This window comes from Helianthus annuus, chromosome 1, assembly GCF_002127325.2.
Source record: "Helianthus annuus cultivar XRQ/B chromosome 1, HanXRQr2.0-SUNRISE, whole genome shotgun sequence".
Classification (NCBI taxonomy): domain Eukaryota; kingdom Viridiplantae; phylum Streptophyta; class Magnoliopsida; order Asterales; family Asteraceae; genus Helianthus; species Helianthus annuus.
The window spans coordinates 90681103-90734129 of record NC_035433.2 but is presented as its reverse complement, the minus strand read 5'-3'; the positions used below and the strand labels follow the sequence as shown (position 1 = coordinate 90734129).

Genomic DNA, 53027 nt, shown 5'->3' with positions numbered 1-53027 from the left:
GTGTGCTACTTTATATAACTTTTAATTATGTTTAAGATTTTTTTTTATTCGTGTGTTACTTTATTACACCAATGGTTTCTTGAATTAGGGTATAATTAAAATTCTAGACATATGTAACACCTATGACATATATCCACCACAATAATAAAAATATTATACGAATAAGAAAACTACCAGAATTGAGTGCCGCAATGCAAATTGTCGCCCCCGCCGCATCGCGCGGGCACCCTACTAGTATATATATATATAGGGAGGGGCTCATGCGAGAACCACCCTTATTGTGAGAACCTTGAGAACCAATGTGAACACAACCTAAAATAGCTAAAAAAACCTAACCCCCCCCCCCAAAAAAAAAAAAAAACCTAACCCCTAAAAACTAAACCCCCAAAAAACCTAAAAAAATCTAAAAAAAATCTAAAATTTTTTTTTTTAATATTTTTTATGCTCAAATCGCTACTTTTAGTGGCAAAAAAAAATTTTAAAAAAAAAACTTTAAAAAATTTTTTTTTTTTTGCTTCGAAAAGTAGCGATTTTTATATAAAAAATATTTAAAAAAAATTTGTGTGATTTTTAGCTATTTTTAGGCATTTTTTGTGTGTTCACATTGGTTTTCGTGGTTCTCACAATAAGAGGTGGTTTTCGCATGATCTTCTCCCTATATATATATATATATATATATATATATATGAGAAAAAAACAATTATTAAAAAATGAAGGACCATGTTACTAAGAAAATAAAACATGATTTTAAAATTAAAAAAAAAACTAAAATAAGTTTACGAAAGTAAGGATTTAAAAAATACAAAATTAAACGATAAAGAAATATGATTTAATAAAGGAAAAAGAATTATTATAAAAAAATGTGATTAAATTAAAAAAAAGAAAAAAATACATTTGAGAAAAAAAAACAATTATTAAAAAATGAATAACCATGTTACTCTTCATGGCTCTTCACCACTAATATATATAATAATAATGTTGAGCTTCATTTGGATTAGATATTTGGTCACCTCTTGCACCGCCGGTTTTAAATGGTGTATAAAAAGTTATAATTTTTTTATTAAGTATAAACAAGCTTATAAAACTTCACTTACCTTATGTTTTCAAAGTTTTAGGATTGTGTTTGTCACAAATGATGGGATCATTTAAATACCGAACCACCAATGGGGTGGTGGTCAATTAGGCTAAAGGGTATGGGGAGCATTAATTGGGCCATTAATGCCACATAGGATCATTAATGGATTGTTACACCATCCCCTTCCTTCATCCACCATGGTTGGCATGGATTAAACCATGGCAACCATGAGCCTACTTTCCTTTTTCAATGATTCATTTTCCTTTTCTACAAAAATAAATTAAAATAGGAAGATAGTGGTTTGGGTCATGACCACACCCTTAGGGTAGTGGTTTTGAATGATGGATTAGAAGTGAATGACATGGCGCCGATGTGGAGGATCATGGTGACTATGAGGGTCATGACCACACCCTATAGCCTTAGCAAAGACAAAGTCTTTAAACACCTTCGGAGAGAAATGTTTTGACTTCAAATCCCACAAACAACAGGAATAAAAAGAAATTTTCCATTAAAAGAAATTTAATACCAAACCAAGGATCAAAATGCCTCACTATAGCGTGCCCCACTTTTAGCATTTTTAGGATATTCAACTAGTTAAGTTATTATTTTACTACTTATAAGTTGTTTTCGAACTATTCTCGTTCTCATTTTTTTTATCATAATTGCTTTAATCAACAAATGTGAGACAATTATATAGTAGATGTCATCTTAGTTCCTTTTTATCATATTGCTTTAATCAACAAATGTCTGAGACAAATATATAATAGATGTCATCTTTAGTTCCTCATGTACATACAAAAAGACTCTTTAGGATACGAATTTGATTCCAATAGGATACTGAACCATTCAAGATTTATTTGAATTTTATTTTACTCTTCGTGTTTTGTCGTTCTTCATTTCCAACTATCCACCAATGACCATATACATGTGGCTAGGCTTTTGCGATGCTTCTATTTATGTTTGCGCCTAAAAGTAAACTTGAAAACTAAACCCTTTTAGTCATTGGTGTAGTCGGTCGATGTGAATAGAAGGGTTTCTATCTTGGGTAGTTGGGTTGTAAGGCGGGTACTTTACCATTCTCATACCTTGGTCTTACTGGTCGTTACTAACATGAACCGAATTAACAACTGGAAGCCAATTTTTGATAACTTTAAACCTTGTCTCTCTCTTTGGAAAGCTACCACTTTATCAATTGGTGGTAGAGTTACCTTAATAAAGTCGGTCCTATAAACTATAAAGCTTGCCAACTTACTATTTCTCACTTTACAAGGGCCCTATCAAAGTCATCGAAGGTTTGGAGAGCTTAAGAAGGAAGTTCCTTTGAGGAGGTAATAATGACCATAGCAAAATGCACTCAGTTGCTTGGGATCGGGTGTCTATTACTAAAGAGGCCGACGATTTAGATATTAATATTGCCCTCTTGTCAAAATGGGCTCAACGTTTTAGAACTGTAGAGCTCACGGTGTTATGGAAAGATGTGATTTCAGCTCTTTACAACTCGAATAGAAATTGGTCTATGTTGCCTTCGAAGAGTGTTTTTCTTGGTGCTTCGAATAATATTGTTAAGATGAAATCCAAGACAAAATTTATAGGTTTGAAGCTTTAGAGCCTTATTAGGGGTATTTTGAGAAATGGAGTGGACATAAAGTTTTGGATTGTATTAGGCTATAAGCTTACGGGCCCAGTTTGGTTTTTAGTGTTACTCGTAACCCCTATATATTGTAATATACTCATTCAATAATGACCATTCAGTCTTTCATAATTCTTACATGGTATCACAGCCAGCCTAGGCTCTATACACAGGGCAGCAGTGGCGACACGCCGCACTGTCTAGGGTTTTTCTCAAGTGGTGACGGCTAGGGTTTTGTTATTTATGTGTAGCGCGGCGGAAACGGTATAGAGCCTATTCGGCACATAAAGTAGGATAAGATTTAATATTAATTTTTATTTATTTAATAAATATAAGATAGAAAAAAATATGACTGAATAGTTGGGAACTTGTATGATGATAAATCGATTAACTTTATTATAATGCCATATGCTTTTAGTTATATATTTTTTGAATTATTTAAAAAAAATTAAGACTTTGTTATTGTTAGTAAAATCAAGGATTTTATATTTGTAATTTTGTTTGATATTATTTTATTAAAAAGTGCATATTATACATATAATTATATTGTGTCTTAAATTATTGATAGTTTGATACCATCCAAAATGTTATTTGATTTTATTTCTTACATTATATATACTATGGTATATTATCGAAAAGAATAAGAGTAAATTTGTATATTACAAATAAAAAACAAGTGTCTGTAAAAAAAGAAGTAATAATTTGGGTAAAAGGAAACTAAAAATTGTAGTTATTATATGACACGTTAGGTAATATAAACAATGAAGATAATATGATGTAGAAAATCAAATAAATAATATTATAAATGAGAAGTATACATTAAATTTAAACTAAATAATAATTATATATAATTAAGTAGAAGATATTCAACTAAATAATATTTAGTAGAACAGTTATCTATAATTAATTTGAAAAATAATAATTATCCATAAGAGATTAAATTAAATAGTATTTAGTAGAAGGGTTATATACAGAGCCGTTCCTACGTTTTCGGAGACTCTAAGTGAACTACAAAATGGAGGCCCTTTTGCAAAATTATCCTTTTCAACATATTTAGTAACAAAACCCTCCTTCTTTACCCGGGTTTGGGACCGGCAATTATAAACTAAAAAGTTTATAATTGGCGTAGTTAAATTTTTTTTTTGAAAGTTATATGTTTTCTATAGATTTAGTATATGTTTAAATAAAATTTATTTTTCCAGCTTTAATTGAGGCAAATTATTTGATGAAATTGTCGTAATCAACTTCTTCTAAGAAATATTTTTCAATAGACATAAGAGCTAAACCGTTTAATCTTTCTTGTGACATTGTGAATCTTAAGTAATTTTTTACTAGTTTCAAATTGGAAAAGCTACGTTCTGCAGTAGCAACGGTTACAGGAATGGTTAACACAATTCTATAGGCAATATATGCCTTTAGAAAAGAATTAGAGTTTTTAATACAAATTAATATTAATATGTCTGTCAGATTCTACGTGTATAATTTCTCTTAGTTCGGATTCGATTGGCCATTGCTAAAATTTGAATCTATTTAAGAGATGAACAAAGATAATCAAACTGAATTGGCAAATACAAATCGAATTCCCTAAAAGCGTAATAACAAACTAAATTGGCAAATACAAACTGAATTCCCTAAGTAAATAAATTAAATCAAATCGGTAAATATACCCTAATTCCCTAAATAACAAATGAGGACCAGAGGATGTCTAACCTGAATCACAAAATCGCAAAGCACCAAACTGATTCGCAAAATCGCAAAATCGCAAACTGAAATGCAAAATCGCAAATCACCAATTCACCAAACTGAATCGCAAATCACCAAACTGAGTGTCTTCCATGGGTTCAATCAAACCGAATCGCAAAATCGACAAATCACCAAACTGAATTTACTTTATGTTTGAGGGTTCACAAAATCGATCAGACTGTTTAGTGATTAGAATGTAAAAAAGTTAAAATAGTCGATTAGCCGTTGCTAAATATTACCTGTTACTTCGAGTCTTTGATTGAGATTGTGATGCCATTATAATCGCTCGCTGATTGCTTGATTCCATATAGGAAACCCAAACGACGCCTCCGATAATCGAACGATTTCATTACTCACGCCGCTAATATCGATGGATAACTCAATAGTTGTTCACACGCTTTGAGGTTTCACGCTTATGGCATGCGGCTGGGTTATCAGTATCAAATATGTATGATCTGGGCCTAGTATACAGAAATCCTAACAGAAACTTGGTGGCCCTTCAACTCTAGTGGCCTAGGCCTGGGCCTAGGGTCATAAGCCTATTGAGCCGGCCCTGGTTATATATAAATAATAATTATCCATTAGAGATTGCTAGGAAAAATTAAAAAATACATAGCCTAATATGTTGACAAGTCCCCTAAATGATTTCTTTTATTATATAGAGTTTTTTTTTCTCTTATGTTTTCTTTGAGATACAACTATTTATAAAATTTGACCTTTCGAAAAAGAAGTAAACAAAAAAACTAAATATAAACAAGAGTAAACTTCCGTTTTGCTCTTTGTGGTTTGGTCATTTTAACGGTTTTGCTCCAATAGTTTAAAAATAGCCATTTTCCTCCCTGATCTTTCGACTTTGTCGCCAGTTTGCTCCCTAATCTATCGAGTTTGTCGCCAGTTTCCTCCCTGATGGAGTTAGAGGCTGGGAGCAAAATGAAGATAAGTTAGAAAAATCAGAGAGGAAAATGGCTATTTTTAAACTATTGGAGCAAAACCGTTAAAATGACTAAACCACAGGGAGCAAAACGGAAGTTTACACTATAAACAAATTAATATTTGAGCTCACTAAGGCCATGTTTGGCTTAGCTTTTCAGGAGTGACTTATGACTTTTTGAAAAGTCAGGATGGAGTGACTTTTTGGAAAAGTCACTTTTCTCCTCACATACACGCTCAATCCAAACAGACTTTTTAAAGCTTATGATTGTTCAAAAAGCCAATAAGTTGTTTCAAAAAGGTTAGCCAAACATGCCCTAGATACGGATAACTTACAAAAGTTCGGTAAAGATATTGAAAAGAATAAGCTTACAGTCGTCACAAGCTGATAAGATATGTCATTCTTCTTATTGGGTACGCCCACATTATCATCTCCCAGTGACACCACACCAGATAATTCCTCTCATAACCGAATCCTTATCCTCTTCAACTTCTTCTTTAACTATACATACACCCTTTATGTATCTATCTATATCTCCATCAAAAAACCCTACACTCACTCTCTCACCTCTCAATTATTGCTGAATGGAATATTATTGTCTCTCATCCTCCATCAACATCAACAACCTTCCGTACTCTTCTCCGAATAATAACATTAACAATCGTCGTTTCAACGGTTTATCGGTGGTCAAACGGTGTCGTTCGAGAGTTGTGGTTGCCGCTGCGTGTGATTATGGCGGTTATTGTGAGTTTAGTAGTTTGAATACTCCGATTGTGCCGGTGACGCCGGCCGGTAGGTTTTTGTCGAGTGTGTGGTTGAATGAACGGAAGTCGTTTCATGAGGCGGTTGCGGAGACGTTGGAGAAATTAGTTGCGGATGTTGATGAGGCTTATGTTCGTAGAGCGTTGACTGCTGATTCGAGTGAAGCTGATCTTCATAGGTGAGTGATTACTGATTCTACTGTGTTTTTCTATCAATTTGATCTGTAGTTTCATCGATTCGTCTGTTTGTGTTTTGATTCGATGTGATTCAGTATGTGATTGTTGATTTGTGTAATTGTGTTAGGTTTACTATCTATATCTTCAATTAGCCGTTACAGAAATCTAGAAAATAAAAGAAGTGATAAAAACGAACAAAATTCTTCAGAATTAGTATACATATTCGTGTATTTGTGTTTTGATTCGATGTGATTTAGTATCCGATTGTTAATTTGTGTTAAGTTCACTATGTATAGTCAATATGACCTATATTAGGCTGCATATTCGTGTGTTTGTGTTTTGATCGGATGTGATTCGGTATTCGGTTGTGAATTTATGTTAAGTTCACTAGGTATCCGATTGTAAATCTGTGTTAAGTTCACTATCTATAATCAATTCGACGATTCGTGTATTTGTGTTTTGATCGGATGTGATTCAGTATCCGATAGTAAATTTGTGTTAAGTTCACTATCTACAATCAATTCGACCTATATTTTCATCGATTCGTGTGTTTGTGTTTTGATCAGAAGTGATTCAGTGTCTAATTGTAAGTTTGTGTTAAGTTCACTATCTATAATCTATTCGACCTATATTTTCATCGATTCATGTATTTGTGCTTTGATAGATGTGATTCAGTATCCGATTGTTAATTTGTGTATCATAGGATGTGATTCTGTATCCGATTCTTAATTTGTGTCAAGTTCATCTGTTAGAATCTGATCCAGGAAATCTAGGTCTAAATCAAAATTTTTAGTTTCAATTTCAGTGTTCATCTGCTTGATCTGTTTATAATCATGACTAAATACCAGTTGATCCAATTATGTAACCAGGAGGATTGCTGACTTAAAAGCAAAGGAATGCAAAACCTCTGTAGAAGATGTCATGTACATGTTAATCTTCTACAAATTCTCAGAACTCAAAGTGCATCTAATTCCACCTCTGTCGAAGTGTATATACAACAACAGACTAGAAATCCTGCCTTCAAAAGACTGGGAACTCGAATCGATTCACAGCCTCGATATCTTGGAGATGATACGAGAATACCTAACATTTGTTATCGGATGGAGATCAGACTTTAATGTAACCGAAACTTGGGCCACAACCAAAATCAAACACGCCAAGCTTTGTCAAATCTACACAGCATCGATTCTATTCGGTTACTTCCTCAAATCCACCACCATAGAAATGAGTCTCGTTGACCCTATTGATGACATGATCATGAACTCATACAAATGCAGAAGAAAGAACTTGGTATTCGGTCACATGCATAACAAGATACCAACATCACCGTTCGATGGTACAAAGGAGCAAGAGAAGTTGATTTCGTATTTGACAGGATTCACCTCTGACTCGTTAGCAAAATGTGCTCAGCCGAAGTCGAAAGAGGCTTTGAATTTAATAACCAAACATAGCTTTGCGCTTTTTGGTGATGTTGAATCTGAAAATGTGTTGTCTACGTCGTTTGCTACCCTGAAAAGATTAGTCTTGGAGGCGATTGCTTTCGGTTCGTTTCTTTGGGACACAGAAGAGTATGTGAAGACTGTATATACCCTTGAGGAGATCAACTAATTTTCAAGAACTCGGAAATATCAGAGCACTTCTGGTCTAGTAAGTTTTTGAGCGTTGTTATATATTAGTGTTTATAGTATCATCTGGTTTAATCTTGTGTAGATATGAGCTTTACTTATGGTACATATATGTGTATATAAAACCGGTGATGTTTTCAAGTAGTATGCACGTTTCTTGATTATGAACTTAAATCATTTTGGCTTGTAATTAGTGCAAAATCAATTTTTCGTCTGCTGTTTTTTGATACCGACTTTGACTTAGCAAGCCTCATAAAACGCGCGGGTCGGGTAACATTGGAAACGAGTTGTGATCAAAACGGTCGTCTCGGGTCAAAACAAATTCCAAACAAACTAATCTCGGTTGATATATTTCATTTCATAAGAAACTAGTATTTTTACCTCACGCGTTGCGGCGAGAAATTGGTTGGAATCTGTTTGCTTCGTTACGCTACCGATACTCGATATAACAATTGAAAGAGAAAAAAGAGTGTCGGTATTAGTACCGATATTAAACCATGATGTAAACCCAAATGATGCAAGGGGGATGTTACCTACCCCGGTCGTTATAACTTCTAATGCAGAAAAGAATGATCTCTTTCGAACGCGACTCCGTTTTCGATAAACACAAACGAACAAAAGTTATTAGAGAAAAAATAAATTAGAAATCAAACGGGTTAATAACGTTATATGGTATAAATATTAGAAATCAAACGGTTTAATAGCTTTATATAAATAAAGAATGAAGTTGAAACTAAAAAAAACCATATTTGTATCTAATGTATTAAAACTTGTATATACAAAAAGGATTATTAAAAATGTGAGAAACTAATTTTAATAATTAATACTGGATAATTGAAGTTGGTTCACCTCTGGTAGTGGCAATTAGAGAGGAAACCTTTCTAGAAGTATTTTATAAAGCATTAGGTCTTCTAAGAATATCCATAAGAGATGCTTGGATAAGAATTAACTTCTTACTTTATTTTTTAAAATTAATTAAAAATATAAAGTTTTCAACTAGGTTATTGCATATTTGACTTGTCCTTCATCATTAACCAACAACTTGCTATATATTTTGTATTTGGTGCTTTTCAAATATTTGGAGTCACATGTTCAACTTGTTCTCTTTATTTATTGCATTTTTTTTATATCTTATTTATTTCTAAGTAAAAAGATTTAATTTGGAAAAGTTAGTAGATAAAAAAATAATACTATGGTCACTGTTGAGAAATCTACTAATTAATTGATTTTTGTTAAAAATTAAATTAAAATGGCAATTGAGAGGAGAGTTGAACTTTACATAATATAAAGAAATTTTAGAAAACACAAAATGATTGATGTTAGGGTAAACACTACGTATATACAATAACTAAAGGAATTTGTAACATGAGTACATTGCATGTCACCTACAACGTAAGATCGCTACATCACATGGTCTTTAAGTTACGATGTCATCACAATCACGTACTTTATTAAAATTTGCAATATACAAAACCCTGTATTCTTTCACAAAAGCATATGGAATAATTTACCTGATAGAGGATCCTGTATATTAATTCAGAAGTGTAACAAGTATAAGAAGTGTATTATAACACTATATATAACATTATATAACACCATATAAACACCGTATAACACTATGTAACACCATATAACACCATATAACACTATGTAACACTTTACACTATGTAACACTATATAACATTATATTTTGTCTGATAGCATGTCTATGATAGATGTATAGTGTTATATTTGTTATATAGTGTAATATTATGTTACATAGTGTTATATGGTGTTACATAGTGTTATATGGTGTTTATATGGTGTTATATAGTAGGGTAAATTAAACTTTTCGTCCTTTATGTTTGTAGCGGGTTGCAATGGATGACCTTTAACTTCAATAATTACAGACACAGTCCTTTATTTATAAAACCAGTTACACTTTACATCCTTTATTCATAACCTGGTTAAAATTTTCAGTTAGATATGGCATGTGCAAGGCACATAAGGGTATTTTAGTAATTTTACGTTACCCTTTTATTTAAAAGAATACAAATTACAGTCATATCTTTTTTTATTGTTCTTCTTCTCCACTTGCCCTCACCACCAACCCACCACCATCAGCACCCTCCACCACTATCATAGCACCACCCTTTCAACTAAAGTGAGTAAAATCTCTTTGTTAATTGTTAGCAAACCAAATTCATAAAAACACAGTAAGCGTAAGCCCTAACAGTAATAATGCAAGAAGCAAAATTGATCAGGACCACTTATGTGTCCTAACTAAAATTAGTAAAATCCAACAACAAAGAAGCAAAACTCATGAATTTAACCAAAACCAAAGTCCCATAGACTTACTTGGGCTAGCCGGAAACCGTTTACAAGTTTATCTCCGTCGCCGACCAATCTAATGCCAAATCTAAACCAAGCCGCCGCCGGAGATGCGGTTGTTTCAGTTTATGAATCACACCAGTCACCGCCTTCAATCGACCGACCTACTACCAGATCTAAATCAAGCAGCCGCCGGAGATGCGGTTGTTTCAGTTTATGAACAACACCAGCCACCTCCGGAGATGCGTTTTTTTCAGCTTATGAACAATACCATCCACCGCCTTCAATCGCCGCTAGAGATGCCATGCGCCGGGTTACTGCTTGAGTTCGCCGGAGTAGGTTGAATATGATGTATTGATGTGGTTGGGGTTTGATTGAAAGAGAAAGAGTGAGGGTTTGTCGCTTTGGTTATACATACAGGCAGCTAATATTCACCCCAGAGCTCATGAGCTGCCAATTCACATGAATGGCGTTTGATTTTGTGTTCATCAGATCAAACGATAATGTTCTCCATAATCGGCTGCTATTAGAGTGAGGGTTTGATTGAAAAAGAAAGAGTGAGAGAGAAGAGTAAGGGGCTGTTTGTTTGCATCTTATTAGCCTCTTATTAGTCTCATGTCTAACTGAGTCAGATATCAGCTTGTTTGTTTCATACCTCTTAAAACTTCCCAGCCTCTTATTATAGTCTGACCGAGTCATACATGTGGAGTAGTCTGACCAAACTCTGAATGATACTTGTGACAATTGTGCCCTAACAAAAAAAACCCATCTTCTTCCACAGCCCATTCCTCTCCTCTCCTCTCCTCTCATCCACAAATCTCCGCCAGTGTCACCTTCTCTGCTCCTCCACATAGCCACCGTCTCCTCCTCCACTGCTCCTCCACAGCGCCACTGTCACCTCCTCCTCTGCTCCTCCACATCGCCACCGTCTCCTCCTCCTTCTCCGGTCTCTCTTTCCCTCCGACTCTTCTCTCTCTCTCTCTTCTCGTTCCCGTTCCCGTCCTCTCCCTCTGCTCGTTTTCAGGTGGTTGCTATGGAGAGTACAAGGAAGGTGTTTTTAGAGAGAGAAGCAGAGAGTGAAGATGGGTTGTAAGAATGTTGATGACTTGATGGTGATGAGGTTCGATGTCTATGTTATTAGAGAGAGAAGCAGAGAGTGAAGATGGGGAAGTGTGAGAGACAGATTGTAATCGATCAATTATTTTCTTCAATTGTTTGTTGCTACTTTTATCAAATAGGTACATGTTCTTATCAATTAGATTGTAAGCAATAATAGAAGAAATGGAACGAATTTGGTGTAATCTGGATCGAATTTAGAGAGAGAACAACTTTTGTTTCAAAGCCTGGGTATTTTGTTTTGTTCAGGGATAAAAATGTCATTTTACACATCATTCAGATGTGCAACCAAACAGCGTTTTATTGGTTCAGCACTTACTGGTTCAGACCCTCTTATCCATTCAGACCTCTTATTCATTCAGCACTTATTGGTTCAGATGTTGCCAAACAACCCCTAAGACAGGTTTGTTATATTTATGTTTATTTACTTTTAAAATTTTGTATTAAATAACAAAAATTACAAAAGTACCCTCATGTGTCTTGCACATGCCATATCTAACTGAAAATTTTAACCAGGTTATGGATAAAGGATGTAAAGTGTAACTGGTTTTACAAATAAAGGACTGTGTCTGTAATTATTGAAGTTAAAGGTCATCCATTGCAACCCGCTACAAACATAAAGGACGAAAAGTGTAATTTATCCTATATAGTATTATATATAGTGTTATAATACACTTCTCACACTTCTGGATTAATGTACAGGATCCCTACCCTAATTTACCTATATATTAAAATTTACCTATATATTAAAAACAGAATTGAATGAATAGTAATAAAAATAGAAATAAAAGTAGAATTGAATGAATTAGGGGTGTGCAAAAAACCGAATTAACTGAACCATAACCAAATTAACCGATAAAACCGAACCGAAAAAACCGAGCCAAATAAAAAACCGGTGGGTCAGTTAATGGTTTTTTTTTAAAACCAAAAGTAGCGGGTCGGTTATGGTTATCATTTTTTCTATACCCACCATAACCGAACCGACATGTAATAAATATTTGTAGGATTTAGGACTTTTCACCATATTTTTAATATGTGATGTTTTTAACTGAATATCTTTAGTACTTATGGGTTTTTCATATCATTTTGTGGTTTTAGTTTAATGTTTATTTGAATTTATGAAATGTATCATATCACTTTATTTGAATATTCGATAATAATTGTTATTAATATTATAGATTATATGTATTTTTTAATACTATGTAGTATACTAATATATACAAATATGCAATCACAATTTATTCCATGTTAAAAAAATAAGCTATTTTTAGCTAAGTTAAATACACGGTTAACCACCCATAACCGACCCGATATAACTATCAAAACCGAATAACCATAACCATCATAACCGATCGGTTATGGTTATGGTTATCCAATAACCGACATCGCGGTTATGGTTATGGTTTTTGATCAAAACCGACCCAAACCGACCCATGCACACCCCTAGAATGAATAGTAACATCACTAAGGAATGAGCAAATGGTATCGGATACCGGTACTGGTGTCAAATTTATTAAACCGGATGTATTTTCGGTACTGGTTCGGCACCGGTATTCATCGGTTTTTACCCTCAAATACCGGTGCCGTACCAGTACCGACCGGTACCGAGCCGTACCTTACCAGGTATATTCGGTAACGGTACCCACTTTTGGGGATTTCGGTAACGGTATTTTCGGTACCGGTTGGTACCGAGCTCATCAAATCCTGTAGCAACGTAGCAATGCAAGTAATTGCACAGTTTAGATTACTTTTCATACACACAGTAAGTAAACTGCATTTCGTTTGTTTCTTTAAAAAAAGAACTAAAGTCTTAGAAACATCATACGGTTAGGATTAGAATGACTTCACTAAAAAAGAAACCGAAGTCTTAGAAACATCAGACGGTTAGGATTAGGATGACTTCACTAAAAAAGGAACCGAAGTCTTAGAAACATCATATGGTTAGGATTAGGATGACTTTGAAGTACTTCACGTCGTCGAAGTAGAACCGTGACGATTCACTTAAGTGGGGGGGAGTGCCTACAAGATGGTTGAGATGACATCGCGACATTGGTGGGAACACCGTTCCCATGTAGTACTGCTCAAATTGAGGTTGAATCGGGGATTAGATGCTATTGTGTGAGCTGACTGATGTAGCTGTCGTGGGCTAATAAAAAACAAGCATTTTAAGAACTTAAATGTTTATATGAGTACTGGTAAGTAAGACTATATTCACAAAAAATATGTGGTTAATGTTTAACTATGTTGTTTAATTAACTATTACTAAGGTGATTTGGGATTTTGATTGATTTGGAAAATAGAGTAAGATGCAATTAAGAAATCGAATTTTATTTGAATTAATTTTGTTTTTATCTTTATTTTGTTTTAACCTTATAACTATTTTGGAGGTTTGTTTTTGGAATACGTGTATTTTTCTTTTGGGAATTCCAGTTCGTGTCGTTTGCTTCTCTTAATAAACGTATTTTTCTTTACAGCAACATAAAACACCTAAAATTACAACAAGGGGAGTGGGGGTGGGCATTTGATGGCCAAATACCACGAGTGATAGCATGCAATATTCCACCGCCACCAACTAATTCTAAGCGTGATAGCATGCAACATTTCAATTTCCGTGATTTTTTTTCACTCCGTGATAAATGGAAGATGTGAGGGGTGTGAGGGTTTATTGTTGGGTGTTGTGAGTAGGGGTGTTCAAAACCGGATATCCGAAAATTCGGATATTCGAATTTCGGATATCCGAAATTTTCGGATACCGGATTTCACTATCCGAATCCGTATCCGAAATTTTGGATATCCGAATTTCGGATATCCGAAATTTCGGATCCGTATCCGAAATTTTGGATATCCGAATTTCGGATACGGATTCGGATAGTGAATCGGATATTCGAAAATCCAACTTCTTATTTAATTTTTATTTTTTTATTATTTTTTTCATATTCGGAAACGGATATTTTGGATAGTTTCGGATATCCAAATATAAGTTTTCGGATATTTTTCGGATATTTCGGATATTTTTAAGATATTTCGGATATTTTTAAGATATTTCGGATATTTTCGGATATTTTTCGGATGTTTTCGGATATTCGGATATTCGGATATCCGAATATCCAAAAAAAATTGAAAATTAAATTTTCGGATATTTCGGATATCCGAAATATTCAAAAATTTTGAAAATCACTATCTGAATCCGAAAAATTCGGATATCCGAAATTTCGGATATCCGATTTTTCGGATATTTTGGATTCGGATATTGGATATTTCGGATCGGATTTTCGGATACGGATAGTTTTGAACACCCCTAGTTGTGAGTGATGACCATTGCCATTAAAAATGGTTGTGAGTGATGGAATAATGATTGATGACATGACGGAACTTGATTGGATGTTGTGAATGATGAAATTTTTGCAAGTGATAACTACCCCCACCGCCATTCCAGCTATAGCTGGGTGGTAGAGGCTCTTGCCTCTTAGAGAAAAGACCAGTTCAAATCCTGGCATGGGGTGTAGTTTAGTATTTATTAGTGTAGTTTAGAACTAGGAGTAATATAACCTTTGCCATTAAAGAAAAAAGATAACCACCCCCACCCCCTAATAAGTTTTGCTTGCCTAAACCAGAAAATGGTAAAATAAATAAAGAGTTAAATGCCATTTTAGTCCCTGTGGTTTGGACCATTTTGCTAGTTTACTTCAAAGGTTTCATTTTTAACCTGTGGGTCCAAAAAGGTTTCACAGTTGCCATTTTAGTCCACTGGGTTAACTTCATCCATTTTTTCTGTTAACGAGAAGGCCAATTTGGTCATTTTGTATGTATTTCTGTTAACTAAAAGGGCAATTCAGCCATATAAAATGACCGAATTGGCCTTCTCGTTAACAGAAAAAACAGATGAAGTTAACCTAGTGGACTAAAATGGCAACTGTGAAACCTTTTTGGATCCACAGGTTAAAAATGAAACGTTTGGACTAAACTGGGAAAATGGCTCAAACCATAAGGACTAAAATGACATTTAACTCATAAATAAAAGTTAAAAACGTAAAATAACAAATTTAATAAACTTCTTTTCATCTTTATATATGTTTTACTCATCACACCCAATGTGAATCAAACAGTGAAAAGTTGTAGAAAATAATAAAATTTTAATGAAAAAAGATGAATTTGTAGAAACATAAATTGTGTTTAAAAAAAAAAATAAAAAAAGAAGTAGTATTTATATGGACATAATCCCATAAATAACCCGCCTTATCCAAACAGAAGCGGTGGCTGAATAAATATGACCGGAAAATTGATGCAGGCGGTTTCCTACGATTCTTACGGCAAAGGGGCTGCCGGTTTAAAGGTAATACAAACTTCAATTATTGTTTTCGTTTTGTTTGATCCACAATCTCACGTCATAACACATGATATGTATAATTTATATAATTATCAGCATGTTGAGATCCCTGTTCCTACTCCTGGCAAAGGTGAGATGCTGATTAAAGTGGAAGCAGTAAGCATAAATCCAGTCGATTGGAAGATGCAAAACGGAGTTGCTCGCCCTGTTTTCCCCCCAAAGTTTCCTTATGTACCACGTAAGTTCCGTTATTGATCAGTATATTACCAATGTTTTCAGAACCGGACTGAACAACGACCACTAGTCGGACCGGATGTAAGAATCAGATGACATCATAATAAATAGATATTAAGAAAACTTATTGTCAGATAAAACTTGCTCATGTGTAAACGGTTAATATTACATAATCGAGTTGTTTTATTTAGTGTGTCACACTTTTGTCTCGCATGCATTGTCAGAGTTGTCCCTGAGAGCTCGAGGGCCCTTGGATTTTCAAAGTAATTACGTGTAAACCTCAGTAATAAACATATACAAACGATTAAACATTTTAATATAAACAATAAAATTAACTTAGATAAACATCTTAATATAAATAAAACTATTAAAAGTAATAAAAACAAATCAAATAAAAAAGAAACTTACAAATGAATATGAATATATATATGTATTGGACTACAAACTTAATATTCTTAGAACCTTTTTCTTCTTCTTTACTATTGGGCTTTATGGCTCCAAGCTTGAACAAATGAAAAAAAGATCGGAGAAAACCAAATGTTGCCTGTCTCAAACCAAAGACCCGTGTATTGACAAGTAAGCACAAAATCATTAGAGCTAGAACAATGTTAATATTCTATTTGGGACTATAAATATTATATATATAATGAAATAAACTTTTTTTTGGCCCTTAAAAGTTTTGGGCCCTGTTCGGTGACACACCTGCACACCCTCTAAGACGGGCATGTGCATTGTATAGTCGCGTACTGTAACATAGTACTACACGCTATATTGTACCATACCCATTTATAATAGAAAATGAGACGATAGATCCGAGCTCTACACGAGTACATGACCATATTTGTTTGTTGGAATAGTTACCGATGTAGCCGGAGAGGTGGTTGAGGTTGGATCTGGAGTAGAGAAATTTAAAGTTGGTGACAAAATTGTTACATACCTTGTGAGTGTTTAGAGTTTTGTTTCCTAATTGGTTCTTGTTACCTTATTTTTTATTTCTAGTAACAAACTACTAAAGTTTCTACATTTTTGGATGACAGGGGCGTCCGGGTGGAGGACTAGCCGAGTATGCGTTGGCTAAAGAGAGCCCAGCGGTTCAAAGACCACCCGAAGTCTCAGCTGCAGACGCGTCATGTCTAGTTGTTGCAGGGTGCACCGCTCTCCATGCCCTCACTGTAAGCGGTGGACTAAAGCTAGACAAAAGCGAACAACTCACAAATGTCCTGGTGACTAACGGTTCAGGTGGGGTTGGTCACTATGCGGTCCAACTTGCAAAACTTGGAAACACCCACGTAACCGCAACATGTGGGGCGCGTAACATAGAATTCGTCAAAAGTTTAGGAGCTGATGAGGTTCTTGACTACAAGACCCCAGAAGGAGCAAGCCTCAAAAGCCCATCGGGCCTGAAGTACGATCTAGTAATCCATTGCACCGTTGGGATCCCGTGGTCAACGTTTAAGGCTAACCTGACACCAACCGGGAAAGTAATCGACTTAACCCCGGGTGGAGGTACAATTTGGAACTATGCTGTGAATAAACTCACGTTCTCGAAGAAGCAACTTTTGCCGTTGATTGTGGTGCCGAAAGGTGAAGAGATCGAATGCCTTGTGAATTTGATGAAAGAAGGGAAAATTAAAACCGTAATCGACTCGAGATACCCTTTAAGTAGAGCTGAAGAGGGTTGGGCCAAGAGCATGGAGGGACATGCTACTGGGAAGGTGGTTATAGAGTGTGAGACATAAAGATGCATCATATGTGTGTTTTGTCTCTTACACAAAAAATGTTGAAAACACAAGTTTCCTAATGTTAACGTTGTCTAGTGTCTTCGTGTGTGTGTGATACATGTACAATATATGTGCCAATGGGTTGTTAGAAGATATAAACATAATTTCTATTATATTCGGATGTTATTATGTATGTTTATTATTTTAGGATTATATGACTTATAATTATGTAATTTAGATCGGTATGTGTGAACGGTTATGTTACAAAGGTTGACACCGTTTAAACGGTTTATGTTCCCTCCAAATATAACCGTCACTAACCGACACTATAAATGTACGTTGACCGGCAGTTATGTCCGGTACTAAGAAACAATTTCATTCGATCTTGTTTTCCAAAAGCTTTGTCTATTCTTTCGATAATCATGGTTTCCCAAACAACGAATAATTCCGCTGCAAATGCAAGTTCATTTCTAACAAGTGGTATCAGAGCCACTTCTGAAAGAGAAGAGATCCAGGGAGAAACGTCAACAACTCTGCCATGTCTGCACTGTTCGTATGAGAATAGAGAGCGACGAAGATTTCAAAGAAGGTGTTATTATTGCAATCTATCAGGGCATCAGATTGCACAGTGTAAGAAGAAGGAAGAAGATGAGGCCTCTCAACTCATTCGTTTAGCGATAAACACGGGATCATAATCTCAGAAGGGGGCTGATGATAATAAACAATTTGATCGGAGTACAGAGTTTATGGTGGTCGGAATAGACGGAAGTTACTGGTCGGATATCTGGTACGTTAGCAAGTCATCTAAACGACACTATTCTGGAAACATTAACATGTTTAAACGAATCAAAAAACTTTATGAAGTCGAAACAAACACTGGAGAGTGTAACTTTTATTTCATTCAAGGAATTGGTGTTGTTGAAATGATATCCGGAGTGGAGAAATTACGAATTCAAAGCGTATTTTATACACCAGATATTGATCGAAACGTCCTGAGTTTTGATCAATTAATAACACAAGGTTATACGGTAAAATTCATGGGTGATAAATGCAAAATATATCCAACATTTAGCATTCCTACAATTGATAAAAGAAGTGATTCTGCATGTTACTCTAAAGAAGATGAAGTGGGAAACAAAGAAAAAGAAGAAATACTCAGATCTGAAACGGAATATGAAAAATTCAAGAATGATTACTTGAATTCATATTTTTAAAGTTTAAACATTACATCCGAAGAACCGGACTGGAATGTAATGATCCTACAAGCGATGACATTCAATGAATTCCAAGATTGCAAAGCCCTTATGGATATGTTGGAAGATGATGAATATGTAGGAAAATAAAGTTCTTCATAGAGAAGAAATTCGAAGACATGATAGACTGGTTTTTAAAAGTGAAACTAGAAATCAATTCAAGACCGTTACCCGCTTATGCCGAGATTAACCGGAAAGTCTGCATGTTAGACTTATACTTAGCAGTAAAAAGAGAGGGTGGTCATCGACGGGTAACAGATAATCATATGTGGGCAGTGATAGCAAAAGATATGGGTCTTGATTATGATGATGCAGAACTGATGAGGCTCATGTACGCTATGTATTTAGACGTGCTGGTTTATTACTACAAGATCAAATGCATTCAAGGTACTGCTGAAGAAAAGGAAATCGGAGAGGATGCTGGTGCAGAAAGAAGAACCAGAAGCATGGAACTATTTGCTGGAACAAGTGAACAAGCTGCTGCCGAACAAGAAGGAGGAACAGATGAACATTTCGCGTTATATGCTGGAAATGATTGGAAAGGATTAAGGAGGTTGAATACGAGAAGAAGGTTCGATTTTAGAGAGCCAAGGCAGCAGTAGATGATGCTAACATCAGCGTTTTGGCACATTCTCGTAAACGAAATCATGTTTAGGGGAGTGTGTTAGAAGATATAAACATAATTTCTATTATATTCGGATGTTATTATGTATGTTTATTATTTTAGGATTATATGACTTATAATTATGTAATTTAGATCGGTATGTGTGAACGGTTATGTTACAAAGGTTGACACCGTTTAAACGGTTTATGTTCCCTCCAAATATAACCGTCACTAACCGACACTATAAATGTACATTGACCGGCAGTTATGTCCGGTACTAAGAAACAATTTCATTCGATCTTGTTTTCCAAAAGCTTTGTCTATTCTTTCGATAATCATGGTTTCCCAAACAACGAATAATTCCGCTGCAAATGCAAGTTCATTTCTAACATGGGTGTGTGGTTTTTTTTTGTTGAAGCTATAATATAATATATTAAAGAGAAAACTTCAAAAATAACAATCTTTTAGTGTGTTATTCACTTACCTCTTCCCACTCTCACTCCACCATCTACACATACATATACACACTTGTTATACTTTCATACATATACCAAATGCTGACTTGGCCATAGGAGGTCTTAAGACTTCGGCCTTAGACCCCTTCTAACGGGTTTCTTCCATGTTGAAATTTTAGGTAACCATCAGAGAGGCTAGATCAAGTTCAAACTGCTCCAAGGCCCGATCCTAACAACCAACGCTTCAACAACTTGATAGTTGCGTATCATACTTCTATTCGTGTATCAGACTTCCATCATGTATGGATTTACATATAGATTCAGGTATGTATTTTTCTTTAAGCACCGAGAATTTCGTAGGCCAAGAAAGCACCACAACCATTTTGTTTGAATTTTGATTGAATTGATAGAGAGCACAAAGTAATTTAGAAAATTCCTCGTTTATATATACTAATCGCTATTCAAGTCCCCATTAGGTTCTTGTAAAGTTCTAATGGCTACACGATTCATGAGGTTTGGATACGAAAGTTAGTCGCCACCTATAGATAAAATCACTAATCTAGAGACAGTCTCTCGACTCTTATTATTTTTCTCTTTAACGCACTATTTGACTCATGCACACTTTCCACACTATTAGATTCATGCATTTGTAAAATGTTTCGTTTTCTCATGATAAATGATACCATAGTTACCCGAACATGGTTTACATGATAACACTTATAAGGGTGCTTGAGGCACCATATGGCTAGAGGCTTGGGTTGCGCGAGTATAGCTGGCGCAATGGTAGTGGTGAGTTTGATGGTGTAAGGGGGAATGATGTGGCATTGTTGTGATCAATTGGTTTTTTGTGATTGGCTGGGAATGATTTAGTGATGGGTGTGATGAGTGGTGGAAGTGATTTACGATGATGTGATAGAATTGGATGGAATAAGGAGTAATTTATGATTGATTAGTTTTGAAGTAATGGTGTAATAGGGTGATGGGTGCCGCAACCACCCTCAACGTGAAATTATTATGTTTATAATATGATAAAAAAGGATGTGTTCATGACCTTATCCATATTAAAAAGTATTAAAATAGACATCATCATATAAAACGTTTATTATGATTTTTACTATTCATTTTTCTTACATATCTGAACCCTCAACTTTCATTTTTATACACATCAACCCCTTTAGTTTTTTTAATCCTCTTTAATTATCATCTTTTACAGATTTGTCATTTCTTGTTTCGGTCTAAGTCTTTCGAGTAAACACACTGCAATGTGCATGTGTAGTTCACCGTTTTTACATCTATTTTTTTGTTGGTTTAACGGTCTCATTTAACTCGAGGGTCCTAAGCCAACTTGGTTATTTTTTTCTATATTTTACATTTTGGTCTAATTTTTATTAGTTTACACGCATCCGTGATTCAACGTTTTTACACGTTTACTTTTTGTTCGATTTAACGGTGACGCCACAAAGCACGAGTCCTAAATACCCGTTATAAAATCCAAAAGAGTCCAAAAATAAAACCGTTGAAGAAAGAGTCAAAATGCGTGAACCCTAGAGTCCTAACAGAATCTTTAAATTTATGAATCTCGCTCACTAGTACCACTAACTTAAGGGCGAACGGCTGAGAAAGTTGGATCGGTGACGGAATATGGCCGGAAAAGTGATGCAGGCGGTTTGGTACACTTGTTATGGCGGTGGTGCCGCCGGTTTGAAGGTGATTCAACATCATTTCATATAGATTGTTGCGTTCATTTTGCTTACTTAACCGTATCATATTCATATCATATTCTTAGACCTAATTTTACTGCTTGAACATTACTCGTGTAGAATCATTCAATTTCTGGATTAATTGATAGAAAAACTTCAGATCGATTGCTTATATAGTTAGGTTTTGCAGTATTTAGGTCAGGTCGATGATTTACCTTTTAACCTTCGATTATTAAAGCTATTATAGATATCTCACGAATGATCAGTTCACACATTTGATGATTCATTTCTCATTATTATATGAATAAATTTGGTTTATTTAAATTGGACACAAACGAGGTTAAATGGCATCCTTGGTTTTATAAACCGCGTAGCGATCCGACGCGTCATGCGCAATGCAGAAGCGAGATCATGTATGTGAGGCATTTGTTATTAAAAAATACTAAAAAAATATTTATGGATAATATTTTAACTTGTTAGCGTTTAAACACCAAAATATAAGATATTTTCATCATCTTTAGTCAGATTTATTCAATCAACGATAGTCAGATACGAAAAGCTGAGACTCATTGCAATCATGGTCCAATTTGTTCAAGAACTGGTCAGCTGCGTAAGACGCCACATCCTGTGATGCGCACGTATTAAAACCAAGATGACATCATGTCTAGCCTATTTGATCTAGAAAGTAGATAACTGCTCCATTTGGAAGCATCAATGGGCTAATTTTTAGAATCAAAATGACAAACAAGAGTCAATACTGTTATTTATTTATATGTTTTAGTGTTTTCCAGCATGTTGAAATCCCTATCCCTGCTCCTGGAAATGATGAGATTCTGATGAAAATAGAAGCAACAAGCATAAATCCAATTGACTGGAAGATACAGAACGGCTTTGTACGCCCTATTTTACCCAGAAAATTTCCGTTTATACCACGTAAGTTTGATAGGTTATACTTTGATGACAATTATAATTTAGCTTAAAGTTTTAAATTAGGGGTTTTATACTTGTTTGGTTGGTTCTTTTTGTTTATATACGTGCTTCAACACTAAGAGTAAATTATACAAATGGCCGTCTCGTATGTAATTTGTCTTTCATGCATGCGGCATTACAAAGATCATTCGTATTTTTAAAACTTGTATGCATGATTCTTAAAATGAATATCTTTTGAGTGAATTGCAAGTTTTGTCCTTTATCTTTAGGCCATTTTGCAAGTTTTGTCCTTTATGTTTAAATTTGATGAGTTTTGTCCTTTATGTTTGAAAATCAGGCACGTTTTACCCTTTGGGGCAAAACGTGCTTGATTTTTAAGGACAAAACGTGCTTGATTTTTTAAACATAAAGGACAAAACGTGCTTGATTTTTAAACATAAAGGACAAAACGTGCTTGATTTTTAAGGCCCAAAGGGTAAAACGTGCTTGATTTTTAAACATAAAGGACAAAACTCGTCAAATTTAAACATAAAGGACAAAACTTGCAAAATGGCCTAAAGATAAAGGACAAAACTTGCAATTCACTCAATAGCTTTTTAAGATAAAGGTTAGATTTATAAGAATTTTTACTACATTTATTTGAAGGACGGAACCGGAAAATGCTTAAGCACGTGTAGGACTCACTAGACGTAATGGGAGAGAAAGATAGTGGATTATGTGGTTACATAGCCGCCTTATGCATCACATTTAAAGCAACGGGTACAAATGTTTAGGCAGTTCTCTACTTAAAATTGGTTTCATATAGAACGACACTATATGTGTGTGTGTGTAGATATATGCATAAGGCTTTTAGAGACTATAGTGTAATTTATCATAAGGGTAATTTACCAAACAAACTCTATGGTGTGTGAACTGTGTTTTATCTTTATGAGCTTCTGAAGGATTAATCATAACTATATATGATTGTTTGTTTGGATCAGTTAGTGATGTGGCAGGAGAAGTTGTGGAAGTTGGACCTGGTGTAACGAACTTTAAAGCTGGTGACAAAATTGTTTCAACTCTTGTGAGTCATCTTTCTGATTTTGTAGATTTTGTTTCTTAGTAGTTCTTATTGAATGTGGCTAGCTGGGCGGGTCAGGCCAGTCGGGTTGGGTCAGCCCATCAACACTTATCAAATATGATTACATAAGATAACATACCCAAACGATCTAGGAAGTTGTATGCATAAAAAACATGCCTTTATTGACTTTCAACCTGTTTGCATGGGTGAAGGGGGGTGCAGGCGGTGGGCTAGCCGAGTATGCGGTGGCTAAAGAAAGCTTAACGGTTCCAAGACCATCAGAGGTATCGGCTGCAGATGGTGCGTGTCTAGGTATTGCAGCGTGCGCCGCTCTACACTCCCTTACTGTAACCGGTGGGCTAAAACTGGAAAAAACAGAACCACGAACCAACATCCTAGTAACTGCTGGTTCTGGTGGTGTGGGTCACTATGCAGTCCAACTAGCAAAACTAGGTAATACCCATGTGACCGCAACATGTGGGGCCCGCAATATTGATTTTGTTAAAAGCTTAGGAGCCGACGAGGTTCTGGACTACAAGACCCCAGAAGGAGCCGCCCTCAAAAGCCCATCGGGCCAGAAATATGACATAGTGGTTGATTGCACTACTGTTATTCCGTGGTCAACCTTCGAGCCCAACCTGAGTCCAACTGGGAAGGTTATTGATATAACCCCGAGTGGTGGTACATTTTGGAATTATGCAATGCAAAAGTTAACTTTTTCGAAAAAGCAAGTTATACCGTTACTCGTGATTCCAAATGCACAAGAGATTGGTTGTCTTGTGAAGTTGGTAAAAGAAGGGAAACTGAAAACTGTTATCGACTCGAGATACCCTTTAAGTAAGGCAGAAGCGGCTTGGGCCAAGAGCATCGAGGGCCATGCCACTGGGAAGGTGGTTGTCGAGCCGTAAAATAAGAGCGAACAACGTTATCCAAATCGATGTTATGATTTGGATTGCACTCCTATTGATGTATTCGTCTTTTATGTTAAAGAATTCCATTTTATAAAAAGCATCAATATTAGACAATATACATAGGATTGTACTCATTTAACAATTTACATATAATAAATTATTATATGGAAAATTACACTCAAATAATCTATATCTATCTACTTAATTATTCATATATATTCTTTTTTAATTAAAGATATTTATTATATCATTAACCAAATTAACCAAATGAATCTAATACGAAATTAATTATTAATTTTTCTAATAGACTTATATTTTTTTACTTAAAATCTTCACCAAGTTCAAAGTTAAGTTCTTAAAATATTACAAAACGCAGAAAAACGATGACAGTTGTTTTTAGAGTAAATTACACAGATGGTCCCTGTGGTTAAACAAAATTTTGGATTTAGTCCTCAACTTTGTTAAAGTACACAGATGGATCCCGTGTTTTGCACTTTGTATTACATTTAGTCCACATTTTTTTACCAAAAGTACATAGATGACCCCTATTGTAGGCACTTTGTAACACATTTAGTCACTAAACGTTGAGGATTAAATGCTTTACAAAGTGCAAACCACATGGACTATCCGTGTACTTTTGGCAAAAGTTGAAGACTAAATACATTATGAAGTGTAAACCACAAGGACCATCTGTGTACTTTTAAAAACCTAGCAACTAAATCCAAATTTTTTATTAATCACAAGAACCATATGTGTACTTTGCTCTATTTTATGAGTGAATTCTAAAAACTTTACAAATATTTAATGTGGTTGGATGTTATGAATCGTAAAAATACAGTATGTTAAATATTAAATAAAATAAATGGTAAATCAAAGTTAATATTCAGTTGAAAAAAAATCATGTTTTAAAAATTAACTTAACAAAATTTATAATTGTCATGTCTATGTTCATTTTTTAAATATGTAACTTGATGACTATATATGTTAATAAATTACATTATATTTTATTCTATTAGTATAATACACAAGTTTTTTAAGCGTGCGATACATATGTTTTTTTAAATAACTTTTTTTTTATTACTAATCATCTAACATTACATATATCAACTCGTGTAATATGCTAATTGTAACCTAGTATTAGATAGGGTTGTGCAGGTTGGTTTTTGGTTTTTGAAAACCGTTCAGTTTTGGTTTTTTCAGTTTTTACACCAGTTCGGTTTGGTTTTTCGATTTTTGGAACAAAATTATGTAAGATTAAAAAAAAGGTATAATTTAAAATTTAAGCATCTTTCTTATATGTTTACATTTAAGCTATTATTTTTAAACTTTTTAATTAATATTGTTCACATAAACATAACATTCTAATCTATTTTTTATGTTTCTCTAAAGTTTATTAATACCTTTTCTTTTATAATATTTTGAAGATTATTTAATTTTTATATTAAATTTTGTTATTTCTAGTAGGCAATAAATAAATCATTTCAATTATAACTAAACATGTTAATGTTTTTATTATAAACACTTAACTTCAAGAGTAAAATCAGTAATTTCTACTAGCATGGGTTGAACACTTAAACAACTTAAACTCAAACATAAAAAAATGGATTAGGCCTACTATTATAACTTACCGGTTCGTGTCTCTCCGTAGATAAGGCCATTGATACGCTTACGCCACATCGCCGATACTATGGAAGCCGTTCCGGAAAACTTTCCGATGATGATTTGCTCCTCCTTAACATTTTTCTCCCTCTAAAAAATATTTTGATTTTAACATTGTGTCTGTATATATGTGGGTATAAAGGTTGTGTTTTTGGAGGCTTGATTCGATCCATTGATTGAATAAGATGAGAGCAATTGAAAACCGTAGGATTATGATCCATGTGATGCCTAACAAAATGTTTTGATTGGTTCACTTTGTTGGCGCTATTAACAACTTCACCCTCAAAAAATCAATTTAATGGTGCTATTAACAACTTCACAATCAAAAAATCAATTTTTGTTGGTGTGTTTATTTATTAGTGTGGTAATCTTGTTATTTGGTGCTTTGTATTCTAAAACACCACCCAAAAAAAATGGTTTTGTACTAGTGGCGTTAGGTGATGGATCCGGAGAGACATCAAGGTTTATGCAATGGATAGAGAAGATATAGTTAATGTCAGGATCCTAAGGAATGTTGCCGGCGGGAAGCACGACGACGACGAAGAGGAGAACAAGAGTCGAATATATATCCAGTAACGATATTGGTTACGTTATTTGATAGTGTGAGGTGTTAGAGCATTCACATCGACTCCATTATCTTTAACCCTATAATTTAACATAAAATCACTACTTTTTAAAATTTACCTCTCATTTTAAAAAACCCTCCACATCCTATCCTTTATATTTATCTCTATATTCTTTTTTATTAATTTTTTCTCTTTCTTTCATTTACAATCTTAACTACCCACTATTTTGACTCATCTGAAATATCCGTCGAAATAGATTTGAGGATTTTCTTCAAAATAATCACGATATAGATGTTCATGTCCTTGAATATGATTGTGTCAATAAACTTACGACGTTTGCAAGTAAATTGTTCTTCGACATCCTCATCAAGATCATCATCGCTATCATCTTTAGAAGATAGGTATGTCAACAACTTGCGAAAGAATGTACGAACCGTGTGATCAAACGTGCAATTAACTCAACCTGTCATCATACATGTTATAAGTCAAAAACTGTTATAAATGCCAAAATAGTGCAGGTTGTTTCAGCCAAATAAACGGCATAAAAGTGCAGCTTGTTCAGCAAAAGAACGACAAAAACTGCATGTTTTTTAGCAAAAAAGGCTAAAATGTGCCGGTTTTTCAGCAATAAAACGCCAAAAAACTGCATGTTTTTTCAACATAAAAACCTTAAAAACTAAAGCTTTATCAGCGAAAAACGTAAAAAAAAAGCAGTGTTTCTCAGCACTGCAGGCTGCAACGTTTCTGCAGGTTTTCGGACCGGTTTTCCAGCAAAACAACGACAAAAAACTGCAGGTTTTTTTCTAGCAAAAAAATCGCTAAAAAAGTGCTGGCTTTCCAGCAAAAAAACCCAAATAACTGCATGTTTTTAGCATAAAAACCTTAAAAAGCTGCAGTGTTTTTCAGCACTGCAGGCTATAAAGAGGTACTAATTTGAATTACTATCAAGATGGCTATAAAATACAATACATAATAACAATCAACTAAGTATAATACGTTAACAAACAGATGATATTCGTTTACAAAACTAACACCCTTATTCTCTTACAAAACAAAAAAATTGTATAAAAATGTTTTGGGTAAACACTCCCATTTCGACCGACCAAAAAAACCAGTTCTAACCAATTCGGTTAAGCTAGTTCTAGAACATTTACGGATTTACCCTTGACACACGCACATTTGGACCCTAGTTTTGTCTAATCAGTAATCATCATCTTGTAGAGAGTCGTCTCTCAGATTCCCATTGTTTTTCTCTTTACATATTAAAAAATAATCACTTCCCCATATTAAAAAATAATCACTTCCCCACTATTATATGTTTATAACATGACGTCATGATTCATGAACATTCATGAACATTCTTAAATAAAAAAATATTAAAGTTGACATCATGTCGTCAAACGTGTAAACGCGTTAGTCCAAATAAATCAATTATAAATCTCGCACATTCGTCCCACTAAATTCAACATCATTTTGACTAAAAATAAATATGGCCGGAAAAGTGATGCATGCGGTTTGGTATACTTGTTACGGCGGAGGAGCTGCCGGTTTGAAGGTGATTCAACATCATTTTAATTAGATTCTTGTCTTAATTTTTGCTTATTTAACTGTATCATTTTCAGACCAATATTTGCTGCTTAAATAATGTATATTTGATTTATATAATCCGATTTCTGGATTAATTGATAGATTAGCTTCAGATTGATTAGTTAGGTTTTACAGTATGTAGTTAGATCGAGGATTTAACATTTTTAGTCCCCGGTTATTACACTCTTTACATAGTACAGTGGCGAAACTTGAGATTTCTGACCAGGGTCGAAAACGTATATACCTAATAAATTATGAAACCGGGTGTCGAAAACGTATATACCTAAAAAATTCTATACGAAAACTAGATACCGAACACTACTGAGCGAAAAGTTTGGGGGTCGGGCGCCCCCTACAAAGCTGCGTGGGCCATGAGAGATTCCTGGTTTACAAGACTCCACAGTTGTGCGGCTTGGAGTAGTGCCAGGATGAGTGACCTTCTTGAAAATCTAGTTTCTGGATGGACAACCCATCAAGGCAAAGCGGAGTATATTATTTCTCAGGAATTAAATAGATCATGCATTTGATGATTTTTCATTAATACCTCTAAATAATACCTTTGAAATTCACATCAATTTGGAAGTAGAAACATGATTAAGTTGAATAAATTTGGTTTTTACAAATTGGGCAGAAAAGTGAACAACTGACATTATATTTAGCCTATTTAATCTAGAAAGTAGAAAATCTCTACTCCTAAAGAAAACACCAATGGACTACATTTTCATAATCATGTATGATATACAAGAGTTAATAAATACTATTACTTATATGTTTTACAGCATGTCGAAATCCCTATCCCTGCTCCTGGCAAAGGTGAGATTCTGATGAAAGTAGAAGCAACAAGCATTAATCCAATCGACTGGAAGATACAGAACGGCGTTCTACGCCCTTTTTTACCCAGAAAGTTTCCTTTTATACCACGTAAGTTTGATAGTTGATACTTTGATGATAATCATAATTTAGCTTCTCATTTCATAAGGATTAATCATAACTAATTAAATATGATTGTTTGTTTGGATCAGTTAGCGATGTGGCAGGAGAAGTTGTGGAAGTTGGACCCGGTGTAAAGAATTATAAAGCTGGTGACAAAATTGTTTCAACTCTTGTGAGTTTCATCTTTCTGATTTTTCGACAAAATTGCATACATAAAAAAACAGGCCTTTATTGACTTTCAACCTGTTTGCATGGGTGAAGGGGGTTGCGGGTGGAGGGCTAGCCGAGTATGCCGTGGCTAAAGAAAGCTTAACAGTTGCAAGACCACCAGAAGTATCAGCTGCAGATGGTGCATGTCTAGGTATTGCAGCGTGCGCCGCTCTACACTCCCTTACTGTAACCGGTGGGCTAAAACTGGAAAAAACAGAACCACGAACCAACGTCCTAGTAACGGCCGCTTCTGGTGGTGTGGGTCACTATGCAGTCCAGCTAGCAAAACTAGGTAATACCCACGTGACCGCAACATGTGGGGCTCGCAACATCGACTTCGTTAAAAGCTTAGGAGCCGACGAGGTTTTGGACTACAAGACCCCAGAAGGAGCCGCCCTCAAAAGCCCGTCGGGCAAGAAATATGACATAGTGGTTGATTGCACCACTGGTATCCCGTGGTCAACCTTCGAGCCCAACCTGAGTCCAACTGGGAAGGTTATTGATATAACCCCGAGTGGTGGTACATTTTGGAATTATGCAATGCAAAAGTTAACTTTTTCGAAAAAGCAAGTTATACCGTTACTCGTGGTTCCAAACGCACAAGAGATTGGTTGTCTTGTGAAGTTGGTAAAAGAAGGGAAACTGAAAACTGTTATTGACTCGAGATACCCTTTAAGTAAGGCTGAAGCGGCTTGGGTCAAGAGCATTGAGGGCCATGCCACTGGGAAGGTGGTTGTCGAGCCGTAAAATAAGAGCAAACAACGTTATCTCGATCTCGATGTTGTAATTCGGATTGCACTCCTATTGATGTATTTGTTTTTTATGTTAAAGAATTCCATTTTATAAAAAAGCGTCATTATTATTAGACAATATGCATAGGATCATACTCATTTCACAATTTACATGTAATAAATTATTGAGTTAATTACTGTTTTCGTCCCTGTGGTTTGTCAAAAATCACTATTTCAGTACATTAGTTTAAAAATTGCGATTTCAGTCCCTATGGTTTCAATTTCGTAACCATTTCAGTCCACCTCGTAACTATTTCAGTCCCTATACTAACAAAATAAATGGATTGAAATGGTTACGAAAGTGAAACCACAGGGACTGAAATAGTTACAAAAGTGAAACCACAGGGACTGAAATCGCAATTTTTAAACTAATAGACTGAAATAGTGATTTTTGACAAACCACAGGAGACGAAAACAAAAACAGTAATTAACTCTAAATTATTATATGGAAAATTACACTCAATGTGTGACTGGCGACACTTGCTCATTGTATGATTATGTTTATGCCGTTTATTCACTTACAATGTCAATGATATTTCTTTAAAAAGATTATATATTCAATTAAATTAAGAATTAATAATGTAGACAATCCACAACTCTTATTGAATAAATTAAGTACAAATCTTGAATTCATGAACTCTACCTAAAAAAGTAAACCCTTTTCATGTTGGATTATTCGGGTTTGTTTACGGGTCATATGGGTTGTTGAAGACCTGGTAGTAGATGACCAAGTTTGCTGGAGGATCATTGGAATATTAGGCGATATGTTTGCTGAATAAAAGGAACTCAATAGGAATATTCTTTGAGCACGTGCATTTTATATGTTTAATTTATTATAAATAGGATAAAGTTATTTAGTTTATTTGTACCCGATTTCATTTTGAATACAGTAGCTCTCATTCTTCGTTTGCATATTTGTTTCTTCTTCACTTACACATACGTGAGTTTGTGTGTGTTGTGAGAGTGTTGAGTGGGGCCTGAAACCAACATTTCACTTGTAACTTACAACACTCAATACGTAGAATACAAAGTTGATATAACAGAAAAGTGTTTGAACTCCACACAGATAATTTATAAAGAAAAAGAGTTTAATATTATTTTTGAAAAGGATTAACCATCACTCGTCTCCACCAATGGTAACTTTTTGATGCATATCTTTCGGTAATATATAGCCTTAGTGTTGGCCATAGCTTGAGTGTTCTGCACCACCTTCATGACCGTGTCCTCCGCCACCGCCGTGACCATATGGAGCTGCTGTCGGGACTAAGATTGGCTTCTTCTTTCTCTTGGCTAAGCAGAAGAGTCCGGCGGCTAAGAATGCTAGGAAAAACACACCACCTAGTGATGCACACACCGCAATAACGACGGTGTGATTCTTGTCGCCGCCACCAGACGGTGGTGGTGTTAGGATGTTACCGGATGGTGGGACAGCATTGTAAGGTTGTGGAGGTGGGACGGTGGGTCCATATGATGGTAGCGGAGGTTGTGCTTTAGGAGGCCAAGTACTTGGCTTTGGTGGATAAGCGGGCCCACCAGGGGTTGGTGGTTTTGGTCCCTTAGGTGGATAAGCGGGCCCATCAGGGGTTGGTGGTTTCGGGCCCTTAGGTGGATAAGCGGGCCCACCAGGTGTTGGCGGCTTAGAGCCCTTTGGTGGATAAGCATGTCCACCAGGGGTAGGTGGTTTTGCTTCTTTAGGTGGACTAGCTGGCGTAGGAGGCTTCGGACCCTTAGGAGGGTAAGCTGGACCATGTGGTGGATGTGATGGTTTTGGTGGGTGTGACCGTTTAGGTGGAGAGGCTTTAGGAGGGTAAGTTGGTGTCTCTGGGGTAGGAGATGGCGGTGGCTTCCAATGTTCCGCTTTTGGTGGAGGAGGAGGACATGCAACCGGGGGTGGTGGAGGCGGAGGACATGGAACTGGTGGTGGTGGTGGTGGTGGTGGAGGGGGTGGTGGTGGTGGAGGGCATGGAGGTGTTGGTGGTGGTGGAGGAGAATGGTAAGGATAATTTGTAGTCAATTTCCTTGAGCCCTCCATGTTCAAAAATGTGTTAGTGATACAATATGATGAATTAAGCAATGACTTATATATATGGACTCATGAATTTTTATTTTTTATTTTTTGTATTGAATATACGTTATGTTCAAAACATGCATGTGTTATGTAAATCTATACTAAATTATTGATTGCACACTTATGTAATAGTTTAACACCAATTAGTTCTTGTATCATGTAAATGGAAGATTACTTTAGCTAACCACTACCCTGTCATGATCAACAAAATACAAGTCAATTCATGCACTTCCCAGGAAAAAAAAAAGGTTTGTTGAATTCCGGGCCATGTGACCCGACCCGCATTATTTTAACGCATTATTATATTTAAAATAGTGGAAAGGCAATGTTAACAAGGTGCTTGACAGTATTGACATGTCTATTTTTTATTTATTTTATTTAAGGATGTGGAGCAAGTAGAGCAGCCATGTACTTTTTAAATAAGAAAAATATATGTTTGATTTTATGTCGTGTTTCAAAATTTTGGAGCCTAATTGGTTAGATGTTATGGATGAAATTTAGGAATTATAACAGAAATAACATGATATATCATTATCATCAAGTAGATTTGTTTTACCTAATTCATATATATTGTATCGAACTATCGATTCGTAAATATTTTTTTTGTCTCTAGTTCTTTATATTATAAGTATCAGATTGCAGTGACGGATCCATAATTTTTTTTTCAAAGGGGTTCACTTTTTCAAATGTTTCAATTCCATATGTTTGAACATAGAAAATTTCGTGTTGGTTCAATAATTCGGGTCCAGTAAGATTCATCACATAATAAAAATCCGATTTACTAGATTATCTTGAATTGGGGCAGAGTTAGTTTCACAAAGAAAAAACATACTTTCTATGCAATTTTGAAAACTATTTATTTATCAATTTTCATCATTACAAAGTATCTAAAATAATGATCTAAAAATAATGATCTAGATATATTTACAAGAGATATATAAAAAACAATTATAGATAATTGAACTAGCCTCCCAAAGATCATAGTGGTACATGCAGTTGTGCCAGAAAGATTCTAGAGCACATGACCGCGCAAATGCAACATCTATCTCCATAAACGACCTCGTGACTACTTTTTCAAGTTCCATTGGGAAATTAGCATCATCAACAATGATTCTTGGCAAATTATCATGAAGGAACTTTGACGCACCCTTTCCTCCATGCCCATCAAACACTTATACTTACCCAAAAGAACACATTTTATACTCTTTGAATATTTTAAAAAACATGGGGGATGGGGTAAACATTTCCCGTTTTAAATTATTATTAAAACCAAAAAAGAAACTTACTTACCACGTAAAATGAGATGGTTTCTTCGCCAAGAAATTTATTGTTGGAGGTTCTAGCGAGGTCTGGAATGCATAAATAAATAAAAGGAAAAGCTTACGAGAATAAATAAAAGGAAAAGCTTACGAGATTCGAACTAGGGACATCTATTATATATAATAAACAAGAAGATTTGGGCTGATGTGGCACGTTCTTAGGGCTTCTCAGGATTCATTTTGGCGGGAAAATGAGCTGGGTTTTATATCATCCGCGGATACCCATTTTGATGTGATTCGACCCGTTTTATGACCCGGGTATATAAGTCACATAAAAAAACTAATTTCCTGTAGCCCTATTCTTTTCCTTCACCGCTTCACAACCAAACCCTAGCCTTCGTCTTCCTTGAAGCTTCTACATCTAATTTTCTCTGAAAAGATAGGTGTCGCTTGTGCTTTGAATCGACTGATAAAGGATTCCAAACTCAAACCGATTCACTTACAAGTATGTGGATTCTTTAGTCGATATTGATTTTATTCGTTTTATTTGTTTCATCGTCTCAGTTTTTTTCTAAAATTTTGACTGTTTCGTATGAGGAAGATGGTGGTGGCCTGAAGAGGAACGATGACAACGACATTGGTTGATTTAGGTTTTCCCCGTGGTGGTCTTATGAAGGTTGTGGTTTAACGCAACAACGAAAGGGCGGCGGCTAGGGTTTCACCAACACATAAATCGGTATCTTTCTATTTCATTTTTAACCCTATTATTCAGATTTGATTTGTTGCATATCCTATTTTCATATAATTTTGTTCATGATTTACTGTGAGTTCGTCAGTTCTAATCGTTTTAGGGTTTTTACTGTTTGTTATTTTTTTTTTGAAGGTCATTGTAATAATGTTTTGGATGTTGTGATCGGATGAAAATGATCTGTTTTAAGAGTATTCAATTACAAATGTTTAATAAATTTGCCAGTAATTTGATTGAAAAGCTTTTGTATAACATTATGTGATTTTTTTATATATTATGTCTATTAATCTGATGGTGATTTGTGATAGTGTAGTTTTTTTTATAACCTAGAGTGGATGAATAACTGAAATCTGTCAAGTGAATGGTCTCAGTTTTTTATTGATTTTATTCGTTTTATTTGTTTCATTGTCTCAGTTTTTTTTCTAAAATTTTGACTATTTCGTATGAGGAAGATGGTGGTGGCCTGAAGAGGAACGATGACAACAACATTGGTTGATTTAGGTTTTCCCCGTGGTGGTCTTATGATGGTTGTGGTTTAACGCAACAACGAAAGGGCGGCGGCTAGGGTTTCACCAACACATAAATCGGTATCTTTCTATTTCATTTTTAACCCTATTATTCAGATTTGATTTGTTGCATATCCTATTTTCATATAATTTTGTTCATGATTTACTGTGAGTTCGTCAGTTCTAATCGTTTTAGGGTTTTTACTGTTTGTTATTTTTTTTGAAGGTCATTGTAATAATGTTTTGGATGTTGTGATCGGATTAAGAGTATTCAATTACAAATGTTTAATAAATTTGCCAGTAATTTGATTGAAAAGCTTTTGTATAACATTATGTGATTGTTTATATATTATGTTTATTAATCTGATGGTGATTTGTGATAGTGTAGTTTTTTTTTTAATAACCTAGAGTGGATGAATAACTGAAATCTGTCAAGTGAATGGACTAATTTGTTCTGATATTCGCGATTCTTTGGGTTTTTTAGATCTGGACCGACCGGTGTTGACGAAAAAGAAATTACTCTTTGTTTTCGGAAGGATGTTTGGGGGTTTAGCTATGACATGTGCTGATAAACTTTCTGATGTACCGACTAATCTTTAGGTCAAATTTAACTTTCTTATTTATTTATTTTCATTCTTGCAGTTATCTAATGGATGAAGATGTACTTGATTATAAATGACATATTTGCCATCATTTTTTGCACATATGATACTGCAATTTGGTGTTTGTAAAGTAAGAGATGTGGACTAAAGTTGTTTCTGTCATGAAAATAACTTATGTGGTAGTTTGTTAGTTTCATTTTTTATGACACATTCTTCATTATTATTTATTATTTTGGGATTTTTTTTGTCAGGTGCCCAAGGCAAAATGGGTTCCTTTTTTCATGACCAAATTTTGGGTTGTAACTTAGTTTCAGTTTGAATCTGTTTGTGTGTTTCTTGAGGCCTTTTTTAAGCAAGCCGCATAGTATAAACTCTAACTTTTGGGTGTTGTAGACTGTTTTAGGTTGATTTTTAGGATTATTTAGGTTGAAGGTAGCCTTCATTAGGGTTTGTATTGTCATCTTTTTGCTGTAAATTAGGACGAAAATCATGTTAAATGACTACATATATTAAAAGATATAAACTTGGCTTTATAAGACTAGCATATTGAGTGCTGCTGTCTCTAATGGATCTTTCGACTTTTGCCCTAGAATAATATATACAACTACCAAGCAATCTTAACATAATCCAAATTCATATAAAAGTTACTCGGGTTTGTTGAAACTGTTTGGCTTCGAGAATTGTTAAAGGAGAAAATTAAATAAAGATTAAACATTGTTAAATCGAAAAGTTTAAAAAGAAGTAAAAATAATACGATCATCCATATAAAGTATTTAAAAAGTAACAATTACATATAAAAAACAAAACTAATCAGACAGTTAAACTCTAATAGCAAGAATCAAGAAACTTTAACTTCAACTCCATGGAGCACTGAACTTCACGATGTATGTCATTGATCTTTCTCATGAACTCTAGGTCTCTATCTCCACACTCTATATTACTCGCAATACATAGGTCACGAACGGAAGTAGTTGGCATCGCCCTCAGGTTTCTCGAAACCTGGTCTCTTGTCAGGAGACCAAGTTGTAGTCCGTTAAAACACCTCTTCAACTCTTGAAGAGTAGACCTATCAGCCAAAACTTGCTCTTCGATTTGTTTAATAAAGCGTTGCTTGAAATCGTCAGAATATGACTCCATGACAATGTATTTATAATAACTAAAGCAAACAATAACAATTGATCTTTGGCTTTCAGTGAATGAATCTGTGTATGATAAAACAACATTTGAATTGTCAATCGTATTATATAGAATCTGTAACAGGCCAAAGGTCATTTTTAAATGCAATCATTAAATAAAAATTTATATTTAAAAACCATGTATATTTAATGATTTAATGGTAAAACGTGTATAAATTTATATTTAAAAAACCTGTACATTTAATGATTTAATGGGAAAGCAAGTAAAATTAAATATCTAGAAAACCAAAGAACAAAATTTAAACCTTCAAAAAAGGTTATCATAACTAGGAAATGTCTGTTCATTTACCACATCAAACATTTTACACACTATAAAGGTTCAGGATTACTTTACTTGAAAACATCAACACTTCATTTTTAAAAAACCCTTCACCCTAAAACAAACTGTCCAAAAAACACTAACACTCTTTCTAAATGGCAAGCAAAAGCTTCTACCACTGGTCTGAAACTGCCGATCTTAAAATTGAATTTTTAGGATGGTCACTTGAAGAACAGAGAAAAGATGAAGAACTCAACAAAAAAGTTGCTATGGTGAGTGATAAATATTATAAGCAAACCTGGAGTAGCATTACACTGCTGGATGAAGTGGTCTGTTCTCCTCCATCAGCGTTTAAAGAAAAAGCAGAAGAGTTTATCACACATCTGCTGAAACAAGATCATAAGACCTGTGATATGCTTGCTGATCTGCAAATTAAAACAAACAATGAAATTGCATGGAAGAAGGCGAGAGAACGAGATATCTTATTAAGTGTTAATTGTAATGTATAATTTTTAATTTTTACTATTTTTCAAAATCAGAATTTTGTAATACTATTTAATATCGAATGAGTTGTATCGTTTTTCTTTGTATTTGTTTTATGAGTCGGTGTTAAATTATTTTTAATACTCAATTGGTATAATATCATTTGCAGGTGAAGTGAAATTATTTCGAAGGTTTAAATGATTTCTTGGGCTTCGTTCCTATTGGTGCTTGGTAAGGGAATTGAAGGAATGCTGGATGGTAACAACTTAATATAGTACCGTTAAATTACTAGCTTTACCCTTTTCAGTTCTTAATTATGTATCTTACGTACGTTTAATAACAGGTACAATCCATTTCTCATGGCTTGCTATGATCCCGACACTGATGAATATCAAAGTGTCTGTCGTGTAATGTCCGGCTTCTCTGATGCGTTCTGTATAGAGGTTCGTTGTTTTTGAACGACATGTTTTAAGAAATAATGTATTAATATAATAAAAAAGACTAGCTTATTTAAGTAATGTTCTTATTTCTTATTTTTGGTATTGAAACACTTGAAGATGAGAAATTGTTAAATCTCTTGATGTTGAAGATGGTTATCTCCCGTCAAAGCGTTCGGATTCTTGGTTAAAGGTTTGTTTGTTTTATGAGTCGGTGTTAAATTATTTTTAATACTCAATTGGTATAATATCATTTGCAGGTGAAGTGAAATTATTTCGAAGGTTTAAATGATTTCTTGGGCTTGATTCCTATTGGTGCTTGGTACGTGAATGGAAGGAATGTTGGATGGTAACAACTTAATATAGTACCATTAAATTAATAGCTTTACCCTTTTCAGTTCTTTATTATGTATGTTATGTACGTTTAATAAAAGGTACAGTCCAATTCTCATGGCTTGCTATGATCCCGACACTAATGAATATCAAAGTGTCTGTCGTGTAATGTCCGGCTTCAGGAAGGTGAAGATGGCTTCTGGTGGTCAAGATTTGATATGGCCTCTTTCTCTGTCTCCACTCTCAAAACCCTAGCTCCGCACCATATTCTTCAAAAATGAGGGTGGGATGCGACATAGATGATGAGAATCCGAGTCTAGATTCGACTTGCTAGGTTTGTATTCATCTTTTAATCGTTATATATGTTTTTAGGGTTCTTACGTGTGCTTTTAATTCAGTGAGTTTATTCATATTAGAAAAAATAATGAAGAAATTGTTCTTGATTGATTTTTGGAAGCCGAAATTCAGTGTCAATTTAGGGTTAGTTATTGTGTAAAATCAACTTTGTTCATCGATCAATCATTTTGTTTTGAAATTAGTTGAAATAAGGGATTGTTTATGTGATAAATCAATGTGTGTGTAGAATATTTTGTGCAGTTGCGTGTTTCAAAAACGAAGATGAAGGAGCGGAGGTGAAAAAGAACACAAACAAGATTTTAGCCGTCTTTTTTGCTGAATTTGGTATCACAAGTGATGCAGCATTGAAGGTCGGTACGTTCGAGTTGGGTCGCGTCGGGTCGGGTCATTTGTTTATTAAATGTATCCCGTGTGGGAATTGAGTTTGGTTAGGATGATAAGTAGTGGAGTTCTGTTTTTCTTTAATTTCTTGATCACTCAAATGAAGCTGGTTAAATTTTTCGCATTTTTATGTTATTGAATGACACTATTTACTTAAGTTGTTATTATTAACATCTATGAAGAGATTTTTTAATTTATTATTGTATTAACAATTAATCAATGTAGTGTAAAAGTTTAATGAAATAATATGTTACATTTTAACGAAAAAAACATGTTTATTAACTAATAAAAATAAACAACCCGGGGAGCATTCCCGGGTGATAACATGTTAGTTATTTTTTATCATTTTATTTAAGTATTTATTGCTTATAAATAACAAGTGACATGTATAACTTTCTCGAGCCCGGGAAGCATTCCCGGGCAATAACCTAGTGAACTATAAATAACACGCGCCTTACCAATAAAGCATTACTCAATTTTGTTTATGGGTTCCTCTAAAAAATATTAAAGGGTTCCTTTATTCTTTTCTATTTAACTTAACACTAACAATTACAAACCGAACGGGTTCCTGGGAACCCCTTTCTTGGCTATAGATCTGCCCCTGCCATATTAGGCTCAGAAACAGTTTAATCGGGTGTACCGGATGATTTAACCGGTTTTACTGGACGGTTCAATCGATACTACCGACCGGTTTAAATTGGTTTTTAAAACATTGGATGAGATTACAATGTAATATATACAAACGAAATGTGTAACTTAAAGGGCAAGCTAATAAATCTTAAAGCTTATAGTATATGCATTCACACGTCATTGTATTTTAATTGATTATTGTGTTTTTTATTATATCTATTATGTTCTTTTTAAATAACACCTTCATTTCTAAGAATAAACCAGGACAATTTATTTTTGTCTTGTAATTAACTTTACAATTTTCTTATTTATTTTAGACATCACAATTTATTATTTATTTTAATAAAATATGTACTTTTTAGTACGATAGTAAATAAATATGAACAATATATATATATTTTTTTAATATAACAGAAATACTGACAATTAACTTGTTAGTTTTAGATACAATAATAGAAATGAATATAGTTAACTATTAATAATTCGATAAGGATCTAATAAATTATAATATAATACTATAAACCTTTTTAACAAAAAAATTATAAATACATTAATAGAGATTATTTTTAATTGTTCTAAAAATACTTTTTTGAATAGTTGCCTCCGTTAGCACATGCTTGTAAAGGATGATAATTCATATTTGTTAAGTTAATCCGTATGCATTGAACAATCTCTAAAGAATGTTAGACCTACACCTAGATTACAATGTGTTCTAAGATCGTCCGTAGTGGGCGTGTTTTTTTTCAAAAAAAAGTCCCCAAACACGTCTGAAAACGCCATTCTCCCACCCCCTGGGCGTGATTCAGCGTTTTTTTTTTTAAAGCCCCTCAGCATGTTTTACATCATGCCAAAATGGGGGAATCAATTGACCAATCACATTCAACTTCATTTGTTTTGTCCAATAAGATTTTTTAATGTTTTTTTATTTAATTTTATTACAAACATAATGTCTCACAATCCTCACATTCCCACTACACCTATTTTAAAAAACGTCTCATAATGGCTCATTGCTGATTGGGCTGCCATATAACGCAAAACACTCAAAAGTAGAGTGCTAACGACTACACATGGTGTAAGTGTAAAATGTATAAAAGATATGATCACATGAATAAAGTTATTGGTCAAAGTTTCTTTGAATTATTTGTTTTGCAACTTGTGCCACGCCCCCTGTAGAACAATAATGTATATTTTTATTAGAGTAAATTACCTTTTTATCCTATGTGATTATATCACTTTTACTATATTAGTCCAAAGTAAGAATTTTTAATATATCTGTCCTCATAGTCTTTATAACTAACCATTTTGGCCCCTAAGTCTAGAGATGATGGGGGCTAAAATGGTTAGTTATAGAGGCCATGGGGGCCAAAATGGTTAGACTTAGGGGCCAAAATAGTTGGTTATAGAGATTATGGAGGTAGATATGTTAAAAATTCTTATTTTAGGCTAATATAGTTAAAATGATATAACCACAGGGTCCAAAAACGTAATTTACTCTTTTAATTAAACAGTAAAAATCTACATTTAATCTTTAAAAAAAATCTTATTTTATTTGAATCAAATAAAGAGTCTTTATATATAGGAAAAATTACAAGTTTTGTCCTTTATCTTTATACCACTTTTCAGGCGGTGTCCTTTTAAACGAATGTTGACAGGCGGTGTCCTTTACTAGGTATTTTGTTGCAAGTTTAGTCCTTTACACCCAACCCAGTTGATGAAACAATGGTTAACCAGGCAGGGTTAACACACTGGTCTCGTCAAGAAGGGTTAATCCCTTCCTCTCGAGGATCGCTGGCTGGATCACCGGTGGTCGATCTCCTGCACAAGGAAACAAGCCGTGACTCGTAACAAGGAGGATGGGGTGGGGGGTGCTCCTTGTTACCACTCTCCGGCGTGAGAATCAGTAGTTTGCTTGGGAAGCAAAGTAAGATAGTAGTAGTAGTGAGAGAGTTGTGAAGAGATACCTCAAACCTGGTTTGGGGTTGGTATTTATAGCCGAGGAGTGAAGGAGGATGATGATGGATGGACTGACGACGTGCTGCACCTTTGCAGGTGTGTCAGGCTTGTCGGTTGTGGAGGTTACGCCACGTCAGCCCATTGCTTACGTAGCTCTGACAGGTAACTGCCATTGGTGCCACTTGCACTATGGTGTCAGTCCCACTTGTTGAGTGCATAGGATGCGGTGCAAGCCGCATCGCTACGTGCGGTAACATCTGAAGTTACCGCGTCTCCTACTTGTGATCAGGGAATACGCGAGATGCGGTGCTAGCCGCATCGTCGTCCGCGGAGACTATTTGCCTGCATCCCTTGTCGTGACGAAAATGCCCATATGGTGCGGTGTCAGCCGCATCGTTACGTTCATCTTCTTCTATGCCTAAGGTAAGGCTTTCTTGTATTGATAGAAGTGTTCACTGGATGCGGTGCGATGCCGCATCGCTGTGAATACTTCCGTTTTCATACACCAGATGTGATGCTATGTCGCATCACTCTACCGTTCTCATGTTCCATGTAAGTCCTCCTTCGTTACTAAATAGATTGGATTCAACCCTTGTGCCGACGCGTTCTCGCATGGGCACAAGTAGGTTGTTAGCTAGTGGGGGTTTTGATAAGGGTAATGGTCACTCGCGGTCGATGCTGACGCGAGATCTGGGACCATACCCCTTCAAGTCCCCCCAGTCTAGTGTTGCTGCCACATACAAGTTGTATGTGGGAGGAGTACTGGACTATGGTGTTTGGAAGGTAGTTTGGAGTCTGGAGAAGATCCTAGACCATGTTTGGTCGTTTCTGTATGTAAATCAAGCTGGAGGTCTGGAAGGGTCATCTGACGCCTCTTCCGTATCGGTGAAGGAATCTCGTCTGATGCGAAATTCTCAGCCGATTTATGTCACCAGGTGGCTTGCCACCTGTTGTTGTGCCGAAGGTCTCTTGGGGACTTTGTTAGTAATGCTGCACAAACTTCGAACCAACCTCTGAGATGGTGGTTTGAAGGTATGCAGAGGTTTCCCACCTCTGAAAGGTGGTCTTTTCTTCAAACCAATTGTTGAATTGGTGCATGAAGAAGAAAAGAAATTTTTTGATCAATCTCTGAGATCGGGATCAAAAGTAGTTGATGCTTGTAAGTGCTTTGTTCGAGCTCTATGTTCAGCATCTAGTCGTGAGATGACGATCCCTTTTTTGTTGGGTTTTCGTGTTTGTCGTCATAGCTCTCTAGTAACCGCACGTCCTTTGCGGTTACCTCGTTGCGTCATTGTTGGCCATGTTTGGTCGAACAATGTAGATTTGTACTATGGGTAAATAAACATGGTCATAGGCAAGGGTATGCCCACCATTGTTTATTCTATGCGGCCCATAGGCGGGCAAACAAAGTCATAAGCAGACTTGTTACCGTTGTTCGGACGCTTGCTGTTCGACAAGGGCTCGTTTAGATCGCTTATCTGCGTTCGTTTTGGAGCCACTTACCTTCCCGCTCCAATACCGAGTTTGCCTTGAAGTAGCTTCGCTCGGTGATGTGGAGTTACGTTGGCTCTTCCGTAGCAACCAGTCTGCGGAAGCTATGGTTATGTCCGCAGCTACTCATGAGTGTCTGCGGTGTTGCATTCCCATATTCGTTCGAAGCGGGTGTGTTGCTTGGATGTAGCTCTTGAAGGTTCAGGAGACAGGGTTGCTGATGTGCGTTCGCGTACATTCCCTTCCTTCCTTTTGTTAAAGAAGGTGTTCGTGTACCCTCTGCGGTTGTGAACCGGACAGGAGGGATTTGAAGCTTGAAGAGAATGAAGGCAATGCGGTATACCTGTGTCTGAGATGCGGTTCAGTCCAACGAACAACGCTGGTTCTGAGCATCTGACACACCTGAACGGGCTCGTGTGTGTCATGTCCGCATATTCCACGTGTGCTTGTGGGTAGTGCGGATAGGTATTATACCCCCTTATAGTGTAGAGATATATATTTTTACCTATTTTTAGGGGTATGTTAAAAAACGACATGCGGTATGGGTTATGGTGCGGTATACCAGAGAAACCGCATGCCGCTTATAATTGGATAATGTAGTCGCTTTTTGTTGCATACGTGGCTGATCTCACGTGTGAGTTGGTGGAAGTTGGTGAGATCTTCCTGGCATGTGCTGAAATGAAAGGACGTTTGCACTGCCCGAGGCATTAAATGCACTGTAGCAAAGAGTGTAAACGTCTCTTTTGTCAGGCGCGTGGGCGGCCACGCGCGCGTGATAACCGTCAGCGAAAACGGCGCTTGACACGTGGTGTCATACGATTCGCTCTTTTTGAACGTGATGATTTGTTTTCTCCCTCCGCATTAATTACGATGGGTATATAAGGGGAAACCGTTCGTGGTTTCCCCTCACTTGTTCGAAATTTCAAAAATTTGCCGGTGAGAGAAAACTGTTTCTTTGTCTTCTCCGACGATATTTCTTGAAGTTCCGGTGAGGTTTTTGGTTGTTCCACTTACTGTCTTCTGTTTCTTCGATATTTTCTGATGGTTGAACCATCAAATCCACACAATGTGGAGGGTGAAAACCCAGAGCCATCCTCGCCGGTGGCGGCGGAGGAAGAGGAAGGGGGGGCCGCCGGTGGTGGTTTACCGGCCTTAAAATGGACCAGGAAAAGCTTTGATCGTCTAATGCTTGACGTTCAAATGCCCTCTGAATATGGGGCAGTCTACCCATCGGAAGGTGACACCGGTGCCGATGCTCCGGCCGGTTACGTGACTATGTGGTCAGACTTTTTTGGTGATTGCAATCTCCGGTTACCTTTGACCGTTTTTGTTGTCGAAGTTTTGGAGTGGTACAAGGTCCACATTTCTCAAATGAGTCCGTTTGGTATGATTCGGATTCGAAATTTCGAGTTCACCTTTCGTGCTCTTGGCATAGAGCCCACCGTTGGAGATTTCCGACGGTTTTATCAAATGACGGTGTCCTTGGGGTTCTTTTCTTTCCGTCAGCGAGATGGTACTCCCAAGTTGATGACTCCTCCCAAGGGGATGACGATGTGGAAGAAGAAGTTCTTCTACATCAAGGCTGCTGCCATTGTTGCACAGATGACGTTTCGGAATGTGACCGAGACGATCATAGCAGAGACCATTGCGGTCCCAAGTGTGAAGACGGTGGAGTGGTTTCCGCAGTTGCAGACCATTGAGTCTGTGAAGTTGACCAACACATAATTGTGGGTGTTGCGCATGATGTTGATGCGGAGGAACAAGAAATCGAAGCCCGTGGTGCGGGAGAAAAGTGGTGGTACGTACTTTTCATTTGTTTAACTTTCTTATCCTTGTGTGCGTTACTGACTTGTGCGTTTGTTATCAGAGGACGCTCCCTTATGGAGGATGTTTGCCCCGGATTTCCTGGGTCAGGTGGAAAAAGTTGTTTGTGCGGATGGCGAGGAGGAGTTTAATGTTATCATTCGAGATAACTTCCGGGTGCCTACTGAGGTCGCATTGGCAGTTGAGTTGTCGCGGGGTAAAGGTATGTTTAGGAATTCTTTACTTTTGTGATAACAATAAGGGTTGCACGGACTCACGTCTTGCATGGTTTTCATGCAGGTGATCTTGGGGCCTTAGGGGACCCTGATGCGAAGGGTGTGCCTAAGAGGCAGACGGTGAAAGGTGTGCGCTTTCGCCAAAGGAAAATATCAGAGGTCCCTGTTGTGCCTCATTTGGTACCGCAGGCGGCAGGTATCTCTCACTCTTCTTTTCGTAGAAACTTGGATTATGTGATAGTATCTGATACCCTTGAGGGTTTGGGTACAGCTGCGGGGAAAAGGCAAGTAGAAGAGACGGCTGCTGGTGCCGGTGGACCGAAACGTCGGAGGCTGCAGTCTAAGAGGACTGTTCCGACTTTGAAGAAACCTGCGGTTACTGTTGGTAAGTGTTGCATAGCTTGTCTGAAATGTTATGTATAACTTGTTTTGACAGCTATTTGACTTTGTTTTTTGCAGAGCCTCAAGATGAAGGTTTTTCTATCTTTGATGCTTCGGAGTCACCCCCGCGTGCCACGGGTGCGGGTGCAACGGAGGTGCCGTCGACACCTCCTGTCAAGGTGGTGCCTGAGTCCACCGTGCGGAAGGAGGGTACCGCAGAGAATGTTGCGACCCAGATTTTTGATACCGTTGACTCGTCCAACAATCTGATCTCTCCCAATGAGGGAGATAATTTGAGTGTGCGGTTTGCTGATACTGGGAAGCAACAGTCTGATGCCGAACCGCAAAGAACTGGTGCTGAAGCGCGGCAGCATGATGCTGAGCCGCTGAAGTCTCCTGCTGGTGGGAAGGGTACCGGCTCGTCTGCCGGTGGTGCGGGTTATGATGGGCCTCCAATTCAGCCTGGGGAGTCTGAATTGGAGTATTACTACCGCACTTACACCCAGGGTCGCAGTACTGTGTATCACCGACCCCCCTGGACTGTTATGCAGGGGGATGATATTTCCAATGACCCTTCTACATGCAGGGAGATTTTGGGTGGTCTGGGCACCCCTTTTGAAGTGGAACGTGCCCGTGCTGCACCCCGTGAGCTGCGCATAAATCAGCTTTCAACAATGTTGATAGGGTCTTCCATAGTGGCGAATGCCATTTTGGAAGATTACAAGGTGTTGGGCCGCCGCGAGGAAGAAGCTGCTCGCCTGCGGGCTGAAGCGGAAAAGTTGGTTGAAGCTGCTCGTGCGGGTGCGGAGCAGCTTGAGAAGGATCGGGCTGCTTTTGAGAAGCAGAAACAGACCGCGGAATGGGCTGCCGCTGCTCAGCTTAAACAGGTTCGTACTCTTGCCAAACTCCTTTCTGATGAACGCAAGAGTTGGAATGAAAAGTTGTCCAATGAGCGTAAGAAGTGGAACGAATCCTGGGCTAAGCAGAATGACACTCTGTTTTATGCTCGGCAGGAGTTGACGAACGCCAAGGCGGCGAACGTTGCCTTGGGTAAAGAAAAAGCTGCAGCAGAGGCCATTGCTGTGAAAGCGCAGCAGGCGAAGGCCGAGGCCCTAAAGGCGCTTGAAGAGGCCAAGGAAGCCGGGGCGCGTGCAGCAAAGGCCCTTGAAGAGGCCGCAGAGAAGGAGAGCCGTTCGTCTCAGGCTCTTGAAAAGGCGAATGCGGAGCGCATTCGTTTGGATAAGGTTGTTGCCAGCTTACAGGTATGTGTCGTTACCTCTGTTGTATATTTCCTTCATTGTTTTGAAGATGCTTATTGGGTGAACTGTTTGCTGTTTTTTGATAGGCTGAGTTTCAGGCTCGGGAGGTCGCAGTTACAGACCTTACTGCCCGCGTGTCTGTTGCGGAGGAGCGGGCTGATGCCGCTGTTGAGGCCAAGGATGCCTTGGTGTCCTCTTTTGACCAGCTGAAGGCTGACCGTGAGTGGTTGCGGACTAACGGTATCGCGCGTGTAAGTATCCGTTGCCTTTATATTTGCTTGGATTATCATCCGAGACTTATGATCTTTTTATTGCAGATTGTTGAGGCTATCATGGATGCCCCTGAGACCGCAGCTGGCTTGGACTTGGTCAAGCAGCGTGCTCATGACGCTGGTTTTAAAGCTGGTTATAACCGCTGTATTTCCCATCTGAACGTCATGTCTATAGGCGGTGAGATCGAGGAGCGATCCGGTTTTCGGGACACGGATACCGAGTCGCTTCTTAAAGCTGCCGAAGTCTCCTTTTATGATACGTCCCTTGCCTGTGTAGAGGAACTGGACAATTGTTTGGAGGCTGCGGACTATGTTGATCGCTTGCGGATGCTTTATCCGGATGCCGAAGAGGAAGAACCCGCTGGTGGTGCCGGAGGAGATGCGGGAACCAGCGGTACAAAATAAGGTTTAGGTTGGCTAGTGTGCCTCCTTTTTGTGTTCCTCTTGTATAGAATAGGAACTTTATGTAAATTCATTGAGCATCGTGTGGGTGCTTTGAATTTTTTGAATACAAAGTTTTTTGTTCAGTTTGTACAAGTGTTTTTAATTCTTGCATGTCTGAACGTATGTATGCGTAACTTTACCCATTTGTGAATGGGGTCAAGTAGACTCCATACTTGTGTCGTATGAGGACACGTCAATTCTGTTATGTACCGCGTTAGGGTTTTAGAATTGTGTAAGCTTTGTAAAAGCTTGTATACCCGGAACTCCATACCTTTGTCGTATGAGTACGTGTCAATTCCATTGTTTGCCTTTTTGGGCTCAGGAATTGTGTTAAGTGTTAAAAAAAACTTGTTTATCCGGCCGGATAAATATGTAAGTCTTTTTACCTTCTGCTGGCCTATTACAATATTTGTGTGTGGTTACCACTTTGTATGGGTATCGCGAATGAAGATTTTGCCAATCTGTTTTTGGGATACCGCAAAGTGGAACACGCATTTGTAATAGTAATAACAAACAATAATGTATAAAATTGCTTATTTATTTATTTGCAAATGGCCTGCGGCCCGACAGGTTACATAGAGAAATGTAAGAACATGGCTTACATATAACAGCGTCGAAGCTGTTGAGCATTCCATGTTCGTGCGATAGGTTCGCCTTCTAGCGTTTGTAATTCGTACGCGCCTTTCCCTAAGACCTCTTTGATGAGGTAGGGTCCTTCCCACTTGGGGGCGAGTTTGCCTGGGCGCTCGGCATTAGACGCCTCATTGTCGCGTAGGACGTAGTCTCCTGGGTTGAAAGTACAAACGTGGACGCGCGTGTTGTAGTACTTTTCAAGTTTGGATTTATATTTGGCCTCATTGATGGCAGCGTTTTCGCGCCTTTCTTCCAAGAGATCCAAATCGATCCTGCGTTCCATGTTGTTGTCCAGTTTTTCTATAGCCAACATTCTAGGAGAGGGGAGACCTACTTCTGCGGGGATCACCGCTTCTGAACCGTAGACTAGGCTGAAGGGTGTTTCCCCATTGCTTGTTTTTGGGCTTGTACGGTGGGCCCATAAGATACTTGGGAGTTCATCGACCCAGCCACGCCTGGCCGTTCCCAACCGCGCCTTGATCCCTTCGACTAGGCTTTTATTGATACTCTCAACTTGGCCGTTCCCTTGCGGGTGTGCGACTGATGAGAATATGTGCTCAATATGTAGTTCTTTTAGCCATTTTTGAAATTCGTCGGCAGCGAAGTTGGTGCCGTTATCGGTGACAATGCACATTGGTAATCCGAAACGGCAGATGATGTGTTCCCAAATGAACTTTCTTGTTATCATAGCAGTGGTTGAGGCGAGCGGTTTTGCTTCTACCCATTTTGTGAAGTAATCGACCGCTACTATGATAAATTTGACCGCACCCGGAGCGTCAGGGAATGGTCCTACAACGTTAATTGCCCATTTCTGAAAGGGCCATGCGGTTGTGACGGGGACTAAGTTGTTCTTTGGCCGCAAGGTTTTTGGGGCATGACGTTGACAGTCAATGCACTTGCGCAACTCTTTGACGGCGTCCAGGTGCATGCCGGGCCAGTAATACCCGGCATTCATGATTTTGGCCACTACCATGCGTGGTCCAGCATGTATGCCGCATATGCCCTCGTGTATCTCTCGGATGAGGTATGTGGCATCCTGGGGGTTAACGCATCGTAGTAGTGGCCCTAGGTATGATTTGCGGTATAAGATACCGTCTCCCATTTGATAATGGCACGCTTTGTATTGTAGCTTGCGTGCCTCTGATTTGCTTTCGGGAGTCACACCTGATTGTAAGTATGCGATAATAGGTGTCATCCATGATGTTGAACCGTATTGAATGACGTTGACTTGGCGCAGAGGTAACGAAGGATTTTGCAGAATTTCGATGCGTATCTCCTTTGCCAAGTGTTGGAAGCTGGTAGATGAAAGTTTTGATAGTGCATCTGCGGACTTGTTTTCGCTTCGATTAATATGGCGAATATTGAACGAAGCGAATTTGGATATTAGTTGCAGGGCTTGCTCGAGGTAGAGGATCATGATATCCCCTTTTGCAGCATAGTCGCCGCGTATTTGGCCTGCAACTAACAAAGAGTCGACGTGTGCTTCCAGATGTTGCACGCCGATTTTAACTGCTAAACGTAGCCCTGCTAACAGGGCCTCATATTCTGCCTCGTTGTTTGTGCTTTTGAAATCGAGGCAGATTGCATATGTAAGCTCTTGGCCGTCAGGGCTGACGAGTCGCAGACCAGCACCCGCACCTTCCTCGTTGGAGGCACCATCGGTAAATAGTGCCCATGTTTCTGAGGAGGGTGGCGTTGGTGCGGGAGTTTGTGCTTCTTCGCATTCTTGGATGCGATTCACCGGTACTTCGGCGGAGAAATCAGCTAAGATCTGGCCTTTAATCGCGGGACGCGGTTTATAGTGTATCGTGTGCGCGCCCAGCTCGATTGCCCATTTTGCTAATCTCCCAGAAATGTCAGGTTTGGATAGGATCGGGCCGATCCTGTAATTGGTGAGCACTGTGATGACGTGGTTTACGAAGTAGCGTCGCAACCGTCTTGAAGCGTGCACTAATGCTAGCACCAATTTCTCCATTATTGAGTATCTCGTCTCTGGGTCGTTGAGCATCTTGCTGATGTAACAGATGGGTGTTTGAACCCCCTTTCGCTCCACTATCAATACCGCACCCACCGCATTATCCGCGGCGGATAGGTATAATATGAGTGGCTCATCTTTGCGTGGTGCGGTTAGAGTTGGGAGTTGTATCAAACACTCCTTCATTTCCCGGAAGGCCTGTTCAGCCTCTGCGGTCCACTGGAATTGTTCTTTCTTTGAACAGCTCCGCAGGGTCTTGATGAACGGATAAGACTTAGCTGCATGGTTGGCTAAGAATCTGTTGAGTGCCGCTAGCCTGCCGACTAGCCGTTGCATATCCTTCATCGATGAAGGCGATGGCATGCGCTCGATCGCCTGTACTTTCTCCGGGTTTACCTTGAATCCATCTTTAGTCACGATGAACCCAAGGAATTTGCCTTCTTCCATTCCAAACGAGCATTTCCCTGGATTGAGCTTTATGTTAACGCTGCGCAGAGTTTGGAATGTTCTTTCAATATCTGTGAGCATGGTATCCTCTTCCATGCTCATGACGACCAGGTCGTCCATGTAGATTTCGACACTTTTGCTTATTTGGCCGCGGAAAGTGTCGTTCATCAACTTTTTCGTCGATTTCTGGAAGCGCGTAACAATCCTTGGGGCAGGCTTTGTTAAGGTCTTTGTAATCGACGCACATGCGCCAGCCCCCGGAAGGTTTCTCTACCATGACTGGGTTGGATAACCAAGTCTGGTATTTGACTTCCCGCAGGATGCCTGCGGAGAGCAGTTCTTCGATCTGCTCTTGCATCGCCTGATTTTTAGCTGACCCAAGGTGGCGTTGGCCTTGGATCACTGGCTTAATACCTGGCAAGGTATTCAAGTGATGCTGCGCAATATCACGTGGGACCCCGGTCATGTCTGCGGGTGTCCACGCGAAGATGTCTTGGTTCCTGAAGAGAAGCTGCTTCAGTTGCGCTTTGGTGGTCGGGGATAAGGCGTGACCCAATGTGACCTTTTGTTCTGTGTATCTCGCGTTGAGAACCCATTTTTCTGGTTGGTCATTGGGAGTGGGCCTTGCGACCTTGGTCGGACGTACTTCGTCCGACATCATGACGTCCCTGCGGGCATAGATTATCGCGACCCCCGATTCGGTTGGGAAACCAACCGCAGAGTGGGGGACGGATGTAATCATATTGAAATCTCTTTGGGATTCTCTCCCGGGGAGTACGTCATATCTGGAGGCGTGGGGTAAAACCATGAAGTTTACCTCTTCTGTCCTTGTGCGATTTCCGCTGGAAAGGCGCACAGGGAAAGTAATCTGGCCTAGGGGAAAGACAGTTTCCCCTGCGAACCCGGTTAACGGGTAATCTACTGTTTGCAACCGATCTTTGTCCTCCTGGTCGAACTGGTTGAAGTATTGTTCGTAGATTATATCAGATGTACTGCCGGGGTCGATGAATAGACGCTCGGTGCAGTAGTGTGCCAGTTGGCCTGAAATAACGACGGCGCGCCTATCGCGCGGTCCGCCTCGGACTTTTGGAAAGACGACTTGCTCGTCTTTCCAGTCACATTCCGGCCTTCTCGCCGCTTTGCGCGGCCTGCCTTTGCCTCCGTGGATCATGTGGGTGGAAGCCACGTGCATGGTTCTCTTCCCGGAGGAGGTACCTTCGCCATGAGGGGTGATGCGCTTGGTGGGTTTTTGCCCACCTGGCAAAAGGTGTTGCAGTTTCCCCTCCTTTAAGGCGCGCTCAATCTCCAGTTGGAGACTGATGCAGTTGTTGGTGGTGTGGCACGAGTCCTTGTGGTACTCACAGTAGAGTGTGAGGTCCTGATTTTTCTTGGACTTCATTGGTTGGGCCGGTCGCAAGAACTATGGGTCCGCAAGGAGGACCTCACTTGGCGACATGGTGATCTCGGTCCAGTTGCGGTCCCGAGAATCCTTTTTTGATGCCCGACTGTCTCGGGCGGGGTTGTAGTTCCTTGAGTCGAACGTGTTGGTTCGCGGGAAATACGGTTTGGAAATGTCACGATTTCCAACGTCCCGGTTGCGTTTATTGTTACGCTTGGACCCTTGGTGGGACGTTTCAGCTTGGGGCTTTGCCTTTGCCACGTGCGGTTCGAGTGACCGCTGCATCTGGGCGTATGTCTTGACCGCGGTCATGACATCCTCCCATTTTTTGGGCAAGCCCTCCTTGCCAGAGATGGTCATGATCATCTCTCTGTCTTTGACGGCCCGGATGAAGTGGTTTCGTGCCATCTGGTCTGCCACGTCACCTATCTCCAGGCACTCTTTATTGTAACGGACGACGAATGCCTCGAGGGGTTCGTCGTCTCTTCGCCAGATGTTCATGACGTCCAACGAATCACGTTCGTGGCGTCGCTGCTGGCTAAAATGAGCGAGGAACTTGGTACGCAAGTCCTCGAATGAATCCAGTGATCCCACTGGAAAAGAATCGAACCATGCCCTGGCCAAGCCCGTAAGGGTCTGGGGGGAAAAAATTACACCAGGTGGGTTCATCCCATTGGCCGTTGATGCCCGCGCCCATGAAGATGTTCATGTGGTCGTCCGGGTCGGTCGAACCACTGTATTTCCCAACGTTGAATGGGAACTTTGTCGTGGTGACATGGGCGTTGGCAATACGCGTGCCGAACTTGGAATTTTCGGCCGCTGCCTTTGGCCTGTATGGCTCGTTCGCAGGGCGTTTTGCCGCCCTGAGGTATGTGTTGCGGGGGTGATTGGGAGGAACATAGTTGCGTCCTCCCGGTCTGCTGCTGGTGTCATGTGAATCCCCACGGTAGGTACAGTCGTCAGGGTCGGTATGACCGTACCCTTCGGTGTATGGTTGTGGGCCCAATCGGCTCTGAATGCCTGGGCCGCGTCGGGAGGTTGACCGCCTCCTGTCCTCGCCATGGGGGTCAAGGCGTGTATGAACTGGTCCTCTGGTATGGGACCTGTATGAGGAATCGTCCTCGTTGAGGGTGTGGACCGAACAGTAAGACGATCCGCGGTCATCA

At 37.9% G+C, this 53027-nt stretch overlaps 5 protein-coding genes and 1 long non-coding RNA gene across 8 annotated transcripts; 5 read left to right on the top strand and 1 right to left on the bottom strand.

The window, feature by feature from the left end:
- The first annotated feature begins 5823 nt into the window (after positions 1-5823).
- On the top strand, positions 5824-8156 carry LOC110872677 (UV-B-induced protein At3g17800, chloroplastic). The gene is made up of 2 exons (XM_022121535.2): positions 5824-6319; positions 7187-8156. The coding sequence occupies exons 1-2, from the start codon at positions 5964-5966 to the stop codon at positions 7923-7925; spliced, it is 1095 nt and encodes a 364-aa protein (XP_021977227.1). The 5' UTR covers positions 5824-5963; the 3' UTR covers positions 7926-8156.
- A 7403-nt stretch (positions 8157-15559) lies between these two features.
- Positions 15560-17863, top strand: LOC110872669 (chloroplast envelope quinone oxidoreductase homolog). The gene is made up of 4 exons (XM_022121523.2): positions 15560-15701; positions 15792-15933; positions 16787-16869; positions 16967-17863. Exons 1-4 carry the CDS (start codon positions 15636-15638, stop codon positions 17666-17668), a joined length of 993 nt encoding a protein of 330 aa, XP_021977215.1. The 5' UTR covers positions 15560-15635; the 3' UTR covers positions 17669-17863.
- A 3634-nt stretch (positions 17864-21497) lies between these two features.
- Positions 21498-24697, top strand: LOC110872661 (chloroplast envelope quinone oxidoreductase homolog). 2 transcript variants are annotated; one of them, XM_022121511.2, is made up of 4 exons: positions 21498-21669; positions 22454-22595; positions 23573-23655; positions 23865-24697. In XM_022121511.2, the coding sequence occupies exons 1-4, from the start codon at positions 21604-21606 to the stop codon at positions 24558-24560; spliced, it is 987 nt and encodes a 328-aa protein (XP_021977203.1). In that variant the 5' UTR covers positions 21498-21603; the 3' UTR covers positions 24561-24697. The 2 variants fall into 2 exon arrangements, with proteins under 2 accessions (XP_021977203.1, XP_021977204.1); XM_022121512.2 differs by having other exon boundaries at positions 21531-21669; positions 22444-22595.
- Positions 24698-28205: 3508 nt separating this feature from the next.
- On the top strand, positions 28206-30446 carry LOC110872652 (chloroplast envelope quinone oxidoreductase homolog). Its single transcript, XM_022121501.2, has 4 exons — positions 28206-28343; positions 29155-29296; positions 29398-29480; positions 29570-30446. The coding sequence occupies exons 1-4, from the start codon at positions 28278-28280 to the stop codon at positions 30263-30265; spliced, it is 987 nt and encodes a 328-aa protein (XP_021977193.1). The 5' UTR covers positions 28206-28277; the 3' UTR covers positions 30266-30446.
- Positions 30447-31483: 1037 nt separating this feature from the next.
- On the bottom strand, positions 31484-33462 carry LOC110927790 (proline-rich extensin-like protein EPR1). The gene is made up of 2 exons (XM_022171199.1): positions 33346-33462; positions 31484-32152 (listed from the first exon to the last, which is right to left on the bottom strand). Exons 1-2 carry the CDS (start codon positions 33460-33462, stop codon positions 31484-31486), a joined length of 786 nt encoding a protein of 261 aa, XP_022026891.1.
- A 4137-nt stretch (positions 33463-37599) lies between these two features.
- On the top strand, positions 37600-38216 carry LOC118479676. Of its 2 annotated transcripts, XR_004860022.1 has the most exons (4): positions 37600-37688; positions 37774-37873; positions 37988-38060; positions 38128-38216. It is a non-coding gene; the product is annotated as an uncharacterized LOC118479676 (long non-coding RNA). The 2 variants fall into 2 exon arrangements; XR_004860018.1 differs by having other exon boundaries at positions 37672-37688; positions 37988-38128.
- The last annotated feature ends 14811 nt before the right edge of the window (positions 38217-53027 follow it).

Coding starts and splice junctions, on each gene's coding strand:
- LOC110927790 (XM_022171199.1), bottom strand. CDS start 33,462: ATGGAACTTGAAAAAGTAGTCACGAGGTCGTTTATGGAGATAGATGTT. Junction 32,153..33,345: donor ACCACTATGATCTTTGGGAG/GCTAGTTCAATT, acceptor GAACATTGGAAG/CCACCGCCATCTCCTACCCC.
- LOC110872652 (XM_022121501.2), top strand. CDS start 28,278: ATGGCCGGAAAAGTGATGCATGCGGTTTGGTATACTTGTTACGGCGGA. Junction 29,297..29,397: donor AAAGTTTCCTTTTATACCAC/GTAAGTTTGATA, acceptor TGTTTGGATCAG/TTAGCGATGTGGCAGGAGAA. Junction 29,481..29,569: donor ACAAAATTGTTTCAACTCTT/GTGAGTTTCATC, acceptor GCATGGGTGAAG/GGGGTTGCGGGTGGAGGGCT.
- LOC110872669 (XM_022121523.2), top strand. CDS start 15,636: ATGACCGGAAAATTGATGCAGGCGGTTTCCTACGATTCTTACGGCAAA. Junction 15,934..16,786: donor AAAGTTTCCTTATGTACCAC/GTAAGTTCCGTT, acceptor TTGTTGGAATAG/TTACCGATGTAGCCGGAGAG. Junction 16,870..16,966: donor ACAAAATTGTTACATACCTT/GTGAGTGTTTAG, acceptor TTTGGATGACAG/GGGCGTCCGGGTGGAGGACT.
- LOC110872677 (XM_022121535.2), top strand. CDS start 5,964: ATGGAATATTATTGTCTCTCATCCTCCATCAACATCAACAACCTTCCG. Junction 6,320..7,186: donor AGTGAAGCTGATCTTCATAG/GTGAGTGATTAC, acceptor TTATGTAACCAG/GAGGATTGCTGACTTAAAAG.
- LOC110872661 (XM_022121511.2), top strand. CDS start 21,604: ATGGCCGGAAAAGTGATGCAGGCGGTTTGGTACACTTGTTATGGCGGT. Junction 22,596..23,572: donor AAAATTTCCGTTTATACCAC/GTAAGTTTGATA, acceptor TGTTTGGATCAG/TTAGTGATGTGGCAGGAGAA. Junction 23,656..23,864: donor ACAAAATTGTTTCAACTCTT/GTGAGTCATCTT, acceptor GCATGGGTGAAG/GGGGGTGCAGGCGGTGGGCT.